We start from the raw sequence: 71801 nt of genomic DNA, 5'->3' as shown, positions 1-71801 counted from the left end.
CAGCTTAAAATTTTGGGATGAAATTTCCATTAACAGGTGGGTAATGTAACGACCCAACTTTTTCGACTTGTTTTTGTGCCTTGTGGTTTTTGCGAAACTGCGTATTTGTGCGTAATGTGCTACTTTATACTCTGGAATCTTTATACACATGGATTACTTTCATTTATATGATAAAACGTGCCTTTAAGTACGTAGGATGCTTAACTTGATCACCGGATGCCTTTATGACCGTTAGTGTCACTTGACGTTACGAACAAACTGTGTACTGCGTACACGTTTAACTTTTGTCGTAATCGGAATATTATGACTACGAAATGTTAATTATTATTTCATAATAATAATTACTTGGGTTTTTAGATGCTTAATTACGCGTAGTAATTTACGTATGCTTACTAGTTAGTCTTGTTGGACTTTCTACCTTATTGAGCCTTAGCCCACCCTACACTAGTTTGTGGACTATTTAATTAGCCCAATTATTAATAGCTAGTGACCCATTAATATGTAAGACAAATGCCCATTTATTAGAGGGAACATGCTAGCATTTTTGTCAAGTATTATCCTTAATGTTGCATGGGATGCTAACATAAGCACCGACTTTAGACAACCATTAACCAAAAAGAAAAAGTGTGTCCCCCTTGTCCCCCTCCCATTCCAACGGCCATCACCACCACCCTCACCCTCATTCACCTATAAATACAAGCCTTATTCCATCCATTTTACACTTGCTCTCATTTACATTTCACACACACTTACTCTCTTATTTCCTCTCTAGTCTTTCTCACTCTAAAACTTGTAAGTTTTTGAATTTCTTCTTCTTCTTCTTCTCTTATCATTTTCGAATTCATCATCATCATTAAAGGGTCTAGCTTTTTAGCTTTGATCTTGATTACATCTTGTAGATTCAAACTTGGATTTGAATCCTTCAAGAACATGGAAGATTCAAGCTTTCTAGCTTTGAATCTTCACCTACTTTGTAGATCTATATCTTTTAACTTTAATCTTGTTATTTTGTAATAAAGATTCAAACTTGTGTTTGTAATCTTCATGTAACTTAAAGATCCAAGCTTTATGCTTCAAGATCTTCAAGAACAACCAAGATGCAAGCTTTCTAGCTTGAATCTTCATATATTTTGTTGGATCTAAGTTTCCTAACTTATGATCTCATTATTTTGTTATAAAGATCAAAACTTGTGTTTATGGTCTCCATGTAACTTAAAGATCTAAGCTTTATGCTTCAAGGTCTTCAAGAACACTAAAGGTTCAAGCTTTCTAGCTTTGTGACCTTATAACTTGTGTGAAAAGGATCCAAGCTCTCTAGCTTAGGGTTCCATCACTTTATTTGACTTAGATTATGTTCATACTTGCTTGATTGAAGTAAAGTTTGTAGCTTTAGTTGTAAATGTAACTTGTAATTGTGTTAAGACTAAGGGTATGATGTAACATTGGTTCATCATCCATCTAAGACTCTTAAATGAGTTGTGTTCTTACTTGGTCTTAACATATTATGCGTTGATGGTAGAATCTTGGTCAAGGTGATGCTAACCCATCAACGAGTTGTACACTTGAAGCTACAAATATTAAGGATGAGAACCGTGATGAGCATCAAGCACTAAGAACCCCACCGGAGCACCTTGCCTACTGTTTTCAGGGTCTGATCAGACCACCTGGGCTACTGGAAAGTTAATTTTCAGTTAGTTCGGTTCGACTAGATGATTTTCCGTTTAGACCTCGTCTTAATCCGAGTCACGGTTTAGGATTTATGGCCTTCCGAAAGTCACTACACTCTATTAATGTTGTGCTGAAATTTCTGACCTACTCACACTTAAACCGTCGCCACGGTCAAACGAAGAAGAGTTAGGTTCTGGAAATTGGTCAGAAACTAGAGGACTCCCATACGGAGCCATAGCCACTGATTACGCGTCTTTTCGATTTACGTAGAGGCTGTAGCAGCTGATCAAAGTCATCCTATTGTTTCGACCTCTATACTTGTTAACCTTACTTAACTTTTATGATGATGATGATGACACTTAAACTTATTTTATGCACTATTAGAACTTATGAGGATAACATACTGACCTAGTAACCTTTGACTTAGGTTGACGACCTTTCGGACCGACTTACTACTTGCATACTTTCATTATCGACTTTACCGCTCTTATCACTGTGAGTTATAGCATCCCTTTTTACTCTAACTATTTTGGGACTGAAAATACATGCGCTTTTTACGTTTTACATACTAGGCACGAGTACTTAAACTTTATATATGTGTAGGTTATACAACGGCATAAACTTTCCCCTTAGCTCGGTAACGTCTAGTCATTGGTCTTTGAACCGGTGAACGCGAATCTTAGATATGGATCCATAGGGTTTGACATCCCCACTCGGGCTAGCCGCACTAGCATTTAACGGGTGTTTAATACTTCGTAAACATACGCACTCGCCAAGTGTACTTTTAGGGGGTTACAAGCGTTAAGTTAGTTACCAAGTGCCCACGATTAAACATATACTTTTCATACTGTTTTGAAACGCTGTTTGAAGCACTGAAATCTCGTGGCCTACCTTACATTATTGTTACAACTTAAACTGTAGCTCACCAACATTATTGTTGACGTTTTTAAGCATGTTTTCTCAGGTGCTTAGAGGTTTGTTGCTTCCCCTGTTTAGACTTGTTGTCTTGGTGTTTAAACTTGCCGTTAAGGACCTGCTGTGCTAGAATTCTGTTGCATTACTTAGAGATGTCTCAATCATGGAACTTTTCTTTTGCATTCGTAATTTATGTTATTTTCAAATAATGACTTTGTAACGACCTTTGTGTCATGCTATCTTTTGTAAACGCTATCTTTTTATGAATGCAAAACTGGTTTTTAAATAGCATATAGTGTTTGACCTTGTAATGATCCTATTGTTGATGATCCGTACACGATGGTTTTGTATAGGGCGTCACATGGATCGTGGCTTAAATTTAAGTTACTCCTCAAAAGAATACTTAATTGGTTGTTGAATCACTTGTTTTGGTTTTCCACTTCTTGTTTGACACATGTTTAGAAAACATGTTCTTTTTAGGTTTAGAAACATGGTCCGGTTTATCATAGGATTTAATGGACAGTTTCTTAGATTTGTGTGGAAACCAACCATGTTGATCTCGATATCCCGTGATTTTCCCATTCTTCCCATAAGTAGTTTTCAAAAATGGACAATTCGTCTTGGTCTCGTAACTAAAGTAAACTTTCTTTTTCGGGGAAACATATTTCTTATCTTGGGTTGAAGACTTCAATGGAGATTGAGTAGAAGTCTTCAGGGTTTTGGGTTTCCAAGTTGATTTCCTCGGTGTCTTCGTAGACTTTGGAGGACCCTGATCTTTCGATTTAGTGATCTCTAAGGTCTTAGACGTTTCTCTCGAAATCGGCTTCGAGTACGTCGACGATTGATGCAACCTAGGTCTTGGTTTAGTCTTTGAGATATTAACTTGTTTTTCTACTGTCTTAATGTAATGACCCGTCTTTTTCGACTTGCTTTTGTACTTTGTGCTTTCACGAAACTGCGTATTTGTGCATACTGAGCTATATTATACTCTGGGATCTTACTACATGTGGATTACTTTCGTTTATATGTCAAAACATGCCTTTAAGTACGTAAGGTACTTAAGTTGATTCCCGGAAGCCTTTATGACCGTTGGTGTCACTTGACGTTTAAAACGAACTGCGTACTGTGTACATTTTTAACTTTGGTCATAATCGGAATATTATGACTACGAAATACTAATTGTTATTTTATAATAACAATTACTTGGGTTTTTGGATGCTTAATTACGCTTAGTAATTTACTTATGCTTACTAGTTAGTCTTGTTGGACTTTCTACCTTGTTGGACTTTAGCCCACCCTACACTAGTTAGTGGACTATTTAATTAGCCCAATTATAAGTAACTAGTGACCCATTAATAAGTAAGACAAATGCCCATTTATTAGAGGGAACATGCTAGCATTTTTGTCAAGTATTATCTTTAATGTTGCATGGGATCCCAACATAAGCACCAACTTTAGACAACCATTAATCAAAAAGCAAAAGTTGTCTCCCCTTTTGTCCCCCCATGCCCACGGTTTTGGAAGACCACCACCACCATCACCACACTATAAATACAAGCCTTGATTCATCCATTTTACACTTGCTCTCATTTGCATTTCACACACACTTACTCTCTAATTCTTTCTCTAGTCTTTCTCTCTCTAGAAAGTGTAAGTAATTGATTTTTCTTCTTCTTCTTCCCTTCCCTTTCACGTGATCCTCATCATCATCTAAGGATCTAGCTTTTTAGCTTTGATCTTGATTACATCTTGTAGATTCAAACATGGATTTGAATCCTTCAAGAACATGGAAGATTCAAGCTTTCTAGCTTTAAATCTTCACCTACTTTGTAGATCTAAATCTTTTAACTTTAATCTTGTTATTTTGTTATAAAGATTCAAACTTGTGTTTGTAATCTTCATGTAACTTAAAGATCCAAGCTTTATGCTTCAAGATCTTCAAGAACAACCAAGATGCAAGCTTTCTAGCTTGAATCTTCATATCTTTTGTTGGATCTAAGTTTTCTAACTTATGATCTCATTACTTTGTTATAAAGATCAAAACTTGTGTTTATGGTCTTCATGTAACTTAAAGATCTAAGCTTTATGCTTCAAGGTCTTCAAGAACACCAAAGGTTCAAGCTTTCTAGCTTTGTAATCTTATAACTTGTGTGAAAAGGATCCAAGCTCTCTAGCTTAGGGTTCCATCACCTTATTTGATTTAGATTATGTTCATACTTATTTGATTGAAGTAAAGTTTGTAGCTTTAGTTGTAAATGGAACTTGTAATTGTGTTAAGACTAAGGATATGATGTAACCTTGGTTCATCATCCATCTAAGACTCTTAAATGAGTTATGTTCTTACTTGGTCTTAACATATTGTGTGTTGATGGTAGAATCTTGGTCAAGGTGATGCTAACCCATCAACGAGTTGTACACTTGAAGCTACAAGCATCAAGGATGAGAACCGTGATGAGCATCAAGCACCAAGAACCCCACCGGAGCACTTGTTACTGTTTTTTGGGATCTGATCAGATTCCTGGACTTCTGGAAAATTGATTTTCAGTTATTTCGTTTCGAGTAGATGACTTTTCGTTTAGGCCTCGACTTAATCCGACATACGGTTTAGGATTTATAGCCCTCCGAAAGTCACTACGTCGTTGTAACGTTGTGCTGAAATTTCTGACCTACTCGCACTTAAACCATCGCCACGGTCAAACGAAGACGATTTTGATTCTGGAAATTGGTCAGCAACTAGAGGACTCCCATACGGAGCCATAGCCACTGATTTCGCATCTTTTCAATTTACGTAGAGGCCGTAGCAGCTGATCAAAGTCATCCTATTGTTTCGACCTCTATACTTGTTAAACTTACTTAGCTTTTACGATGATGAATGATGATGACACTTAAACTTATTTTATGCACTATTAGAACTTATGAGGACAGCCTATTGACCTAGTAACCTTTGACTTAGGTTGACGACCTTTCGGACCGATTTACTACTTGCACACTTTCGTGACGACTTTTACTGCTTATTCACTGTGAGTTATAGCATCCCTTTTTAATTTAACTATTTTGGGACTGAGAATACATGCGCTTTTTATGTTTTACATACTAGGCACGAGTACTTAAACTTTATATATGTGTGGGTTATACAACGGCATAAACTTTCCCCTTAGCTCGGTAACGTTTAGTCATTGGTCTTTGAATCGGTGAACGCTAATCTTAGATATGGATCCATAGGGTTTGACATCCCCACTCGGGCTAGTCGTGCTAGCATTTAATGGGTGTTTAATACTTCGTAAACTTACGTACTCACCAAGTGTACTTTTAGGGGGTAATATTACGTTAAGTTAGTTACCGGGTTGTGATGACCCGGAAATTTCTGACCAAATTTAAACTTAATCTATAACGTTTCTGACACGATAAGCAAAGTCTGTAAAGCTGAATCTCAAAATTCTTGAACTATTCAAATACCCTTCAATTGTTCTCAATGATTCGCGAACAATTATATGTAAATAGATACATATATATACTATAACTTGAAAACGTAACAAAGTTTTAATTGCATGATACCGTACATTAAACTTATTGGTTTATATATCTATTTGAATATATATAATTTCAAGTAATTTAGTAAACGATAGTAACATACGATTATTGATTTGATTGATATTTAGATAAGTTAACTAAAACGTTTAAGATGAACCAGTAAAACACTAATTTGCTACAGTATTTTCGAATTACTACACTACCCGAAAAGCTACAGTGTTTTCGAAAATCACTATTAGCTACAGTAAAAAACTTTGCTACAGTAACTTTGCTACAGTAAAACACTATTTCAAAATGAAAATGTATATATGTATATGTATATACTACGAGACGATGATTTATAGAAGCAAATAACCAAAACACTTAATTGATTAAAGCTACACTTCGAGTGATATAGTTTATGGATAATTCAAGTCTAATTATTGACAAAGGTACGTGTCACGAAACGTAAAATGCGAGTTTTCTCAGTGTAAGAAAGGACGTTCGGAAAACCAGAACCAGGACATAAGTCGAGTGACGACGTACGACTTGTCGGAACAAAAGTTACAAGTCACCTATACACGAGAATATAATATAATATATAATTAATTAATTTAAATTATATATATTATATATTAATAAATAAATATGTCATCGAGGAAGAGTTAAAAACATGTGTGAGCTGGAAAAGGGATCCATGCGATCGCATGGCATCCCCTCACATTAACCATGCGATCGCATGGTGGTGTTTGGTGGCCAACATCTATAAATCGAACGTTTTTTTTTCTTCTGATTTCTGATTCATTCTTCATTCCTTCATTCCTCCGTATTATTATTTATTATATTTATATTATTATTATTATTATTATTATTATTATTATTATTATTATTATTATTATTATTATTATTATTATTACTATTATTACTATTATTATTATTATTAATCTTAATATTATTATTAGTTATATATATACATAAAATACTACGACGAGGTCATGAGCGTATCACTTTCAAAACGAGTTTTCGAGCGGGATAGAGCTAAAGAAACTATGGGTTATAGTTATGGAGGTTATAGGTAATGCTCATGGGTATTGTTCGCAAGTCAAACCTAGTGTTTATCATCTCAGTTGCGTCTACGTACTTTCCTGCAATATTGAATCACAATATTGATATGTGAGCATTCATATCTTATCTTTTATATATTAATTGTGTATCCATGTCTAGTGCTCGAGTATATATATTTATGCATGCTTGTATGCTAAATTTTGTCGTTAAACATTTTATGATGAATCACGAATTAAATACATATATTGCTAATAAAAGGTATATGATATGCATGTTTTTGGAAAGCTGACAAAAAATCAATAACTTTTCATTTAGAAATCGCGTAATTTCGATGAACGAATTAAAAGATATGGTCAATTGAGTTATGATTGACGTTAATTGGAATTGCTTTTGAATCTGCAATTAATATTTAAACAACTTGTTTGTAGGATTGATAAATTGGATTTTTGAATATTACCAGCCGAGTAAATGAATCCTTATATAAGGCACGTCTCGTTTTGTCGAACTATTGTCAAAATTGACTTTTTGAAACGACTTTGGATAACTTTTGTATGTCGATCTCGAGTATTAGGATTGTGATACACTATGACCTGACCTAACTTGATAGACACTTATTGACCAACATATGTTCTATAGGTTGAGATCTACGGTTAATTTTTGCATTTCGAGTTTCGGTCACTTTTTGGTGAATGACCTTATGTGCTGCTAAGGTGAGTTTCATTTGCTCCCTTTTTAATTGCTTTTGCAATATATATTTTTGGGCTGAGAATACATGCAATATATTTTAAACGCAATGGATATAAGTACATGCTTAATTCTACACTGAGTTTGAACCGAAAATCCCTTAGCTTTGGTAACTAGTAACTGCCGGTTATAAGAACTGGTGGGCGCGAATAGTGGTATATGGATCCATAGGGCTTGACATCCCCGTCCGAGCTAGAGCATTATCCTTTTAACGGATGTATGCTATTTGAGAAGCGTATACGTTGGTTTGCGTGTATTATTAAGATTATTATACAAAGGATACTTGTTATATAGACGTTAAAGTTCAGTTACCAGGGTGCTCTATTACGTAGAATCTTTTGATAAACGTTTCTGGATGAAACAACTGAAATCTTGTGATCCACCTTTATATACAGATTATGCGCAACATTAAAACTATGAACTCACCAAACTTTGTGTTGACACTTTTAAGCATGTTTATTCTCTGGTTCCTAGAAGTCTTCCGCTGTTTGCTTATATGTGATACAAGCTATGTGCATGGAGTCATACATGCTTTATTCAAGACAACATTGCATTCACAAAATCATCACCATGTATCTTATTTTGACTGCATTGTCAACGGATGTAGTATTGTAAACTATTATATACGGTGATGGTCTATACGTAGAAATCATCAGACGTCGAAAACCTTGGATTTATATATTCATTTATGGTGTGCCTTTTCAAAAGAATGCAATGTTTACAAAACGTATCATATAGGTCAAAACCTCACTATGAAATCAATGAATGATGTATTCGTCCAAAGGGATTTTCAAGGATCGTCATAGTTGGTTTCAGAGCTTGAGGTCATAGGGAACAAGAATTTGCATTAGTGTGTTTAACTGGTAATAGTTAGGATGTATTAGTGAGTCTGAACTATGACCATATCTGTTTTTACCGAGTTTTACTTACCATTTATCGTCGAAAATTACTTGCTTATCATTCCTAAGTCTAGACACGTCTTACTGCATTTACTGCATAGATAGTGTACCGACAAAATTCATATCTTAGCATATCTGTTACCGTAAACTTTTCCTGACATCTTTCGAAAATTTCTCCGTAATTTACGGAATTTTGGTATTATATATACATATGTAAATTATGTATTGAAGAGTACCAATCTAAATTCTATAATCTATCTTATATCAAAAATCAATTCCCTGATTATACAAGATGGATCACGTATCTAGTTCAAATTCCTTAAATTCTGACAGCTATTCCGATATGGATATTCACCTGAACTCCGAAGACAGTGTAATCGAAATGGATCAACCAATTAGCCATCATCTATTCTGGATGAATTGGGGATGGGTTCGTAGCTTACTTAGTCATTGGAGACAAGAAGAAGGTGATCCCTTCCATCCACCACATTGCCCTCTTGGCGAAGAACCTGAAGCACTTACCGGCGAACCTGTTCGTAATACCATTTTCTCTCTCATTTCCAGAGTATCTAGTCATGATTATATACTATCTCACATTCTAAATCTTATTCGTCCGCTTGTCCGAACCGACAATCATCCCGGTGTAATAGAAGAAGTCAACGAGCTTCGCGCTCGGGTAGTGGCTTTGGAGAATGTGGTGCAAAGGTTACAAGCACCAGCAGCAGCACCGGCAGCAACAGTACCACCATCAGCAACACCAACAGTACCATCACCACCACCAACAACAACATCCGCATCTCACACCTCAACATCACAATCTGTACCTCGAACATCAACGTCATACGCACCATAGATACAAAGGAATACCAACAACAACAAACGATGAAGTATTGATTCATAACTTCATCGAAGAAATATTTTACAGAGAATATGTAGTTTCTAAAAGTTTTAGAGATTATATATTCTAGTCCTAGTCGAAAACCAGATGAGATTAATATTATGTTAACTCATTAAATCCATGATTACATCTAAGGAAAATATATATGTAGGTATATTTTCATAAAGATTGTAATTAAGAAAATTCTTTTGTACAAACTGATAATGGTGAGAATATTTTAACGGGTAGGTAATACCCGAGAGATATATAAATTCACAATTAATATGTTACATTCTTCGATTCTGATTCAACAAATCATCAACTATACTCACTACTTTCACAACAATATATATTCTTTTATAAAAATCAAAGCAACCATCCTCATCCAAATTTGATTACGTATTTTGATTTTGACAAATCAAAATCCAAGTCAAGATTTAACAAAAGACATCATTCTTAGATTCCTACATCTTTCGAAGCTATACTTTGACTTCAAAACTGTGCTAGAACATCATAGAACCCAGAAAAGTATTTGTATCATTCAAATTCCTAGAACATCATATGAATATTAACGATTACAATCTATGTTCAAATACCTCGAAATTCCTGAAGACACTTCAAATAATGAATCATCGAGATGATGATCCAACCACATGTTACCGCAGTCTTGTACCTGAAAAACCTCAAAATCAAAGTCATAGTTTAACACGTATCCATGTCAGACCCTTTGGCATTTATTAGCTAAAATAACTTTTCAATCCCTTTTCAAAATAGACAGTTTTGTCACCACTCCAGCAAATCACCTTCAATTGTTCATTCGAATAAGCCTTATTATAACGATTACCCCTTCATCATTGTTACCGGGGAACCTTTCATATTCCACCACATTAGCAGTAAACTTATCAACAACTTCATTGATCATTAAGCCTCTCCGAAAAATCATGATAATTATTCATTGAAACTCTATCAAGTACCCATATACAACTTGTAACAACAATTGTCATACCAACTACTGGGAATTAGAAAATCAGTCTTTTGAATTTCGTAGCAATTTTTCAGCAACAGTTATATATATACATATAGCGTTACCTTCAAGACTTACAGACTTCGAATGTGAAGTTTCTGAAAAACACCCTAAACTACGAACTAGTTCTTGAAATCTTGAAAAATGCTGATGAAGCAGCAAAAATTGTAAACGACTTTAACAGTCAAAAGTTTGATGACAAAGAGTAGTGTGTTGGAAAAGCACAGAAAAAGAGAAAATTTGGTACTGAAGAACGAATTGAGCAAAACATGAAGGAGGCTGTGGACAAATCACAAAGACTAAACCTTCCTTCAAAGAATCCAAGTGATTCAGTATCTGCTGAAGTCATTAACGAATACCTTGCTCCTGACTCAAAATCAGTTACGAACAAATCTTCTTCATCATCATTCGATATTAGAAATTCTAAGATATCATCGTATCTTTCATTATAAATATCCTCGATACTTCTGGAGATATCTTCATGACTATTCTTATCTGAAATCATTCATCTCTTCGCGCTATCTGTGTTACATCATAAAAGAAACTATTTTAGTTTCAAAAATCTGAAAAATTCAAAAAATGGATGTTTGAAGTAATGTTGGGAATTGAAGCATGAGTTAGTATAATATAATGACACTTGATCAACGTGATTATATTACAATAAGTCATGCTGAGTTTCTAATGGAATGTGATAAAGGTTCACAGATCACACCCTCATCATGAACCATGTTACATAACTCTTTTATTCTATTTAACCTCTAAACATATCAAGAAAATATTTTTCTTGATGATTCGGTCATTTCCGGATATTCTGGTAATTTGACAAATCAAGATCGTGCCATTACGATTACCTTCTCAGAACATTAACTATGTTCATCCAAAACTCCATACCTACGAATTCTGGACCATTATTCGTTTGACTTAAGGTCGGGAAGAGAAAACGAAAGAATGAAGCTCCGAAATATAATGGAGAATATAAAGCCCGATAACAACCCCGAAATTATAAACCGTGTATATCAATGCGTATAGCAATATAAAGACACGGGAGAATGAAAAACACTATAACCTCAAGGTAATGGTAGAAGAAAATAACTTCCTCTGGTGGTAGATGAAAAAGAAGAATGACAGATATAAAAGTTAGGAGTATATCAAGAATCAGAACTGGATGAAGCATTTCACAATCTTTTGGAAGTATGAAATAAGGAAGAAGATGTAGGAGTAGTGAAAATAATGAAACAGAAGTGGTTAATTTATAGCGAAATATCAGACATAGCAATCGAGGCAGATTACACATTTAATCAAAGGAAATCCTAATTTCCGCAATTACCGAAGAATCAAATCCTATTTAGATTATGAAGATTTTCTATTCCTTAAATTTCGGAAATCAATCGTTACTACGTCAAGAGTTAAAACGAATCTCTATTCTCCATTTCACTCTATTACGATAACTTCCCTCATACGCTTCGAGTAATCGGATTGTTTTGTCCATATTATTCAACGGTGATAAAATTCTATTTATCAACTCATATTCCTCATGAAAACATTTTTATTGTTAGCCATGACGACCTCACTCAAATTTCGGGACGAAATTTCTTTAACAGGTAGGTACTGTGATGACCAGGAAATTTCTGACCAAATTTAAACTTAATCTATAACGTTTCCGACACGATAAGCAAAGTCTGTAAAGCTGAATCTCAAAATTCTTGAACTATTCAAATACCCTTCAATTGTTCTCAATGATTCGCGAACAATTATATGTAAATAGATACATATATATACTATAACTTGAAAACGTAACAAAGTTTTAATTGCATGATACCGTACATTAAACTTATTGGTTTATATATCTATTTAAATATATATGATTTCAAGTTATTCAGTAAACGATAGTAACATTCGATTATTGATTTGATTGATATTTAGATAAGTTAACTAAAACGTTTAAGATGAACCAGTAAAATACTAATTTGCTACAGTATTTTCGAATTACTACAGTACCCGAAAAGCTACAGTGTTTTCAAAAATCACTATTTACTACAGTAAAAAAACTTTGCTACAGTAACTTTGCTACAGTAAAACATTATTTCAAAATGAAAATGTGTATATGTATATACTACGAGACGATGATTTATAGAAGTAAATAACCAAAACACTTAATTGATTAAAGCTACACTTCGAGTGATATAGTTTATGAATAATTTAAGTCTAATTATTGACAAAGGTACGTGTCACGAAACGTAAAATGCGAGTTTTCTCAGTGTAAGAAAGGACGTTCGAAAAACCAGAACTGGGACATAAGTCGAGTGACGACGTACGACTTGTCGGAACAAAAGTTACAAGTCACTTATACACGAGAATATAATATAATATATAATTAATTAATTTAAATTATATATATTATATATTAATAAATAAATATGTCGACGAGGAAGAGTTAAAAACATGTGTGAGCTGGAAAAGGGATCCATGCGATCGCATGGCATCCCCTCACATTAACCATGCGATCACATGGTGGTGTTTGGTGGCCAACATCTATAAATCGAACGTTTTTTTCTTCTGATTTTTGATTCATTCTTCATTCCTTCATTCCTCCGTATTATTATTTATTATATTTATATTATTATTATTATTATTATTACTATTATTACTATTATTATTATTATTATTATTAATCTTAATATTATTATTAGTAGTATATATACATAAAATACTACGACGAGGTCATGAGCGTATCACTTTCAAAACGAGTTTTCGAGCGGGATAGAGCTAAGGAAACTATGGGTTATAGTTATGGAGGTTATAGGTAATGCTCATGGGTATTGTTCGCAAGTCAAACCTAGTGTTTATCATCTCAATTACGTCTACGTACTTTCCTGCAATATTGAATCACAATATTGATACGTGAGCATTCATATCTTATCTTTTATATATTAATTGTGTATCCATGTCTTGTGCTCGAGTATATATATTTATGCATGCTTGTATGCTAAATTTTGTCGTTAAACAGTTTATGATGAATCACGAATTAAATACATATATTACTGATAAAAGGTATATGATATGCATGTTTTTAGAAAGCTGGCGAAAAATCAATAACTTTTCATTTAGAAATCGCGTAATTTCGATGAACGAATTAAAAGATATGGTCAATTGAGTTATGATTGACGTTAATTGGAATTGCTTTTGAATCTGCAATTAATATTTAAACAACTTGTTTGTAGGATTGATAAATTGGATTTTTGAATATTACCAGAAGAGTAAATGAATCCTTATATTAGGAATCCTTATATTAGGATTGTGATACACTATGACCTGACCTATTAGGAATCCTTATATTAGGAATCCTTATAACTTTTCATTTACCAGCCGAGTAAATGAATCCTTATATTAGGATTGTGATACACTATGACCTGACCTAACTTGATAGACACTTATTGACCAACATATGTTCTATAGGTTGAGATCTACGGTTAATTTTTGCATTCCGAGTTTCGGTCACTTTTTGGTGAATGACCTTATGTGCTGCTAAGGTGAGTTTCATTTGCTCCCTTTTTAATTGCTTTTGCAATATATATTTTTGGGCTGAGAATACATGCAATATATTTTAAACGCAATGGATACAAGTACATGCTTAATTCTACACTGAGTTTGAACCGAAAATCCCTTAGCTTTGGTAACTAGTAACTGCCGGTTATAAGAACTGGTGGGCGCGAATAGTGGTATATGGATCCATAGGACTTGACATCCCCGTCCGAGCTAGAGCATTATCCTTTTAACGGATGTATGCTATTTGAGAAGCGTATACGTTGGTTTGCGTGTATTATTAAGATTATTATACAAAGGGTACTTATTATATAGACGTTAAAGTTCAGTTACCAGGGTGCTCTATTACGTAGAATCTTTTGATAAACGTTTCTGGATGAAACAACTGAAATCTTGTGATCCACCTTTATATACATATTATGCGTAATATTAAAACTATGAACTTACCAACCTTTGTGTTGACAATTTTAAGCATGTTTATTCTCTGGTTCCTAGAAGTCTTCCGCTGTTTGCTTATATGTGATACAAGCTATGTGCATGGAGTCATACATGCTTTATTCAAGACAACTTTGCATTCACAAAATCATCACCATGTATCTTATTTTGACTGCATTGTCAACGGATGTAGTATTGTAAACTATTATATACGGTGATTGTCTATACGTAGAAATCATCAGACGTCGAAAACCTTAGATTTATATATTCATTTATGGTGTGCCTTTTCAAAAGAATGCAATGTTTACAAAACGTATCATATAGAGGTCAAAACCTCACTATGAAATCAATGAATGATGTATTCGTCCAAAGGGATTTGGAAGGATCGTCACACGGGTGCCCATAGATAAGCATATACTTTATCATACTTATTTGAAATACTGATTTGAAACACTAGTTTGAAGCACTGAAATCTCGTGGCCTACATTACATTACTGATTACAAACAAACTATAGCTCACCAACATTCGTGTTGACTTTTTAAGCATGTGTTTCTCAGGTGCTTAGACGTTGTTGCTTCCACTGTTAGACTTGCTGTCTTGGTGTAATAGACTTGCTGTCTTGGTGTAATAGACTTGCTGTTATGGACCTGCTGTGTTAGATTTCCGCTGCATTACTTAGAGATGTCTCAATCATGGAACTTTTCTTCTGCATTAGTAATTTATGTTATTTTCAAACAATGGCTTTGTAACGACTTTGGGTCACATACTTATGTTTATGCTTCTATTCATAGGAAGCACGTTATCTTTTGTAAAACGTTATCTTTTCAAGAATGCAAAACTGGTTTTTAAACAGCATATAGTGTTTGACCTTGTAATGATCTTGTTGTTGATGATCCGTATACGATGGTTTTGTACGGGGCGTCACATTTGGTATCAGAGTATTGGTGGTAGGGAATTAGGTTGCATTAGTGAGTCTAGACCAGGCCGAGTAGCATTTACTATTAGGACTAATCTACAACTTGCTTGTTTACTTGTTTCTGCGGAACTTGCTGCATGCTACTGCTTACTTTTACTGCTATGTAAACTTATTGTATGGTACTGCTTATCCTCGCTACTGCATGCTACTATCTGCTTCCGCATTTTACTTCAGCTTAATACTGTTATTATTGCCATGCTATGTACTGCTGTAGACGATCTAGGCTGCTGTAGTTATTATGCCTGATTACGCTCTTGCTCCATGTCTGATATTCGTTGTGCCGACTTGGAGAACTTATCCTTCCTAGTTCAAATGTTTTTCTGAACCCTTTTCCCACTCGTCTAAACCTAAGAAATAGTGTTGTAATCCACCTGTTACTACCGTTCCAGAGATCGAAACATTACTTCATGCAATCTAAAAGGAGTACCCCTCGGATTACACGCCCACTAGAGTTGATCCTCAGAGGAGGAGATATTGGAGGACTTGTCGGAGTAACCATACCCCGAGCTCACTCTAATTAGCCACATAAAACGTATGAACATTAGAAGGTTGTTCAGTTTTCGCAAGTTGACCCGTATCCCGTACGCTTTCATGACCGTCACTTATCTCTTTCATTCTTCCCCACTACTCGACGATCTAACAATACTTATGGACTTAGGTCCCCAACACTCTTAGGGATTGGAGAAGTCGGGAGGACATCTCCTTTCACAAGGTCGTAGTGTCTTCCACTGATGCTCAGCCATACCCAAAGACTTGGGAGTCGCCTCAAAACATATCGTATTACTACTTGCTACATGTACAACTCAACGCGAGACCCAAATTGAATTTCTAGAAAGGAACCTAACGAAGTTACCTGAACCCGAACATTTTGAAGAAATTTTGGGACATTTAGGCATTGGTGCATAACCTACGGAACCTACGCACCCACACCGAGAAACCGTGAGATTAATTATGTAGATTTGGTTTTGAGATAGCATAGATAAAGCACCGTTAGATGAAATTGAGTAGAACATGAAGTGATCACGTTACATTGACCATATAGAGTAATATTGGAATGAACGTACGATTTAGTACAATATAATGACGCCAGGCCAGCGTGATTATATTGAAGTAAATCATGCAGAAGTCCCAATGCTACTATATAAGGAATATGAAGTGATTCAAAGGAAATTTTGGTAGGAATCACTTGAGCATACGCATTCTGGTCTGTTAGAGGTAGGGAAAGAATAAACATGTAGCCCAGATACTGTACAAGGAGGGGCTTGATTGCAGAATTGATAACCCGAAAATTTGTTTTAAATATAGACACCCTGGACACTTAAGGGAAAAGTTCTTGAATAGGGAAAACTTTGGGCTCACTTACGGTAGAGCAATCGTTATCTCAACTATGGAGACTCGCATGGATCCTGATTTTTGTTAGGGTACGTTTCTTCACAACGATTTATCATCTCGGAATTGTTTAATACTAGAGCGATAGAAACCTTATATCTAAGAACCTTAGTGTGATGACTAATAAGCCATTAACAACCATGAGAGTTAAGTATTCTATAGGACAAGCTAATGGTAAGATGGCAGAGATAGAGGAGTAATTTAAGGTAGTACCTTAAAATTAACAGGTGGGTCATTGGAAATGACCTCATGTCAACTAAACTTGGAAGTTTTAAAGTAGTAGTTAGAAAGGATTAGTTACCGACGCACAAGCCGATGTTATTTGAGAAGATTGATAGAATTTTTCACGGCAGTGCGATAAGAATTGGTTGGAATAAACCTTAAGATTAACCTAACACCCATCAAGTTAGGAAGCTTGATGTAATGGTTGGAATGGACTTTAGGATTAACCTAATACTCATCAATTTAGGAAGCTTTGAGGAAATAGTTGGAACGGACTGGCTTTCAAGGATGAAAGCGAAAGTTATTTATAGTGAGAAGACTATTCGTATACCTCACGAGAATGGTGAGCCAAAAACCATTTGGGTTACTTCAATGACCCGAGATCCCACAATGGAAATGGGAAGGGATGACAATGGATTTCATCCCGAAGCTACCAAAAATAGTAGGCAGTTATGACACTATCTGGGTTATCGTTGATCGCCTCACCAAATCTGCTCACTTTTTAGCCATGAAAGAAACCGATACAATGGACAAACTTACACGATGATACATAAAGGAAATTGTATTCCGTCACTTCGGCAATTCAAATTCTATCTTAAGGACTAGCCAGGAATCTTATTTGATACTAATTCTTACGCGACTCTAAATCCTAACTTATTCCGAGAGATTTCTTATTTGATGATAATAACACCATCACCCTTCTTACGTCAATATTAGTCATACCAGTACGAAATTTCCAAAATCAATGGGTAGCTAATTCCCATCCTCATACTCTCCCTTTTGTATCTCACTTATAAGCAACAACTTTACACTTAAGCATTTTTGGTCGAAGGACTTATGCCCTACTAATAACCATCAACTACATTTAAATTCAATAGTTTTCGTTACCTCAAATATCACTCGAAATTTTCAAAAAAATCTTTTACTCAATCCTTATCAATCTTTTTCCAACTTGTAACCTTCGAAATATGAAAATTTTGTCTGCCAAAATTTTTCACATACTATGTTACTGTACAAATTTTATTGCCAAAATTTTGTCTGTCAAAGTTTTATAAAAATGAATTTATTTTATTGCCATCCGTACAAATTTTAGAAATCGTATATAATAAAGTAAACAATTACTATTTTTGACTAGTAGATGTGAAATTTTACTTTCACCTTTAAAAATCAATTCTTTTAATCAAAAGATATTCTACTTAGAGTAAGTCTATATTTACTAAGAACTTCGTTTCTTTTCTTACATTGTCACCCTAACGATTTCTATATAATTTTCATTGCTTATTATATAAAATTATTCGTTACTTATTCGTATCCAAGTCATCATGAAGACTTTATAACCGTCAAAATTGAGAGATTCATGTGTGTGTATGTGATGAAGGCACTTACTACCACGTCATGCAGAGCTTTTGGCCACACCCGTTGGAGCGATGCTCTTTCTTACATAACTCTAAGTCCTGACTTATTCCAAGGGATTCTCATTTAGTGATATTAACACCATCAGTATTTCGACTTTAATATTAGTCATAACCTGTTTGGCATCTTTCAAAGTCAAGAAGCGATTAACTTCTCATCCTCATACTCTATCCTTCATACCTCACTTTTTAGCAACGGCTTCGCACGTGAACATTTTTGGGCCAAAGACTTAAGTCCCTGATAATCATCAAAACTACATTTAATTCATTAGTTTTCATTACCTAGTAACATAACAACCGATGATTCAAAGATTTTTCACTCGAACTTTTTCAACTCGTAACCTCTGAAATACGAAAAACTATGTTTATCAAAATTTTTACACGTTGTTTATTGTAAGGTCCTCACGAGATTTATGGACAAACAAAAGTAATAAAAAAAATTTCTGTCACTTATGCGATTTATAAAATCATATATGTACATATATAATGAAGTTAATAAGTTTACCCTTACCTATTTTGGTTAGTACATACTAAGTTATACCTTCACATTATTTAAAATCCACTTCTTTATTGAGTTGTTTAACTTAAGTCAAATAGTTTTGTGCAAAATGGTACGCGTCGTACATACTTCTAAATTTACTAGGAACTTCATTCCGTTTATGTTGTCACATCAAATGTTTAAAGGTTTTCAAAACTTCCTCGGTTGATTTTATTAAAGGTTTTCGTATTAAACTACACCATGTATGGATCACACTTCTTCTCGCCCTCCGTTAGGGATGAAACTGACCATCAAGATCTTTGTTAAAAACTCTTGAGCCACTTTGGATGGCAGATTTACGAAATTTGTTAGGAAGTCTCTGCGCTCGTAAAATGTTCCTTTTAAGGTTAGACATGGCAAAAACGCGGGTCGATAAATCAGTTTTCTGGGGTATACTTAGTGGTCACCCTATTGTAGGAAAGGCACTAAGTGGGTTTCTACTCTCAATATTTCACGACTAATCACAACACCCTCGTAAACGTCATCTCTAGGATTCATTATTTTGAGGTACAAGAAATCATTTTTGGGGATTCTTTCCACTTGGAGTAAACCATTCTTTATGATCCAGGGTTCACATATCTTCTAATCCGCGCATCCCCTTAAGTATAAGGATAAATTCGGATCAATTCGCTCGAAGAGTTCACTCCCGTTCAAAGATTACACCTTTCGTGTGATTTTCTTTCGGAAATGTAATATAAAATACTTTAAAAATCTATGAATCTTGTTATCCTCTTGGAAGGGACTGCTTAAAACGTCTGTAACATGAATATGGTTACTCTACACATTCCTTCCTTCGTTGGTTGCAACTATATGTTGTTCTAGTCGATGTTAACCCTAACTTCAACATGTAACTGAAAGGATAAAGTTACAATATGGAACTATGCTTCCATTCCATCTAAGGATAAGTTCACCTGCAGTATGGTAAACTGGGCGATATCCTTCATTGTTCATTCAGACCATCCTGAAGACATTATAAATATGGCTTGCATTGCATATAAGTCCGATTAGTCACTTTCAGCTAAAATTTCAGTTCATTTAGTCAAATGAAACATTCTTAAATATCGGATTCTTCATACCTATGGTCTCCTTCCAAAATTAAGGGATTAGTACAAAATCCGTGGCTAACACTATCCAGACATCAAATCGCATGGTTATGATCACCATGTTTTCCATTCTACCTGTCAGCTTTGTATTGTGACACAAGCGTTCAATATTTTATATGAGTTTGGTAACATTCATGATGCATTCCATGCATCCAGCTTACTGAAGATGCCTGTAAGGCTAAAAACATCATCTTTCCTTTTGTGGGTATATATTCGGATGACATATTCGTGTTAGCAAGAAACGAAACCAAACTGTTGATCTCTTAGGACAAGAGACTTAATTAATGGCATATACCTATTCTTACTTTTATACGCCCAAGTACCTTTCAAGGTAAATAGCTCACTTCTGAGCTCACGAGTCCCTCAGAACTTTGATACGCTCCTTCTTATTCAAACACGGTACCATTGTTGGTCACTCCTCAAAATTTCGGGACAAAATTTTCTTTAACAGGTGGGTAATGTAACGACCCGGCTTTTTTGACTTGCTTTTGTGCTTTGTGCTTTCACGAAACTGCCTATTTGTTCGTACTGAGCTATATTATACTCTGGGATCTTACTACATATGGATTACTTTCGTTTATATGTTAAAACGTGCCTTTAAGTACGTAGGGTACTTAACTTGATCCCCGGAAGCATTTATGACCGTTGGTGTCACTTGACGTTTAAAACGAACTGCGTACTGTGTACATGTTTAACTTTGGTCATAATCGGAATATTATGACTACGAAATACTAATTGTTATTTTATAATAACAATTACTTGGGTTTTTGGATGCTTAATTACGCTTAGTAATTTACTTATGCTTACTAGTTAGTCTTGTTGGACTTTCTACCTTGTTGGACTTTAGCCCACCCTACACTAGTTAGTGGACTATTTAATTAGCCCAATTATAAGTAACTAGTGACCCATTAATAAGTAAGACCAATGCCCATTTATTAGAGGGAACATGCTAGCATTTTTGTCAAGTATTATCCTTAATGTTGCATGAAATCCCAACATAAGCACCAACTTTAGACAACCATTAATCAAAAAGCAAAAGTTGTCTCCCCTTTTGTCCCCCCATGCCCACGGTTTTGGAAGACCACCACCACCATCACCACACTATAAATACAAGCCTTGATTCATCCATTTTACACTTGCTCTCATTTGCATTTCACACACACTTACTCTCTAATTCTTTCTCTAGTCTTTCTCTCTCTAAAAAGTGTAAGTAATTGATTTTTCTTTTTCTTCTTCCCTTCCCTTTCACGTGATCCTCATCATCATCTAAGGATCTAGCTTTTTAGCTTTGATCTTGATTACATCTTGTAGATTCAAACATGGATTTGAATCCTTCAAGAACATGGAAGATTCAAACTTTCTAGCTTTGAATCTTCACCTACTTTGTAGATCTAAATCTTTTAACTTTAATCTTGTTATTTTGTTATAAGGATTCAAACTTGTGTTTGTAATCTTCATGTAACTTAAAGATCCAAGCTTTATGCTTCAAGATCTTCAAGAACAACCAAGATGCAAGCTTTCTAGCTTGAATCTTCATATCTTTTGTTGGATCTAAGTTTTCTAACTTATGATCTCATTACTTTGTTATAAATATTAAAACTTGTGTTTATGGTCTTCATGTAACTTAAAGATCTAAGCTTTATGCTTCAAGGTCTTCAAGAACACCAAAGGTTCAAGCTTTTTAGCTTTGTAATCTTATAACTTGTGTGAAAAGGATCCAAGCTCTCTAGCTTAGGGTTCCATCACTTTATTTGATTTAGATTATGTTCATACTTGTTTGATTGAAGTAAAGTTTGTAGCTTTAGTTGTAAATGGAACTTGTAATTGTGTTAAGACTAAGGATATGATGTAACCTTGGTTCATCATCCATCTAAGACTCTTAAATGAGTTGTGTTCTTACTTGGTCTTAACATATTGTGTGTTGATGGTAGAATCTTGGTCAAGGTGATGCTAACCCATCAACGAGTTGTACACTTGAAGCTACAAGCATCAAGGATGAGAACCGTAATGAGCATTAAGCACCAAGAACCCCACCGGAGCACTTGTTACTGTTTTTTGGGATTGGATCAGATTCCTGGACTTCTGGAAAATTGATTTTCAGTTATTTCGTTTCGATTAGATGACTTTTTGTTTAGGCCTCGACTTAATCCGACATACGGTTTAGGATTTATAGCCCTCCGAAAGTCACTACGCCGTTGTAACGTTGTGCTGAAATTTCTGACCTACTCGCACTTAAACCGTCGCCACGGTCAAACTAAGACGAGTTTGGTTCTGAAAATTGGTCAGCAACTAGAGGACTCCCATACGGAACCATATCCACTGATTTTACGTCTTTTTGATTTACGTAGAGGCTGTAGCAGCTGATCAAATTCAGCCTATTGTTTCGACCTCTAAACTTGTTAAACTTACTTAGCTTTTACGATGATGAATGATGATGATGATGACACTTAAACTTATTTTATGCACTATTAGAACTTATGAGGACAACCTACTGACCTAGTAACCTTTGACTTAGGTTGACGACCTTTCGAACCGACTTACTACTTGCACACTTTCGTGACGACTTTTACTGCTTATTCACTGTGAGTTATAGCATCCCTTTTTACTTTAACTATTTTGGGACTGAGAATACATGCGCTTTTTACGTTTTACATACTAGGCACGAGTACTTAAACTTTATATATGTGTGGGTTATACAACGGCATAAACTTTCCCCTTAGATCGGTAACATTTAGTTATTGGTCTTTGAACCGGTGAACGCGAATCTTAGATATGGATCCATAGGGTTTGACATCCCCACTCGGGCTAGTCGCGCTAGCATTTAATGGGTGTTTAATACTTTGTAAACTTACGCACTCGCCAAGTGTACTTTTAGGGGGTAATATTACGTTAAGTTAGTTACCGGGTGCCCACGGATAAGCATATACTTTATCATACTAATTTGAAATACTGATTTGAAATGCTGGTTTGAAGCACTAAAATCTCGTTGCCTACATTACATTACTGATTACAAACAAACTATAGCTCACCAACATTCGTGTTGACTTTTTAAGCATGTATTTCTCAGGTGCTTAGACGTTGTTGCTTCCGCTGTTAGACTTGATGTCTTGGTGTAATGGACTTGCTGTCTTGGTGTAATAGACTTGCTGTTATGGACCTGCTGTGTTAGATTTCCGCTGCATTACTTAGAGATGTCTCAATCATGGAACTTTTCTTCTGCATTTCTAATTTATGTTATTTTCAAACAATGGCTTTGTAACGTCCTTTGGGTCACATACTTATGTTTATGTTTCTATTCATAGGAAGCACATTATCTTTTGTAAAACGTTATCTTTTCATGAATGCAAAACTGGTTTTCAAACAGCATATAGTTTTTGACCTTGTAATGATCTTGTTGTTGATGATCCGTACACGATGGTTTTGTACGGGGCGTCACACTTAGGTGCAGACATTGGAGTATTGGACAAATTTTTCTCGGGAATTGAAACTTGGGTACCAACTGACACTTTGGGTTTTGGAGTGTAAGTGGTAGCTTGTTCAGCTTTAACCCTAGGATGGTGTCTCAAATGTTTATATTGAAGTTCTTGATGTGCTTTCTCTATCATAGTCAATTGCTTTTGCAAATCATTTATTTGATGTTTTAAATCACACGATGAATCATTTACGGAGGCCTCTAAAATAGTCGTTTGAACACCAATAGAAACATTCTTAACGGTCTTTGGTGTGATCGGAGGCATATCAAGAGATGAGGTATTTACACCTATCGACACCATTTTAGGTTTTAAACGGTGCGACGAGTTCTCTTGCAACTCAAGAACTATGATTTTCTGAATTAAACATTGTTTTTCGTGCTCAAAAGATCCTTTTTGTGAATTTAAATCACTTTCAAGTTTATTGATTTTGTAGTTTAAAATAACTTGATCGGATTTGTATTTCAAACATTTAGTTTCAAAATCTTTTGATTGAGCAATCAAGATGAGTTTTTCAAGTTCAGATTGTTTTGCTTGCTTGACGAGATTAGACTCAAGATCAATAATTTTGTTTTGTAAAACAAGTATGTCTGGATCTCGTTGAGCTTGTGAAATAGCAAAACTTTTGTTTTTAGCAATTAACTTGCTATTTTCAGCATGTAAAGAGTGAATGGTTTCATTGGCAACCTTATGTTCAGCTTTGAGATGAATATACAAATTCTGAAGTCTGATGCGTTCCTCGTCAAACGAATCATCTTGTTTCTTCAGTTTTGCTTTCATTTCTGCTTCGTGTGTTGAAATTTGTTTCTTCAATTGAACTTCGTTCATTTCAAGCATTTTAATCAGGTTAGCCATCTCGGAAACCTCCATTGTCAATTTCGTTGAATCAACCAAATCACTCTTGTTTGAAATAAAGTTTTCAAAAAGTTTGAATGCACACGAAAACGTCTTCGATCGAGTCTTGTATGTGCACCAACAAGAACAAAGTCCATATTTGTGATCACGTTCTTGTTCAAAAGTAGGTTGTGTAGGTTCCGAAGTTTGAGTTTGAGCAGCGGAAGAATTTAGGTGAGACATTAGTGAACAAATCAAATAGTCCTCGAAAAACCTGCAAAAACTTACAAAAACGTGAAAAACCGAAAATATAGAAAACTATCGAATATCGGTCACTTAATTGACTTTCGGAGTCAATTTGATAAAAGTATCGAGTTTTTCCCGTAAAGACCTGATAAAAACTAAAAATCCGACAAATACACAAAAGTTTGAAAAAGTTTTTGATTTAAAAAATTAATGGTCCTAATCAAAACTTTAGTGCGCAGATTGGGTCATGAGAGATTTAGTCCCAAAAAGAATATAAAAGTGAAGTATGTGAAATATTTGTGAGATGTGTGTACAAAAACTTGAACAAAAATAATAAACGTCGATGAAAACGTGTATTTTTGTTTTTGTTAGATTAATCTTTTAATGAAGTGGGCCTTGGTAATGAGTTAATATGGATACGTGGTTGAACTAGTTTATTTGATAAGCAATGTTGCAGCTTTTGATCACGTGACTTCACCACGACTTCTTTCCCAATTACGTTCTTCCCCAATTCAACAAACTAGAGCACTAATATCTCCAATCAAACGTACGAGTGAATCAAACGTACGACTGACGGTATACGAGTAATAATAACTCGTACGAGTGATGAATAAAACGTATGAGGATGATTTTCGAGTGGAGATCGTTCAATACGAGTGGAGATACGAGTGATGTCACACGTGTGGTAGATCGTACAGGTGATGTTTCAAACGTTTGGTTCACCCTCAGCCGTACAAACAATCGTGCGAATGATACTTTCAATACGAGTGAGATTGATGAAGAACACCAGTAGCAGATTCTGACAACTATGAACTTTCCGATGAAGACTCACGGCGGTTGACGTCGGAGCTACGACTGAAAATGCTCAAATCTAAGGTAAATCACTTGATTTTGATTGCAAAATGTTAGTAGACAAGCGATTAACACTTAATATTCATGATTTGATCCTAAAACATGAAGAAATTGCTGTTATGATCTGATCTATGACAAAAAAATATTGTAAACTGAATTTTTTGACAAAAATCGTATCAATAGACCAAATTAAACGCTGTAAATTTGAAGAATCTAACTAATGATGATCAGAAAACTTTTTATAACCTCAGATTTGATCGAAAATCACTGATTCAAAAACGCGCCAAAACAGTTTGACTTTTATGAAAACTTTGACTCGATGATTCTTTTGATTTGTTGATTGTAGATCAGATTAGGTGATTAACGAAGTTTGAATGATTGTTTAAGAACCTAAATCACTAATCAGATTGATCTAAGTAGCTCTAGAACTGCAAATAATCTCAAATTTGACAAACTTTGACTTGAAACCCTAAGAACTCATGAATCTGTAAATCTTAACAACGAATCAGAAGCAAAGATTGATCAACAGCAGTTGTTCTGCTATGATACCACGTGTTATTCTCTATTTAATCTTCGATTCGTGTTTCTAGAGATGATCCAATTAATAACAGAAGGTATGATGATGATGAATATATGAATATGAATAAGAACAGAATCTGAGTATGAAGAAACTTGTTTATTGATTCTGTAACTATGATCTATACAATGCAATGCCAATGGAATCAATACCAAAATTGATCCACGGCTTTCTTCAACTATTAGCTTGATGATGATCAAGTTAATGTTGCATCTAATCACTAGTCTCTCAATGCGTTTGAGAGAGTATTTGGGGGAAACACACACTTAAGGTGTAAGTGTATGTAAAAGGAATGGGAAGGCTTATGATTCTAAGGGATGGAAATGGTATTTATACCTCATACCATTTCCTTACAATTAAGAACTTAATCATAAAAGTTAGCCTACTTAATCACCAATCATATATCTATTAATCACTAGGAATTTCTATTCCTAACATTTTCTCATCTAAGTTGTAATAATGATGACTACTTATTCTTATTTTATCTTGTTTGATGATTATCTAGCGATGTTATGGTAGGATTCTTAGTGTTTGCTTGTTTGTGAAATTCTATGTATGGATTTGCCCAAATTTATGATAGTTGATGTTTGATTGAGTTGGTTATTGTGTTTGATTGAAAGATCCATTGCTATGCTTTTGTTTTAAACTTATTTTAATTACAAATGTTGTTGACTTGTCTTAGTGATTTGATTTGTGAAATGATCTTTGCTTCAACACCATAAGGTAATATAGACAACTGACACAAGGATTTCAAGTGATTGTGCCTTAGTTTCAATTGGTTTTTAAAAAACTTATAGTCAAACATACAGGTGTTTATTCGTTCCAAGTGATTATTGTGATTCAAGAGTTTTATGTGAATTTAACTCGAGATCAAGTCTTAATGATTTATTCAAACATAGTTTGATCTTTTAAAGGAAAAGTATGCGAGTTAATTACTTTAATCGATTGAGGTTTTATGAAGGTTAACTAACCGAATTGGAACTATATGTTATTGAACATTTAGCGGGTAACAAAGTGTTAAAGGGTAATATAATACTAAGAGTGGATCAAATAAGTGGACACGTTTTAGTTAATTGATAATTCTCATTTAGTTTACTATACTTGTTAATTACAAGGTTAGTTTAATATCAAAATTCTCTCAAAACCCCCTTTTACTTGGGATAATTATTAGTGTTTTCATAATCACAATCAACCAACTCCCTACGGAACGAACTTTGTGGAATCCTTGCTAATATGATGATCATGTTTTAGTTTCTCGTACTTGTTTGTCTAATTGGTTAAGCTATTTTATCATCATTAATTATATAAGTTGACAAAACATCAAGGAGCAACAAAATTACACGACTACATAATAATCCTTATTGCATTGGCTACGAAATTGATTTCGTTTGGAACAGTCGACCACACCACTTGATCGAGTTCATTATCGACAAAGCCTAATATTTGCAAGGACATTATGCAAATCCGTGGATTTAATTGAATCGCAAAGAGGTAGTGGATGAGGGAGATGCAAACACAATCCTATTTGTATTACGTAGTAAATCAACAGTAAGTGGGAGGCGGCATTGCCACACAGTAGCAAATTGATTTGCGCAAATCAAAAATAAGAAGGAAACTCATATTTTGATACACTGCTGTCAACCTATGAATCGTGCCAAAACAAAAATTACTTGCCCCGTTTTCAACCTTCCACTTCCATAAATTTGAACTCATAATATTTACCATCAAATCAACCTTCTGTAAATTGATTAAGTCCCTTCAAATTGGTGATAATTGTTATGTAGAAACATCGTTCATAATTTTATCGCGAAAGGAAGTACCAAACGAATTTACAACAATCGACTTTCATAATTGTTGTTTGTTAGAATTCATCCTTACCCACCATTTGGCTAACATAGCCAATTTTTTAACCCGAAGAGGTGTGATTCCCAAACTGGTCATAACTTTTGAAAAGCAAACCGAATCCCATTTTACCAAGTATATTTTATTTTTTAAATAATCGACACTTCAAAGAAAGCGCTTCACATTTAAATACTTTTTTTGTCAAAAGAAAACGTGTTAATGAAGCAGTCAAACCCCAAAAGTCAGTCTTAAATACGTGGTAATGAAACGTGTTAATTATAATTAATAATAAATTAACTTTTTAATAATTAAATAATAAATAAATAAAACGAGAATTAATAGAGGGCAAATCTTCTTCAATTATTCAATACAGTATTTTCATTCTCGATCGACGGTAAATCGGAAATTAGCTTCAACCTTTTCCAGCAGCTTTTTATTCATCGGTAAAAATTTACGTTCAATCGAATTCATCATTCAATTTATATCGTTTATTTTCAATTTCTTAATGCTTTGCTATCCGTAAATAAACAGTGTCTATATATTCTTATCCGAATCGTTGAGATGACATCATCGTGTTTGAACGATACTTTTGTAATTATTTGATGATTAACTCAATGATTTGTTGAATTGCTGGAATGAATCATTAGCTATTTATATTTGATGATCTATGTACGATTTATAGCCGTAATTTTGTATTCATGTGTTGTTAGAAGCTTAAATTTGAACCGATAATATGATATGATTTGGTAAATGTGAACCCTAGGTGGTTTATTTAGATGTTCACGGAGCTCATTGCATGATATGATTGGATATTTGGATAATGACTGTTTTATTTTGTTGTAACTGATGCTGCTGTAAATTAATGCTAGGTCATGTAATTCGAGTTATTAAGCGTGATCTCGATTTAATGTGTCTGTTATACGGCCAAGTTTCGGAACTCGAATGATATAAGGATATCAGATAGTTGTATGTGATGTAATTGTGTAACTAGTTAACGTAAATTGTTGTATCAACAAATATTTGTTAACATATCTATCTATCTATTCTTTTGTACATTATAAAGTAGAAATGGATTGAGATAAGCTAAAATATATCAATCTCGTAAGAATATGATGGAAGTGTGTGTATATTTTTGGTTTGGCTTTAAGATGTGGCCTGATGAAGTTGCCTTCATTGTATGTGTATGCATGTGTGCAAGAATTTAAAGTTTAAAGGATTTGCAGATGTATTATTAATAATTTCAACTATGACTTTGCATGTAAATGTTAAAATTATAGTAAATCTAAACGTAGCTTTTGAGGACGATAGGAAATCTGCAAGGATTTGACACATGCAAGTATGTGTTTGTGTGTGCGTGTTTACTCACATGCAGATAAGTATGTATATGAGCACCAAATAGAGCGAAATTGAAGTATAGTGATTAGTTTATATGTAAAGTTGGATGTGTGTTTCTAATTGATGTCTTGGGTTATGTTAATATTGCTTATAAGGACTTATTATGTGAATTAATAACCATCAATTTTTGTCATTTACTATTGATGATCTCTCTTTCGGACACTGTATAGTTTTTTTAGAGTCACCTGAATGTACAGACGATGCATGTGTTATCTTTGTGTAGTTACTAGTTCTTTAACTTCATTTTCTTAACCCTTCATAGGAGTTTTACATGGTTTACTCTTTTTCTAACTTTATCTTCTTACCGCTTCTCTGTGCACTCAAATATATATTGATGGGAAAGAATGTGGTTTTATATTGCAGCTTGTGCACACTTGCTAGTGTAAAAAAATGGAGGACACATCTAAGGCTTCACCAGAGAAGGAGGTAAGATTTTGTAACTGTGCATATATTGTATTCCTGATATCCTTGGTTGTAATACACAGTATATAACTTTTGGTTTCACTATATTGTGTTTCATCAGGAGGAAGTCATCAAGAAGAAGTATGGAGGTATTGTGCCAAAAAAGCCCCCACTCATTTCTAAGGTAAAATATTGGACATATCCGACTACCTTAAAGCTACTTGATGTAACTAAATTTTATGTTTTGGTGGTCTCATGTAAGACATTGAATTTGATGTTAGGATCATGAACGAGCTTATTTTGATTCAGCTGATTGGGCTTTGGGAAAGGTACATCTCTTCTGAGCACAACTCAGCAGCCTTTTCTGACTACTATTATTCATTATAAGTTTGTCACTTATGTAATTTGCAAGTTTTTAATACCTGCTTGCGTTTATTGACCTAAAATATAATGTTGCTGTTGACAGCAAGGTGTAGAGAAGCCCAAAGGACCTCTTGAGGCACTTCGCCCTAAACTACAAGTAAGAAAATCATTATTTTCTCTTCCTGTAGTTATGAAAAAATATTAGCACTTTAACACCATTGAATGGATTGCTGGTATTCTACTAGAGGTGACAAAATGGGGAGGTTTGGTAATGGGTCAAAATGGGTACACAGTGTATGGGTTGCATTGTGCTGACACAAATCTTCTTGTGTCCATCATATGAGGTAGTGATCTATGTGCAATAGCGTTCTGGTCTGCTTGTTCTTATAACGTGTCCGATGGAGCCCAATGAAACTTGATTCTGGATCAGTTTCCTTTATAGTTTATACGTTATCGTCTTTAAGAATTATTGTAGTCCTTTTTTTTATCCAATATGAGTGTCTAGATAGTGTGTCAAATGAGAGTCTAAATTGTTGACCTTTGGTATATATGTGTTGTGAAGCCAACTCAACAGCAAACGCGATATCGGAAATCTCCTTGTGCACCTACAGATGGAGAAGGTACTTGGCTCTGTTTCTTTGTTTGGCTTTATACTTTTATTTTCACTGGAAAATCGGAAATACGATATAATGCTACTTTCTCAGTCCTTTACGATTGCAACATTTGAGTTGGCACGTACTATCTGAAAATCGTACTTTTCAGTGCACGATTACCATCACTGTATATACAATGATGGATAAGTTTTAATGTACTCTGATATCTTATTTATATTTATCTGACATGTTTTTTTGAATAGATGCGAACGCTACACCAACAGCAGAGGACACAGTCATGAATGAATGAGAAAGTGTTGCTCCTCATTAATGATCTCATGATGCTTCTTGTTTAATTGTCTTTTTTTTTTTTTTTTTTTTTCATGAAACAATACATACCTGTGTTGCAAACATAATATGATACAAGTATGCAGATTAATTGCATTCCATTTCTTATTCTTCTCATATTTTTCTTCCTCTATTTATGTTCAATTTCAACCCACGCCTTTGGGAAGAATTGATGATATAGTTGGTAGCTTGTAGTTTGTAGCTGATAGTTGTTTGGTCTTTTTATATGTATCTAGGTGTTTGACAGAATAATCGAAATTCTTAAATCAAAGAGTAAAATGACAAAAAGCTAGGAGATTTTTCTCAAACGCTAGTTCGATTAGTTTTTAACTTTTAGCTTTTTCCACTAGTCTAGGTGTTAATGCTCTTTTAATTTAACGAACCTTTTATTAAATATGACTGTGTCCCGCGTGAGCTGATTTGGAAGACTCTTAATGCTAGGGGAGTCCCAAGTAGATATATAAGATCTATTAGAGATATGTACGAGGGGGCGAAGACTCGTGTACGTACGACGGTAGGAAATACAGAGTTTTTCCCGGTAGAGGTTGGTTTACATCAGGGATCTGCCCTTAGCCCTTATCTTTTTGCTTTGATCCTAGACGAGTTGACTCATAGGATACAAGACAACATCCCATGGTGCCTGATTTTCGCCGACGATATTGTATTAGTTTCGGATTCTCAGGATGAGCTTAACAGGAGGCTTGAGCAATGGAGGATCGCCTTAGAATCAAATGGCCTACGGATTAGCAGACTTAAATCGGAGTACCTTAGATGCGATTTCAAGGGGGGCGAAGAGGAACACGACGATATAGTGGATATCAGAATTGGGGATCAGATTCTACCCCCGCAAGAGTCCTTTAGATATTTAGGCTCGATGCTTCACATTTCGGGAAGGATAGATGAGGATGTGACGCATCGTATACGAGTAGGATGGTTGAAGTGGAGGGCTGCGAAAGGGGTGTTGTGCGACAAGAAGGTCCCACTTAAACTGAAAGGTAAATTCTTTAAGGTGGCAATTAGACCAGCCATGTTGTACGGATCAGAGTGTTGGCCAATGACGAAGGCCCAAGAGAGGAGGATGGAGGTGGCAGAAATGAGGATGCTTAGATGGACGTGTGGTAAGACCATGCTAGATATGATACCAAATGGAGTTTTTAGGGAGAAATTGGAAGTTGGGAACATCATCAACAAACTTAGGGAAGGACGACTTAGATGGTTTGGGCATGTTAGGAGGCGCCCACTTTTAGCCCCAGTTAGGAGAGTCGAGACCCTCGCCGTTGGCAGCGTAAGGAGAAGGGGTAGACCTAGACGTAGGAGGAGGATAGATTGAAGCTTGACATGAAAGAGCTCCTACTCACGGAGGACATGACTTCTGATAGGAGCCTGTGGAGGAGTAGAATTAGAATTATTGAGTAGGTTTTTTTTTTTTTCCATTGTGTTAGTTACTTTTATTATACAACTACATATATAACTATAACTAGATATTCAATAACCACACTATTTATACCCCTCTACATGGTTTATATGCCTTTGTATCTATGTATATGTTTTTAGGCTATATATATGTACCGATGTATATGTTTGTATCTATATATGTATCTATGTATCTAAGTGCATGTATTGGTGTATGTATGTTTGTCTGTCTTGTATCTGTACCTAGGTATATATATCTACGAATGTATCTATATGTATTTACGTTTAAGCATGAGTTTTTTTTTTTTTTTTTTTCATGCTCTCGTGTGGTATATATATATCGGTGTGTGTGTCTGTGTGGGTATATATATATATATATATATATATATATATATATATATATATATATATATATATATATATTTTGTTTGTCTGTATGTCTACCTGAAATTAAATGGTTATGTGCACTATTTTATTCATGCTCTTTGCCCTACTGTTGTGCATTACTGCTATATGTATCTCCTTTATGGTTACTGTGTATGGTTGCTTCCTGCTAGGCGCTCATTACTCGTACAGGTACGTATCATTTGCCCTCTCTATTTCGTTCTTATGAGCTCTTCGGGCCGGAGGTCCTTTAGGAACCAATCTCTTTTGCGCTAGAGTAGAGGGAGGGACGACCTTATCTAGGCGCGGGTTCTATACCCGCGGGTGGAGTAGTGACTTCCTTCTAATCTAGGGTACGAGGAATGATTGTCTACACTCAACTCCCCCATACCACACTTTCGTTGGATTGGGTATTGTTGTTGTTGTTTAAATATGAGTTTTTTTTCAAAGAAGCTAAAAAGCTCTGTGCTAAACTAGCCATAGTACTTTAAGATGTCCAGAAATTGCTTCACTTCTGTTCACCAAATTTTCATGTGTGTTTGGCATTTTAAGGGCACAATAAAGTTCAATATGTGAATCATTGAACATATGGTAATTGCTATACGTCCAATCCGGCATATGAGTTTCATAAAGATAACATATGTAGTCCTTTTTCAACTGTGTTTGGCATTTTAACGTTACATCGTGTTTGGCATTTTAACGTTACATCATGTAATTTTGGCTATTTTTCATATATCAAATAAACAAAGTATATACTTGCAAGCCTTTTGCTATCCTACGAGTTCCGACTTGTAGTATGATATTCAACGGCACTGTTATTAATCTTCAATCTCGTGAAGTTGAACTTATATTTTGATGAATTCACCATTCGGATAGAAATACACGACAAAAACAAGTTCTTGCTCAATTTTCAACCCACTTCATTTCACAACAAACAAAATTTTGAACAAATTTCAAGCCAAATATGACATTTAGCATATATCGGTTTCATACGAGCTTCCAATGAATATTGGAATTCGCTGGTGAACCTAGTTATTGACAATTGTTCTTTCCTATTACTCCGTGGTATTGACTTTACGGTCCAAGTCAATACAATTATAAAACCTGTCTCATAATTGAAAATTTTGACACCAAAAGTTCACCATCTGTATACTCTCCTATAAAATCGAGGTATTATAATTATCTAGGAAGTTTGAACTCCAAATATATAGGTTTTGAAGTTTGCGATAGTTTGAGGGCACAGGCCGCGAACCACCGGCCACAGTGGTGGAAATGACATTAGGGTAAGGTACACTATTTGTCTGGAGTTGATAATTTATAGGATTATTGTAAACTAAACTTATGTTTAAGATCAGGAGGCTAAATATCTAGACCAAAATCTTCCATCAACATAAATGTAAATATAACAGCACAAATACTTGATACGGTTACAAGTATCGACAAGAAACAATATCCAAAAAGAAAATACCAAGTTACCAACGTCATGAGCATCTATGGGAACCAACACATTTAAATCAACTAGAGACATGGCTTCACGGGCCAAGTAGCAAAGGTGCATCCTTCTTTTCAGGTTTATCATCATTGTTCGACGGCCGGTTCGAGCCTCTTAGTGGAGACTGAAACATTTTCGAAGCAACATCCGGTGGCGGTACGTCAACATCCTCACCAGGTAGAACCACAAGTCCCTTCTCTCTAAGGGAAGACGGTTCATTATAATGCGCGGCCCATAGTGAGTCTACAAGTTGTCTTTCATCCCTAATTGCAGGAAGATCTTCAGATGACATGATGCTGATGTTATTAATCCTTTCTTGAAGAACTTGTTTTAATTTCTCATCATCTCCGTGTGTGGTATTATCTGAATTTCCTGTTTTGTCCTTGGTAAGCTCGTAAAGACCCCTTAATGCACCTTCACGTACTTCTGGATCTTCACTTGTGACGAGGTGTGTCATGATGCGCGGAAAGCCAAGCTCGGTAACAGTGTTGCAGTCATTAGGGTTTTCTTGAATTAAATACTGTATCAAGTTTAGTGCTTTCCTACAATTCAAATCATACATTCAAAATTAGATGAGATACTGCAAATTATAAGTCATGAAACTTTAATAAAGGGGTATTTTTCTTTATGCATCTCGAAAGTGTTTATATACCAACACTCGGTAATCAAATATAATTAGCTACAATTATAAACGACGCTTGGAAGTGTGCTGTCTATTTTAAGTTGTAATAACATGATATATGACTGTGTGGCATATTAGATATTTTTTGAATTAAAAGATAACCAAACAAGACATTATAAAAATAGGTTGTGTCCTGTTATAAGTGGACTGCTGTTTACTTTCCACTTGATCTATTTCTGTAAAGCTCTTAATTCAATAAGTAAAATTGCTTGTTGTTTCTTTGCCATTTAATCTAATTGGTTTGTTTCTATGAGACATAGAATCAAACACCTCCTTCCCAAACAGAGGCATATGGAAACACGACTTAATACAGAATAAAAGTTAACAGTCCCATTAATGTGTCTCATATTGAGTTAAACAATAAAATATACAGCATATAATTACGTTCCGCCCTCGAATAATTTGTTTTGTTGCAGCAGATATGAAATCAATTTATCAAACCTAGCCACTAACTAATTAGTGTGCTTCAGATATTTTCCTGAATACAAATCTTATATTCCATTTCAAAAAAATTAGCATAAATTATACCAAAGTTATAAACAGATATATACCTCTGGAATCGGACGTTTTCAGAGCTTAGAGCATCTCTCAGGGCAGCATAGCCATTTGCAAGACGAAATGCTGCAATCCCTGGCTTGTTGTGCCTAATCAGAGCTGACATTGACAACCAAACAAGAGTATAAGTATGTTTATCGTACAACGTTTTCAACATTACGAGGCATGCCATAAATACGGGAGTACTTACAGGAGAGTGCACCAAGTGACTTGGTCCGAACGGTAACATCCTCATCAGAAACGAAATTAGAAAGCAAAGGTTCCATGCCATTTGCATCCATAACCAATTGCTGACTCTTTGGATTGTTTTGGACGATAGTACTAACAACCTCTGCAGCCTTGGCTCGTATATTAGCATTCGAGTTCTTCAAATAATTCAGCAGGGGAACCAACCCACCAATAGTATTAAGATCTACCAAAATAATAATAAAAACAATTAAATTTACAAGAAAATTACACAAAATTCAAGAATCGAACTTGAATATTAAGAACTTACCATTGGCATTATCGATAGACTCGACATGATCCTGAAGCTCATCCAACATATCTGCAACGAAACGTAGTATAACAAGCACCTTGATTAGTAAAGCAAAAGTAGCATGGGAAATAAAGATGCTGATGATATGATGAATATTGAATAATACCTTCAATATCTGTTGGTGTTACACCCTGTTCCTGCAAGATAATATCAGGGGTTTGCATAACAAGAGTTATTTCTTTCATACGCTTGATCACATCTATCGTTTGAGCTTGCATTGCTTCCATGAACCATTTTCGATCCTCCTCACTATATAAAAATAGCAAACATAAATAAATAATACTCGTATGATTCAGTATGCGTCACAAGCCAACGAAGTCACTTACATGACATTTATTTTACACTACTATTAACTAAATAACTACAATCCTAATAATAATTCCTACATATTTAAGAAAAAAAATCAGTTTTTTAGAATCAATGATATAGAAAACAAATGTTGAACAACTTGGCCAATCCTTAAATATGCTTAGAAATTTTAGCAGTCTGCAGTCATAACCTAAAGCAATCAAATATAAAGCAATCAAATATAGTAATACAATCTTGAAGAATCAAATGAAACAGCAGCATACATATATGATAAAAAGTTCAAATCAAATTTATTATATTATATTATATTATATTATGTTGCTTAAAGGTTAAAATTTCTGAAAATCGATTTTTTAGAAAATACAACTCAATGATATAACTTATAGGCTATTTTTGGGCATTCTACTTGATAACTTCAAATAAAAAACAAATCGATTTTTTTTAACAATTTGGCCAATCCTTAAAATATGCTTAAAAATTTAGCAGTCATAACCTAAAGCAATTAAACATGGTAATACAATCTTAAGGAATCAAATTAAACAGCAGCATACATATATGATAACTAAAACTTCAAATCAATATTATATTGCTTAAAGGCTAAAATTTATGGGCATAGATTCCATAAATATCAAATAACTGCAGAAATTAATTTTAAACGAATTAAATGAAATCATGAGAAAGCAATAATACCTTAAGTTTCTAGGGTTTCGAGTACCATCGGAATTAGCAATACTCCACTTGAGCAAACCGTCCCAGTTAGGTCCTTCTTTCGCCATTACTGTATGATTCTTTTCTTTCAGTCGATTAAAAAATTTAAATTTAAACCCTAAAAAATACAAGATGTGTTTAGTTTCTGTAAAATCAGCAGGAAGCTATATAAATAGCCAGACAAATATAAACAAAGGATAGGATGATACTCCGTGATCAATGATTTTAGGATGCCAATGGAAGCTTCATGATTGTAGTAGAATAAACGCGTCAAGGTTTCTATAGACCAGGAGTGGTATGATATAAGTCGGTCAGTTTATATTTTTAAATTAAAATTTTTAATGATTAAAATAAGTAATTTACTGAATTACGGAGTAAAACAATTAAATAAATAGATTTATTTTTATTCAAATTTAATATTAAATACAAATTTATTTATAAAGTATTTAACATAAATTTTAGAGAAAATTGTGTCGTTGATACCTGTGGTTTACATGAAATGAGTTGTTTGGTATTTGAACTTCGTTTTCGTGGTATTTGGTCCCTGTGGTTTACTAAATAGGTGTTGGTGGTCCTTGTTAGTAACAACCGTTAAAAAGATCCGTTAAGCCATGTGTCATACATGTGAGGGGTATTTCTGTCTTTTTATCCATCTTCTTTACCACTTCACATCTTTCATTCACTCAATCCATACCTAACACAAACCCTAACTTTTTTAACCTCTAAACAACATCATCGAATCAAAACGCAATTTAATTGATAAAAACAAATCAAAATCTACATTTAAAGCAAAATCAAACCCCAATTTCAATCACTCAAACATGATAGGTTTGATTTCTCGAGTTTCTGCAGATAAATAGAAACATACAAAATTAATGCGTTCTTGGCAATAATAGATGCTTTATAAACTGTTGTTTTGGCATGAGTAGCATAAGCTTCAGCTTTTGCTATTCTTAGTTCTTCCATCATTGTTGCTACTCTTGGTGATACTTCTTTTACTTTTACATATACAGTAATAATAAGGTTTACAAATCCTTTTAGGCAAAATATACATTTAAGTAATATTTTCATACATAGATTTTTGAGGTATGAAGATTACTTTGAGAGTGGAGCAAAGATGATTCACGTACTTATATCGGTCATTAATATATTTGATAAACGCATCGCCTGCAACAACTTCTATACATCTTACACCATAGGAGATTCCATGTTATGATATTATTATAAACCACGAATCTCATAAGTAATTAAGTAATATTTTAGGGTTTGTAGGCTATGGGATGCAGAGTCACCGTAGGAGAAGAGAGGCGTCATAAACTTTGGTGGAATAAGTTTTGGGGTTTCTACATCTAATGACAGTTCCATGTGTATGTTCATTTCACACGTAATATCTTAATTAGTGACTAATTACTCTGATTAATGAGAGAATTACACCTAAGATGCTACATAGACAGATTAATGTCAGGCTAACACGTCAGCACACATGCACGAGATATATTATACGTTATAGATAGATTATAGATATGGGTTAGTGCTGTAAAAGAAGGAAACGTGAAGTTTGACGTTTTTTAAATAGTAAATATAATACGAGTAATAAAATAAGATAATGTGCGATTTTTTAATTTGTTTTAGTTTTTAATGATAATAAATAAATAATAATGATAATAACATGAATTTTAAAATAATAATATTAATAATTAATAATAGATAATTATAAGTTATATAAATAATATATTGAGTCTCAATTATTTGAGTAAGTATGTAATGGTTGAGAGTGATTTAATTTTGAATTAGTCTTCGTGTAAAACTGTTGATAAGGCAGTTAGTATCGATGAGTAAGTATGTATGAGAGATGTCCAATACTTTATAGTGTATATGTATAAGTATGTATGTATAAATGTTAGTACATATGTAAATATCTATATTATATATGTATTTCAGATGATAAATAAATATGTATGTGCATAATAAAATGTAATTTATATCCGATTTACCATTTTTTTTCGTATAATCTATATTCATATTTGTATCAACTTATCATCGATTTAAATCATCGGTATTCATTTTTATCGATCGGATCGGATAAATATCGACGCTTTCTAAAGAAAAAGAGAAGACTTAATATTTATATTTATATTTTTATCTTTTAATTTATTAATTTATTTAATTTAAATTTAAACTAATAATTAAACCAATAAATAAATTAATTAATTAATTTAAAAGGTTTTAAAGCTAAAAAGCAAATATCAATTTCAATTCAATTTCAAGGGTTAAGCTATCATCAATCCGTGACATGATGAGCTACTGAATCATCATCATCCTTCATTCACACACAATGATTTTCACACGAATTTCACGTCATCTTTCTCGTTCCTCATCTCACTCTTCATTCAAACGAGTAATTTTCCATTTCCATCTTAATAATCAAATCATTTAACTTGTACAATAATAATGATAATCTTCATCTAAATTGGTGGTTTGATTTGCAGAATGTTCGAGGATCTCTTTTAGCTGAATCATCATCCACAAATGTTTGCATTGATGATGGACCTGGCCTCGTGAGGAGCTACTTGACCGCAATTATTAACCCTAAAATATGCGGTTATAACGATGCTAATTTTATTTCTAAAAATTTAGGGCTTCCAAGACTGTTTTGCAATGAAGCACCGAAGTTAGCAGTTTTGTTATTTAATTACTGAATTATACTTATAATTATAATTATAATAATTATTATAGGCAAATGATTTGTTTCATATGAAAGTTCTTACTGTTAAAAATAGGTTGTATCTGTGCGTGCTACATACTTATAATTCATATGTATTTTTGTAAGCTGTGGATATTAATAGTTAAAAATAAAAATGATGAAATGGATTTTGAGGTTTATCGTGTTGCGTTTGTGTAAGTTTGAAGACTGAATATTCTTGGAAATGGGACTGTGTAGATTACGAAAATTATTACCCGAATGAAAAGAAAGAGGTACCGAAAGGGGAAGATCGCAAATCGGGCTCTAAAGGTATGTGTACACATTATGATTTCAGCTTTAATGATTTCAGCCAACTGTTGCCTATCTATTTAGGAACATTATATTATGAACCATGGTGTAACATTTATTAGTATAATGTTTGTATTGTTGCTTTTTTCTTACTTTCTCCTTGTGTGTCCTATGATTAATAACATCCAATTATGTGGTACTAGGTGACTCGGGTAAGAATGATGATGGCGATAAGTTCAAGAAATATCAAAATATAATCTCACCTTTGCTATTTTTTGCTTTTGTGTTGTCAACAATATTTACGAATCCTCAGGAACAGAAACAGGTATTGTTTATTTTTATTTATTTTTTATTGTATATACGAATACGAATATTCTATATTCAATTGTTTTGCAGTGTTCATTATATTCTAAGGGGCTAATTGCTTGAAAATGTAACCAACATTGGTTTGATCTTGTTTGGTTTACCACATTTCTTTGCAAATGAAAGCCCCTAAATTTTATGAAAGTGATAAAAACTCAGACCTTTTAAAAGTTATCATGCTGAAGTTAGTAATCTAATCCATATCAATCTGTACTAGATTTAGGATACTTTATGTTGACATGTCATTCACGTGAATTAAAGCGTTAGATTTGTGTTCTCCCATTTTCAGATCAGTTTTCAGGAGTTTAAAAACAGGCTTCTAGAACCTGGTTTGGTGGACCATATTGTTGTCTCCAACAAATCGGTTGCTAAAGTGTACGTAAAGAGCTCATATTCTAATACAATCCAAAGCAATGATGAAAGTATCAAGAGTCCAAACATTGAAAATAGGGCTAGAGGAAATAATAGCCAGTACAAATACTATTTCAATATTGGAAGTGTTGATACATTTGAGGAGAAACTTGAGGAAGCTCAAGAGGCATTAGGAATAGATCCACATGATTACATCCCCGTAACGTATTCCGATGAAACGAATTGGGTTCTGGAATTAGTAAAGTTTGCTCCCACACTGTTGCTTTTAGGAACCTTATATTTCTTGGGCCGAAGAATGAATATCAATGTTGGCTCAGGTGGAAAAGGTGGCCGTGGAATCTTTAACATTGGAAAAGCACAAGTTACAAAATTGGATAAAAATTCCAAAAACAAGGTAATTAACTTTTGGTTAATATGTATATCAGGTGGCCGGCTTTTTTTTTTTATCTACCTAGAGAAAGACCATTAAAACTTCAATTCATGTCATGTGAAAAAGTCAATTTGGTTTTCAGTTTCATTGTAGTATTGAGGTTTTTTATCAAAAATTTCTAAAGTGTGATGGTTTTTATAGGGCGAAAATATTTGTCTGCCTGAAATAAACTAAAATAGAGTTGATGATGTTAATAATGGTGTTTGGATTTGATTATGCTGTTTAATTACGCAATAATCTGATAATCAGTTTTGTAAGTGTTTGGTAAATCAGATTACTTGATAAATTAACAACCGATTAGGAAGAAAAATAGGAGGTAAAGGAAAGGATCAGATAATCTAATAATCATGTTTTTCTACATTAAGAGGTGTGACCTGCTCTTCATTTTCACATTTTGAGTCTCTCAAATCACAATTAAATGGTTTTAAAGTTGAATTTGCCGAACACTATTAATTAGCTATTTATGATTTGAAAACGTTATAATCAAATAATTATCTTCTAATCACTAAGCCAAACACCCCCATATACCATCAACATTCTGTATTAATATCCACCAACTCCTTTTTTTTTTCTTTTCTTTTTTTGTAAATTTTTTTTTGATGATGATCAGGTATATTTTAAAGATGTAGCTGGGTGTGACGAGGCAAAGCAAGAAATCATGGAGTTTGTCCATTTTTTGAAAAACCCTAAAAAATACGAGGAGTTGGGAGCAAAAATCCCGAAAGGAGCTCTTCTTGTGGGCCCACCCGGGACAGGAAAAACGCTTCTTGCCAAAGCAACAGCAGGCGAATCAGAAGTACCTTTCTTATCCATATCCGGTTCCGATTTCATGGAAATGTTTGTTGGAGTAGGACCCGCAAGGGTCCGAAGCTTATTTCAAGAGGCAAGACAATGTGCACCAAGCATAATATTCATCGATGAGATCGATGCAATTGGGCGGGCCAGAGGCCGTGGTGGTTTTTCGGGTGGAAATGATGAGCGTGAGAGTACATTAAATCAGTTACTGGTAGAAATGGATGGATTTGGAACCACTTCTGGAGTTGTTGTACTTGCAGGTACAAATAGGCCCGATATTCTAGACAAAGCCTTGTTGAGGCCCGGTCGTTTTGACCGTCAAATTTCAATAGATAAACCTGATATTAAAGGCCGTGAGCAAATATTTACTATATATTTGAAGAAGTTGAAGCTTGATGAAAAGCCGTCGCATTATTCTCAGAGGCTTGCTGCACTGACACCTGGATTCGCTGGAGCTGATATTGCTAATGTTTGCAATGAAGCTGCTTTAATTGCTGCGAGGTGCGAGAGTGTTGTGATTACGATGGAACACTTTGAGGCAGCTATAGATAGGGTTATTGGAGGTTTGGAGAAGAAGAACAAGGTATGTAGTTCGAGTTGCCATTTTCTTTTCATTTACTTATAATATATAAACGTAATAAATAAATTGTTTTAACCAGGTTTAGTTTTATATTTATCTGGGAAATGAGTACAATTTAAATGTTAGCTAAGAATTGGTTTGAACAAAATGTCTCCAAAGTGTATTTTTAATTCTTAAAACCTCCCCAGCCATGTTTTCTAGAACTTAGATTAGTATTGAGACAATATTTTTCTTAAAATTATTTTATCGAAAAAGTAAACAACTTTCTAAAGAAAGTTATTGTGGACCAACACGTGCTATAAGAGTACCTGTTAAATACCTCTTACCCCCCTGCACAATCTGGATTTCGGCCTTTTTTACTTGAGTCATCCTGTTAATCTGTTTGATATTAGAAGAAATGTAACAGGTGTGATAATAATTTTGGGCCCCAATTACGGGGTACAGGTGCTGCCCCTTCCCCTGGGCCCCCACTATCTGGTGGCAGTTCCAGCATAGTCAAACAAGTGTGCACACCGCACTTGCGAACTTGTTATATAACGTATTTTAATTAATGATTTGGTTCCGAGTAATTCACATTACGCTAAAATTACCCACAAGACGTGTGGCATAGTAAATACATTCGTTGCACAAACTGCGCTGGAGTGATGATTAATAACTTCTTTGACAGGTTATTAGTAAATTGGAACGGAAGACTGTTGCATATCATGAATCAGGCCATGCTGTTGCGGGTTGGTTTTTGGAACATGCAGAACCATTGCTAAAAGTCACAATTGTTCCTCGAGGTACTGCTGCACTTGGTTTCGCACAGTATGTCCCTAATGAGAACCTATTGATGACCAAAGAGCAGCTTTTCGACATGACTTGCATGACACTCGGTGGCCGAGCAGCTGAGCAGGTAAACATAAAACCAATGCTTTTTAAATTTTCATAGTGTTAATGTAATTGTGATTACTGTGCAAGAACCAGTGTTGCAAACAGCGACCATCTCGGCCGACTAGTCGGTTTGGTGACTAGCTCGCCTCGTTTCGCTCAAAAATGCCTAATAGGCGGTCAACACTAAAAAGACAGGTCAAAGTCAGTCAGATTTAGGTCAAAATTATAATATTTTTATACTCAGATTTCGTGCCCTTTACGTATGTTTGAAATAACTACATTTGAAATATTTATGTCTGATATGTTTATGTGTAATATATATTTGTTTTAATATATATTACTAAAAGTTAACGCCCGACTCGACCCCGACTTGACCGACTAGTCATTTCGAAGTCTTGACCGACTTGTTTCCGTCTCGTGACTTTTCCAACCTTTGCAGGTTTTGATTGGAAAGATCTCAACTGGAGCACAGAACGACTTGGAAAAGGTGACGAAAATGACATATGCTCAAGTAGCAGTGTATGGTTTTAGTGAGAAAGTCGGTCTTCTGTCGTTTCCTCAAAATGACAATGCTTTTGAGATAACGAAGCCATACAGCAGCAAAACTTCTGCAATTATTGACAATGAAGTGAGAGAATGGGTTGCTAAAGCATACAAACGTACGTTGGAACTTATCGAGGAACATAAAGAGCAAGTAGCTCAGCTTGCAGAGCAGTTGCTTGAGAAGGAAGTGTTACATCAAGAAGACTTGGTCAGCATACTTGGTCAACGACCTTTTGAGTATAGCGAACCGACAAATTATGATAGGTTTAAGCAAGGATTTGTTGACAGTGATAACGATGGAAATGGTAGTGAGAAGGTATGATCACCCGCGTTTGTCTAACTTAGTGGATTATGGTATGCAGTTCAATTATAACAAAGATCGCGTTTGAAGTGATTTGTTTATTGTTCAATTTTGTAATTATCAATGTTATGTTGCAATACAAGTCTTTATGGAGATTAATGATGATGTTCACCTTTGAGCCTTCATTGACTAGTTAGTTATTTTACATTAACTGATGACAAATCTTATAATACTAAGTAGAGTTTTGACTTTTGTCCACCTTACTATTTGAAGATGTCCCATTGCAAACGTTCATTTTCTATTTCAACCAATCATAAGAGGTTATTCTGGATGGAGAAGATTTTTATTTGGTGGATAATGAAGTTAGTAGGATTTTTCAAAACTGTGTGAAAATAAAGAAGGTAGTACAAATTATACAAATTGTTTCAACATGTATATGATCTGCCTTCAAGTTTGATATTAATACCGACTGAGGATATTTCAAGCTCCTTTAAAGTCGGTTTGAATTGAACTTGTTTTAACAATGGCAATGGAAGTATGGAACTACAGGAAATTTAAGCGATAAGTGTATGAGGAAGCTCGAAAGGCATTAGGAATAGATCCTGATTACATTACCAAATTACTGGATCTGATATGAACATATTATCATGTCATGATATTCAGTCTGTTAATATCACCAATATGACAAATATGTGTCACTTATGGTAGCAGTGATTCATTCATCTTTTCATAATAAAATACTTTTTTTACAGATATTATATCAGGAAAAAAAATCATCTTTTTTCCTGAAAAATGAGGGTAAGTAGTAGTAGTTTGAAAATCAGGACAAACTTTTCCTTGTAAGAGAAAAGCTAATTGTTGGCCCTTTCTGTTTCTTATATATTTGGCATGTTCCAAAATTTTTGTTACATCTATTAAAAAATGTGTGAATTCTCTATTTTTAAATTGATCAGTATAGATTTATCATATGGAATACATGACATTCAACATGATCAAGCATATTTCCGCCTAGGGCTAGAAACATACTTGAGTGCAATAGAGGGGGTTTTATTAGATTCAGCGACGTTAGCCTCCGGTCCGGATACCGTGATAACCCTAGCCGAGATGATGATCTCGGGAGGGTGGCCAAGGGCTGACCGCCGGTCAATGGATGGTGCTCCGATTGGCGGCGAGGGAAAAACCCTAGAGAGAATTGTCTACCCTAAATGCTTAGATTACCCCTCTATTTATAAGAGGGAATTAGGGTTTAGGAGGAAGACTTGACCGCGGCCCATGGACCAAGTCCAATTACTCGGCCCGATGGGCTCCGCACATCATCAAGTCCCCCAAGTTCGGTGTGACATAGTAATGTCATATCGAAGTTACAAATATGCCACCGCAAATAACTCATCACATAACCCGCACCGACTACGAAGTCAAGCGCAACGCATAATGAATAATAATGTGATGACGCGATGTAATAATTCCGCACGCCATGCGGTCGTGCGATGAGTGAGAATCCTTAGGGTGGAACCCTGCACAGTACGGCCCGCACATCATAACTATGCGCGACATAGCCCGCGCATTGCATTCATGCATGATACGACCAAATGTGACGCATGCATATTAACCACAGCTACTCGCGATGCGTCCTTGCGCTTAATGCAATGCAACGATGTGAGCATGCTAACTTCCACTACCACCCGCAGTGCACAAAGCAGCGATGTAGAAAAAACAAAACTGAAGGGATACTGATAGTATACCATCACTCCCCCCAGTTTGGTATGAAATGTGAAAACATGTCATGGCGAACTGTAAATAAGACCACGTCAAAGTGACATCTTGAAACAACTAGTTGGTCGGAACTTGTAGTATACAAGGCATCTCAGACTCGCGAAGTCCAATCTCAGAGTCATATTGAGAATCCTTACCACATATTTGTGAGGGGTATCAAGTAACCATGCACTTACGCAGCGTAATCATGGACATTTATGCATTTGATTGTAATTGCCTATCATCGCGAATTAAGACAATTCACACAATGTGCGCAGAAGTTAACCAAAACTTATGCACAATTTCGGGCGCTGCGTAAAATAAACCAATATTTTAACAAAAAGCCCGTGTGCGAGTCCGCACGAAAAAAGTTTATACTCATAAGTTACAGCATCATTTGCTCTGTCACGTACTAGGGGTGCACTTAGTTGTGTGGTAAAGCAATGCTAACTAAAAACAAACCAATGTTTTTATACTTAAGAGTTTCCCCAAGTAAACCAATACATAGGATAATTTAATATGCACAAGCAAACCAATGCTCGTATTTTAAGTCGACTTGGCAGCCTTTTAGTCTGCGTGGCGCTTGGCTAGGGGAAACCCAATTCCCTTCACCTGCCGTTATATTCTAGCCTTGTAACCAAACAGGCTTCTGCCGCACGGGGGCTAGAGGACACCCCTTAAGTAGGCAGGAACCGCACAATAAACTATTGATAAAATATGTGCGAGAGATTTATTGGCATTTGAAAGTTATTATATCCGCGACGCGTTTTATCTTGCCATGAACAATAGAGTTTTGAGGATAACAGAATTCCACTCTTCGGTTCGTAAACCGTAGACAATTCTAGCGGGATTGTGAGTAATGTGGGGTTTAAGGATCTTAGAATTTAACTCTCCGGTCCGGCTACCGTGAATAACCCAGATCAATATGATGATATCGATGGGGTGGTTAAATGTTAAGTCCACCATCGATAACGTTCTTTGATCGATGGCCCCGTGAAGGTTGTAGGTTACCGTCGCGAGAGACTCTCCTGTTAACCTTAACCACGAATGATGATGATGATGGTCTACGTAACTCGACTATCGATTCGATAGAGTATGATCTACGTAATATTGCATCCTCCGTCGAATGATTGCAACCATGTAACAAACCGGGAAAAACCCGTATAGGAAGTAGGCAATCAAGAAGACAATTGTAGGCAAGGAAGTAGGCAAGAAGCCATATGAAGAAGAGGTGTATCGTGGTTGTAAAGAACATAAGCTAATAATTTGGGTGATCAAGTCCAACTAGCTATATATTACATCTCTTTAATGTCGTCGCATGCCAAATAAGATGCGGCCATGGATTTATGCGGAGCCACCATGGTCTTATGCAATGTGCGTAATGCACAAATGAACTACATCGCCACGGGCTTACGCGGAGCCGCCTTGGCGCAAAGTGAAGTGTGTGCAACACATACGCAGCGTGTTGCGTGTTGCACATCGTATGAATAAACCGCGGCCATGGACTTACGCAGAGCCGCCATGGCGCAAAGCAAAATGCGTAAAGGTACTTCCGGCTTAGGGTCTTTGCTAAAAGAAACAAACCTTCCCTATCAGTTGAAGCCATATATCCTGGTAGCCCCCATTTCAATACTACTAAGTATTTAGTGGTGTTGAAATCCAACATTAAGTTGGCACAACTTTCAAGGGTGATACATAAACGCGCATAGAAATTCTAATAGAAAAGAACTGCAAAAAGCATTACATAAAGAACTACGCTCGAATGGGCGCGCAAAAGGGGCATAGAGAAGACCGCGCATTGCGTTGTGCAAAAGAGCCTGCACAAATAATCGCTCAAAGACCTATGCAAGGTGCGTGAAGTAAAACTGCGGCCATGGGCTTATGCGAGGCCACCATGGCGCAATGTGCGCGGATCACAGAAACTGCGGTCATGGACTTACGAGGAGCCGCCATGACGCTAAGAAAAGTGTGCAATGTGTTGTGTGTTGCAACTCTCACGAACAAATTGCAGCCATGGGCTTATGCGGAGCCGCTGAGGTGCAATGTATGGTTGATCTAAGTATGTACAACGTACAATAGAGTCGCGAGAAGCGCGAATGGTGCTATGCGGGATTAATGCCATAAATGACAACGCGTAAAAGTAGTATGGAAAGATACCGTGTATTGTTGAAGCGTGTTGCGGAATATTTGCGTCACAACTCCATGCCTTTACCATAAAGAAGGTAATGAAGTGCGTCAGTTCCGACAAACTAGTATAGTCAACGACGACACAACGAAACATGAAACGGGAGCGACCCGGTGTTATATAGAGGCATAATGATGCTCCTCCTAAAAGGGAGATATTCCTAAGAACACATATTGTGCAACTGGCCACCAAAAATAAGTTGTACGGCCGCACATGACAATGGAACACATCTTTCCCACTACTAACCTAGCACAATGCTAGCCCCCATTTCAATATTACGAAAGTATTTTGTGGTGTTGAAATCCAACATTAAGTTGACACCACCTTTAGGGGCAATAAACGCGTATGGAGTTTAAATAGGAATCAAAATACTACAATTTACCATTGTAGATAGATGGGAGTGTACTAATGACCGCGTAATGCGATGCCCAAAGAATTGTGCAAAGAACCACGAATGTTAATGCGCAAAGAAACGTGTAAAGCACTATGCAAATGAGTGTGCAAAGAACTGCATAGAGTGCCACACCTATAATCTGCGACATACCGTACCTACACGCAAAGGTTGCAAAGGACTGCGCAAATCAGTTGTGAAGGCTGCTACAAATCAGCAGTGAACTGATGCGAAGCAGCCGCGGAATGTACTGCAAATTAGCCGCCAAGAGCCATGCAAATTAGCCGGGAATGCTTCTGCAAATCGCTGCATGGAGTATTGCAATAAACTGCGGTCATGCCCTTACGCGAAGTCGCAATGACGCAAATGCAACGTGTACGTAACACATAATAAGTGAGACACATTGTACCTTGCGTAACATATTGCTCGCTATAACTAGCCCTCATACCAATATTAATTATAAAGTATGAATGTTCTATCAGAAGGAGGTATGAGATGATATATATTATTTTGACATATATATCATGTGTATGTTAGACGCAAAATTTTAGGCGTAACCGTGTGTCTTCCCACTAAAATAGCATGCGGTTTTTCAAATCTTTCCCAATATCACGCAAACGCGTCCGAAATACAATCCTGATAAATATTATCAGTTTCGACGTGTATTATAATGGGATGAAAATGAATTATGTACAAATCAATTAAATGATCGAATAAGCCGCAACTAGCCATGACGGCTACTACACTCAAGAACCACCGACTTCCCAAACAAATCATTGGATCACCAACATAGTGCAGTAATTCATTTGTTTCAATAAATCCTGAATTGACGGAGTTCAAACCATCGATGATATGTTGAACTCTCCATCTAACTACGCAAAGGGTCGCGCCAATGGAGGCATAAAACTGCATGGCCGCGCAACGAGCGCACAAAGAGCTGCACATATGCCGGGCAACGGGCGCGCAAAGGGCTGCGCAAATGCCGCGCAGAGGGTCGCAAAAACTGCGATCAGGCATAATGATGATAGCCAATTGAACATGCACGTGCCACAAGGACACAATTTGGGTCCGTTAGATTGTCATGGTAATCCTACCATTAGCTATTAATGAATGATAATCATGACCATATAGTCCAATATACATGTAGTACAAGTAAAATGGCTACCTTCACAAATCCACAATAACGTCAGATTCTCTGATTATAATAACATTTTAAATGTGTGGATTGTCTCTAATTTTCCTTCATAAAATGAAATCCAAATATAATTATATTTAAAATATATTTGTTTCCGAATATAGATTACACGTCGAGAAATATCACCAACAAACCCCAATCTTGACAACATTGCCAACCCATTGAATAATTTTAAATAATTCCAATTTAAATTTAAATTGATAAAAAATCACTTAACAAATCTAGATAGTTAAGCAAATCAATCAATAAAGTGATCCCGTTAAAAACGTACATTAGTTAAGTAATAGTATCAAAAAAGATATGTGGGTTGTTTGCGAAAATCATGTGATATTCCGATCTCTTTGGCAGTTGTACCTTCATATATATTGTACTTTTCAACAAGAAAATATGAGAACCGACTTACGTTGATATATTCCTCTAGAGATTTGTGAATCCCAAAATAACAAGAAAACCAAACTAGAGAAATAGCACCCCCAAGTTATATTTGATTTTTAGTGTCAACAACAAAGTTACTAATGTTATTATCAGAAGCGAAAATATTAACGGCATGCTTCTTTATACGGAAGGGATTGGAGCGGAATTTAATTCATTCGATGTCAACTTATTTGACATATATATCAAGAACATGCAAGTCAAAACCAAAAAATTTCTTTTAGTTATCCGCACGCCAAAATCACTTGGGAAAAAATTATATATTTAGTTGATGTGTATCCTTTGTTTGAAAAGTCAACATAAATATTTTTGTTGTTTCTGTGTTTCGTACATACCCAGAAGAATAAAGAAGATATGCTTCCGTTTACTTTAGAATTTTTTCCAAACTCTAAAATCATGACACTGTACATTGTATTTCCATAAAAGAAAACAACTTTTGATCTGCTAATGCAAAGTATGCGATAACAAAAATAGAGAACTTACAAATATGAGTTAGAACTGACTCATTAATTCACTCGATGATAAGAACACAAAACATGTTGTCTCGACTCTCAATGAAAGCACCACTTGATCAAGCATATTTCCGCCTAGGGCTAGAAACATACTTGAGTGCAATAGAGGGGGTTTTATTAGATTCAGCGACGTTAGCCTCCGGTCCGGATACCGTGATAACCCTAGCCGAGATGATGATCTCGGGAGGGTGGCCAAGGGCTGACCGCCGGCCAATGGATGGTGCTCCGATTGGCGGCGAGGGAAAAACCCTAGAGAGAATTGTCTATCCTAAATGCTTAGATTACCCCTCTATTTATAAGAGGGAATTAGGGTTTAGGAGGAAGACTTGACCGCGGCCCATGGACCAAGTCCAATTACTCGGCCCGATGGGCTCCGCACATCATCAAACATTAAAAAAAAAGAGAGCAAGATTTGATGAAGGAACATGCCAAGTTACAAGTACAAAGTACAAAACAAACTAAATTCACATAATCAAGAATGAAAACAAGTAGGATCAATTTACAGATTGTTAAATGTATCAACCTGCAAACTGCAAAGCAACCCTTAGTTCGATTTAAAACTGAAAGTGATAATGCTATAAGGAATTCATTCATAGAAGCATCTCTTACAGCAATTGTAAACGTAAAGAGAGTTGAATAAGTGTCATATATTGGTTTCAATTTATGCTTAAGATAAAGATAACTAATTAGATAGTTGAACTCAATTGTGAAAAAACAAAAAACTGGAAAATTCTGATATAGCCAGCTTGCAGAAGCTTGTGTTCTGATTTAGAAGCGGTAATAGAAAAACAGAATTTTCGAACCCCAAATGGCGCAGTCAAAGTGTAACTTTTTTCTCGTTTTTGTGAAATTAGAAACATTTCCTGTGGACAATGGACGGTCCAGATTCATCATATTCAGCCTTTGCGATCCACATCTGCAAATAGTGACATCCAGTAAGCATTATATTACACATCCAAATCAAATTATATATGTAGAACATTTTTCATGAAAATATAAAAAAAAAAGTCATTTTTAAGATGCATGTAAGGTGGCACAGGCAGTCTTAGCCTACTTACTTGTGATCAGGTTAATTCAAAGTAGTTTATTTCTAATGTGTCAAAGGGATAAACTAAGAAAAGTTGGCTTACAAGGAATTGGGTCAAATTGGTTGAAACGGGCATACTTATGCCCAAATAGTAATTTTGACCCATTACCCAATTGAGCAAAATAAAAAGAGAATTAAGAGAAACAACCCACCTGCTGGAAGGTACTGAGAGATGCCAAAATGGACCCTCCGATCCACACACTGTACTTCCTTTCAGGTGGAGCTACGACCTTAATCTTCATGCTGCTCGGGGCTAATGCAGTAATTTCCTTGCTCATTCGATCAGCAATACCAGGAAACATGGTGGTCCCACCACTAAGAACAATGTTTCCGTACAAATCCTTCCTAATATCCACGTCACATTTCATGATGGAGTTATAAGTTGTCTCGTGAATTCCTGCAGCTTCCATCCCGATCATCGACGGCTGGAAAAGTACTTCGGGACACCTGAACCGCTCAGCTCCGATAGTGATCACCTGACCATCAGGTAACTCGAAGCTTTTTTCAACCGAAGAGCTAGTTTTGGAAGTTTCTAGTTCCTGTTCAAAATCAAGAGCAATGTATGCCAACTTTTCTTTCATGTCTCGAACAATTTCTCGTTCAGCGGTTGTCGTGAAAGAGTAACCTCTCTCGGTAAGAATTTTCATCAACGCATCTGTGAGGTCACGACCTGCAAGGTCGAGACGCAGAATGGCGTGTGGGAGTGCGTACCCCTCGTAAATTGGAACCGTGTGACTCACACCATCTCCAGAGTCAAGAACAATACCTGCAAAAAACGATGGAAAACTAAGTGTCGTTTGTTTTCTAAGATGTTTTTGTTTTTTAGATCTGCACACCATATTTGTAGAAAAGATATGGTCTGAAGGTCTGTATGCTTGTATGCTGAATGGTGAAGACAATTTGTTTTTATGTCTGCAAAATAACTTAATTCTGTCTGCAACACTAAGAAACATATATCTATGTCTGCGAGTTTGTAGGCATAATACATTAATTTATCTTATGTCTTCGGAAAAACAAACAGTCTGTAGTACAAATGTTTGCGAGCACGCATACATAAGACATAATAAGATCTTCAGACTAAAAAACAAACGACACGTAAATGGTTAACCTCAAAAATGAAAAATGACGAAGAAACTTACCAGTTGTACGACCACTGGCATACAATGAGAGGACGGCCTGAATAGCAACATACATAGCAGGAGAATTAAACGTCTCAAACATAATTTGAGTCATTTTTTCACGATTGGCTTTTGGATTAAGCGGTGCTTCTGTAAGGAGAACCGGGTGCTCTTCTGGAGCCACACGAAGTTCATTGTAGAAGGTGTGATGCCATATCTTTTCCATGTCGTCCCAGTTATTCACAATACCGTGTTCGATTGGGTATTTCAAAGTTAAAATACCACGTTTCGATTGAGCTTCGTCACCAACATATGCATCCTTTTGTCCCATACCAACCATCACTCCAGTGTGACGTGGACGTCCAACAATGCTAGGAAAAACTGCTCTCGGGGCATCGTCTCCAGCAAATCCAGCCTTAAAGTTAAAATTGAAAGAAAATTAGACATATAAATTGTTTTGAACAGATATAAAACAATTTTGTTCCAAAATACAGTTTTGACTTGAATACCTTGACCATTCCAGTTCCATTATCGCACACGAGAGGCTGAATATCTTCTCCGTCGGCCATTTTCTAGAACCTGTAACAACATAGGAACATTATTATATCTGTGGTTATCATTATTCAAATAATCATGAACATTGATATATTCGATAATGTATAAAACATACTATACATAATACATAACATCAAGGGTCACTAAAACAGGCATCTTAATGTTTCTAATGTGCAGCTGAAAAATATTATGTTTGATCATCCAATTAAACTTATTATGATCCGATGAAAGGAAATCGTTAACCTATTGAATGTAGCTAAAGTTGCAAATACAGTCTAAATGATGATCAATGTATTATAAACAATCATGATTTTCGATAACATTTAACATTACATGAATAAAATCATTGAATAAAGAAGGAAGATGATAAAATGATGAACAAATGTGAGTGACTTACCTGATAAAACTGGATTCTGAAAAATGTTTGTAAATCGAGAGAGATTAAAACAAAAGAATAGGGTAGAACAAGGAGTGATTAATGATAGCAGGGGATTAAATCAATAAACATGTTGATGAACAATGGCCGATTTCTATGATAATCCGTACCTTGGATTGAATGATGTAGCGTTATTTTAGAAGCTTTTGTGAACGCCATTTTTTAATTTCATTATAGTTTGTCCTTTTCAAACGTTCTGTTCTGTTATGGTCATTGTGAATAGGCGGAAATCAATTAAATTTCTATTTTTATCTTTTATTTTTTTTAGAGAATGTTAACATAATCCCCTGACATTTTATGAATTTTTTTGTTAGCTATGTACCGTTAACCATAATTATAAAACATACTACTGTAATATAGATCACACGCTTAATACGAACAGAACTAAACCGCTTGTAACTCTAATGTTTGTCCTTGTGTAACCATCTTTAAAGTATTCATAACCGAATCAAACGATTGTCATGTTAATTTACACCAGACATGTTGCGATGTGTATATGATGACAGACATGTTATTTATGACAAACAAGTGGACGCAACACATGATGACAGAAAAGTTGGTTTTTAAGACGGATTAAAGCTAAATAGCTTTGAAATTTTATCATGAATGAATTTTTTGTGATGTGTTAATCAAAGTCTTGCTTTTGAGTATTACCATTATCGTCGTCTTTATGTTGCATTTATAGATATAGATGAATATGTAGAGACTGTGTTTGCAGTTTTTTTAACGGTGGTTAGGAGTCACTGACTTTGTTTGCAGTTTATATATGTGTCACATTGTAATGTCATCTTGTGTTACCAATTGATGGTGATGGTGATGATGATTTATCGTCGATGCATTAATAATTAATTAGCATAAGTAAGGATACGATACGTAGCTGACATCATCATTACAGTGAGCTAGATTATGAGCATAGTTAAGCAAATGGGTTGATAAAAACTATCATTACAAAAATGTTGATATGATCATTAAAATTTTTTACTTGAGTCTGTTATCTACTTTCTCTAGTTTTGCTAATTATTCCGCCATATGATCTCTACAACAAAATTTCAAACAACACACACATACACATCATCATATATATGTATATATATCAACACAAACAATAACCAATATTCCTAGAAAGAAAATGGGGCTGGGGCCACACTAAACTTGCGATGGTGCTTGTAACTTGCCACTGGACCATCCGCAGGAACATTCGAGCTTAAAAGTTGAATCATGCTACAATCAGGATTAGTTCGCTGTTGCTCACATAGATCTGGTAACGATACGCCTATAATCAATAAACGACAATATAGTTAGTAATAGATCATGTCCTTTTATATAGCTTTGTAACTTTTCTAGATTACCGGATCTATTTTAATTAAATTTTTGTTTTCGTCAAAATAATGTCCATTTTAGCACGTTTATCCACAGAGTAGTTATGAATGTATAAAACAAATCATACCTACACATATAAATATATACAAGTGACAATGTGCCTTGAAAATAAGGTATAAAAATCAATATATACCTTCACCAATGGCTAAATTGAAGTGAAGATCGACGATGTTAGGGCAATGTTGGTAACACGCAGGGGAGCAAAGAGTGACGACTGAGTGTTTATCAAGCAACGCATCGGATGAAATACCTGTAGCATTCCTGTTAACACCGCACGCCCTAACACATTCATTCGTCTCAATGTATCCCGCCATGTTTTCCACCATAACTTCTGATGTTCGACATTGATACGCAACTTTCCCTTTCGTATCTTGAAAATCCTCCAACACACATCTTTTTCCAGATGAAGAAATCGCAAACGAACAGTTGTTGTTAGTCAGATCTTCGCATATAATCGCACCTATTAAGAAATGAATAAGAGTTAATTATGTACAAGTGAAGAGAATGTTACATGAAATAGTGATGTTTATAGTAGAAAAGATGACATACCAAAGGTGGTTCCATGAAAGAATAGAGATGGAAGAAAAAAGAGATGAAGCAAAGAAAACTTCATTGGATTGAATGAAAATGAAATGAATTGAATGGAGAAGAGAAAATGAAATATTTGTGAAGATTAAAGTATTGAGAAAAACGGGGGTTGACAAATTAAGAGCATGTAAATACAAATATAGAAACTTAAGTTAGACCATGTATCAACTTCAAATCTATTATCCACGTGTCCACACTTTTTCCCTTTTATCTTCTAAATAACTTCGAAGACCACTCCCAAACCATCACACAATTTTCATCAAGACAGACTGTCACATCAGTGTTACATCAACATTTCTTCGTCATCAATAATGAATAACAAAAATCACACACTCCTCAAACAGATTGGACACAATGTATTGATTATATAATACAATGTATAAGTATTAATCCAAATGATACAACAAATGCAAGCATGTAACCTTGTGAGTTGTGACAGAAAATGCTTTGAAACTACGGAGAGAAGGGCGAGTCATGAGACATGAATTGCGAAGGACTACCATCCTTGTCATAGATAGCGATGATGATCACGGGCTCAAATAATAAGATGACTTTTTTAGAGAAATGGAGCAAACTAGAGAAATATAAATAGGGGCTGCCATCCATGTCATGGATAATCGCCGAGTTGGCCGAATAATCGCCGAGTTGATCAAGATATATCAAGTTGACTGAGTAATTGTGACGAGTAGGCAAAAACTTGTTGGGATGAATCAAAACCGAGAACTTCGCGAGAACTAGATTTTCCAAGATCTATAACGTTGCTTAAAAATTGCTTAAAAGAAGAGTATAACTAACATTTATCAATATAAGTACATATTGCATAATATTAGTAGATTTGTAAAATCTTGTGTGATAATATCATTGTACTTCTACTAAAACTAAGATGTTAAACAACTGAGAAACAAACTTGTTAAGAAACCAGTATAGTTTTTTTTTTTTTTTTAGCTTTCTCCCAATCCAGAGTCATTAGAGATCTAATGTGTATAAGTGTACAGTACAAGAGTTTATAGATTACACAAGCAACTATTCATCTTCTACTAAACAAGTTAATATCTTATTGCTCGTCCTGCTATACAATGCACCACATGTGCCCAAACTGTAGATTACACTCACTCTTTCAACGGTTGCAGTATGATTTTATTACCTCGGTCAAAACTATAACGTAAGACATCAGATGAAATAATCTACAGCGCCCTGCTAATTCGAACATCTATGATTGGGACGTTGGAAGATACGTCGAGTGCATCTGCTAACGAGAGTCTTCGATTATTCCATGCAGCCTGTGCCCAACTTTTCATTTGCTCCCCTGTAGCTTTACGGTTCTGTTGAACACAGAGTGTTTCAGCATAACCACCTTCACAAATAATCATAATGTTAGTTATATATGTTGTTACTTAGGTTGAATGTAATTACTTGTAGTTGCATATAGTACCCAAGGGTACCTCTTGCAAGGGCAATTATGTCCTTTTTATACACTTTAGCTTCTTCAACTGCTACATCAAATATAAAAATTGATATTATTATTTGATACATCGTCTAAAAGGGTTGCTAAGATCGATACTTTTTTTTAACTCTACCTTCAGTTTCCAACTGAGGAGCTTTTAGTAATTCTAGTGCTCGTCTATATAGTCCCTGCACATATTTAGTACATCAGATGTGCTATCATGAAACTTAAATTAATTTAGTTATCCATTACGTTAATAACTGATTATCTGATTCTCATGATATAATCGTAATCATTACTTTGAAACACCACTTCAGGATGGGCTTCAAGGAACTTAAGATTATCACGTGAAATGTCTAACCTCTTGGACCATTAGGGAACTAGAACGCTCCATTGTTGCTTTGTGCCGAAACATAAGAGCAATGCAAGTTAATATTATCCCAATCTTTGGATGTTTAGAACCTACAAAATACACAATTATTCACCCGAATCGTACATAAACAATCAAGTTGAGGCATCATGTACCAGACGTGACAATATCGGCCCATTTGGATACTAACCAAAACGATCTTCAGTCATTGTTAGTGCCTTAGTCAGGGTCTCTTCTGCATCGCCAAATTTCCTGGAGCACAAAAAGCATGTTATTTAGAGAAACCATATATTTTGACTCAAAACTAAAAACTGAAACGCGAAACTAGAAACGGAAAATGGGTCTTGACCCAACCCGACCCAAAAATTTTAGATGAAAAAATGGGTCTTGACCAACTCAATCCGGGTATCGCCCTAACCCGTTCAACCTATTTGAAAATTGCCCACTTGGACCCATGACCCGTTTCAACCCAAACTCATTTAATCCTTGACCTAACCTGGCCCGTTTTCCAGGTATAATATTGAGTAAGAAAAATTGTAAAATAAGTCTGCAATACTAATAGCATTACCCCATGTGTGACTCAAGTTGTCCTAAAGCACAGGTGGCGGCCAAACGAATGTCCTCCCATGCCATATTACCAGCAGCCAAGTTATACGGATCAGTAAAATTATTAGTTTCGGGTATTTCTTTTATTACTTTCTGATATAATTGCTTTGCAGTTGAGAAATCCCGTGTTGTGTGCAGGAACTCAGCATACGACAAGGCATCATTCCCTGTATTCAACAAAATATATCTTTTCATAAGATAATATACAACTTCCGTTAAAAAAAGGATGTACATGTAAGAATCTAGAAATTTCAGATGCTTGACATTTTTGATGGACAGATTTAAAAATTTATGATTATGCACGTGCATACCCTGTTCATATCGTAGATCTACATATGACAGATTCGGCCCGTTCATATATATGGAACAAGGATTAAAAAATCGCTACTTAGGGAGTACTCGGACGTTGAATAAGTTTGACATTGACCAATTTTGACTGATTTTCCGAGTTTGACCGAGTGCTTGCCGAGTACTCCCCGAGCTGAAAAAACCGAGTACTCGCCGAGTAACTCTGAGTTCTACAACACTGATATAAAAACAATGATTTCAGCTAGCATATCTAGCTAAGCAGTAGGAAAGGTTAAACGGGTCAAAACTTGCCTGACGTTGATTGTATTGCTTACAAATTACAAAAGGTATTATAACCTGCTTTGATTCGTTACCTAATCAGTTCGTTATGACATCACCCATTAACCCCATTACACGAGTTGCAAGAACTTACCAGTGCCCAAGTTATCTTTAACTCCATCAAAACAAGATTGGGCTGCATAAACAACATATACCAACAAAATAAATGCTATCACATAGACAACGATTAGAAATATATATATATTTTTTTGTATGGATAATCAAATGTACATACATGAATCTACATTGCCCCGCACAAGCTCTATCAAGCCTTTCAACGCTCTAGCACGAGCATCTAATGACCCAAATCCAACTCCAAGTTCCAGTTTAATGGCATCTAAATCATTCAAGCAGACATCTGCTATCACTGAAGAAGTATCATCCTATATATGTAACCGCACCCGTATATACACAATAAGTTTATCTATACAATGTAAAAGGAAATTAAAAAAAATGAGCAAACAGAAACCACTAACCTCTTCTAATTCTAAATGAAGTCCTGAAAGTGCTTCGGTAGCCGCCACTAATACAAATTATACAAAAAATCAACAAAAAAATAAAAAAATAATAGTAACTGAAACTCATATCATTTGTTGTATGACATACCATTACTATTAATTTGAAAAATGTATTCAATTACCTCTTAGAGGAAAAGATGAAACTTTCAAGTCGTTAAATGTATTCAGCTTCTCAATAGATTCAACCAACTTTCCTCTGTAAATTAAAATAAAAATAAAAAAAATAAAAATAAAAAAAAAATTTAAAAAAAAAAAAAAAAAAAAAAATCAAGAAGCAACAACACACAATAAACACATTCGGTTGCGTTTGGTTTGCTTCAGGAAATCACTATGGCTATGGAATTGAACATTTACCTTGTATCATTCCCATTCCCAATCCCACACACCAAAACCCTCAATCCAAACACACCCTAATTATTATAAAAGGCATCAATCAATTTGCAGTTAAAAACTAAAAGTAAAATTGAAAATAGAACCTTTCAGTTAAAAGGGTGGAAATTGCAAGAAGAACTAAACCCTTATTATTAGCATCATGTTGATTTGATTCACATTGTTCTAGGACTAATAAACCTTGGCCATATGATTCATCTGCATACAGATACTCGAATATTAATTAAAAATATAAATTAAAATATAAAAGGAGCAACAGGATTAGTTAGTTGGTTACTACCTGATTTGTTAGACCTGGAAAGAGAAAATGCATAATCGATCATTTGAAGAGCAACCGGATTAGGGTTAAACTGGTCATGGTGTTTGTTGGTGGTTGAGAATAATCGGACAGCCGACGGTGAGCGGGAACAACACCTGACTCGTGTTGACAGTTTGGTTACGAGGTTAAACATCGTTGGTTCGTTGGTGTCGGGTCGCAGGTAGCAAACTCAGGTTCGAGGGTTTCAGACTTCAGCACTCAAGTTGCCGATACGGTGCAACTCGAACTAGCTACGACCCGGGTTCACGTGTAATCATCATTTTTATTACTCCGTATTATCTTATTAATATTATTAATATTAATATTAATATTAATATTAATTTATTAATTAACTTGTTTATATTTATATAATATAATTAATAATTAATTAATAAGATATTAATTAAATCGTTTATCAGTTTATAATCCAAAACTTCACGAAATTAATATTTTGACAATTATTTTGAGACGGAGGAAGTAAATAATAATGGAAAATGATTAACAAAATTGTAACACCGGCCATTTTTTTTTATTTTTTATTTTTATTTTTATAACATAGTGGAAGTCTTATTTAGTAAAACCACAACCTAATTACATTAGTACAAAACTCACTTAATTAAGTTTACTTTATCAAACGGTGTTACGTTATTATAGACACGGTTACAAAAGTTCACATCAGAGTTCCAAGTCAAACATGTCTTCTACATCAAAGCCCGATTCCATCAGCAGTAGCTAAACCTGCAGGGGAAGGAATGTGGGGGATTAGCGCACCGCTAAGTGAATGGAATCTATCTACAGATTAAGCTTAAGCAATCCATCATACAACAGTCAACTAACATGCTTACAACCATCAAGCATACAAACAACGACAATATGAGGATCGGCGGCTTGTACGGGCACACGACCTAGCTGATCGGACCAGGATCTACCGATAGTCCTTCCTACCTGTAGCGACCCGACAAAATCGTCATTGACGGCGCCGTCTACTTAGGTCCCGTTACGTGGTCATAAGTCTTTAAAATGACGTTTGACCAAAATATGTCGCATTCATTTCAAATGTAAAAGTGTTTCAAGTTTACAAAGGTACTTCCACGACTAGTTACATTACAATGTTTAACGTACAAATCAAACCTATGCGACACAATTTTGAAAGTAAGCCAAAAGATGCTCCATGTATGCATATATACTCGACATCCAAGCAAGTATCAAAAAGAGTGCGGAAGCATGTATCACATAGCGTTCAAGGACCTGAGAAAACATATAGAAAACTGTCAACGAAAATGTTGGTGAAATCATAGGTGTATTAGTAAACGTTGTATTTGAACCACAAGATTTAATATAGTTGATTATCCAAATCGTTTGCATTCCAAAGTTATTGTTTGTATCGCGAGCACCCAATTATCAAGACTTAAATGTTTTGTACCCTGTTACGTAGTGTTAGAACATACACTATTCTCGAAAATATATTTCATCCGCTAACGGTAGCGAACCGTCCGAATGAGGCTCGCCAAGCCCATGTGATCACATAATATAAGTTCTCGTTTACACCCTGCAAGTGTAACTAATGATAATTGAATTGAGGCTTTTTGTTCAAACTCGCACGTGGAATGTTTGTTTTCGTACTTGTGTTCAAAGTATTAAAAGTATGATACGTATATGTTTCTCATCCCATAGTTTAAAGCGTAAAAGTTGTTGAAAAGGTGGGACTATGATCTCACCTTGAGTGCACGTATGAATAAGTACTTCACAAAGTAACGTGTGCAAGAACGAATGCTAGTCTTGACCTAAACAAGTAGGTCGTATCAATAACGGTAAACACGATTGGTCAAAGATGTTCAATTAGTCCTATGGCTCATTACGACTCGATTATGTAGCATGTGAATCAAATTGTCAAGTTTCATGCAAGATACAAGTATGAAAGCATGTTAGAACGATTGCTCAAACATTTGGTTAAGTTTGATTAAAAGTCAACTTTGGTCGGGTCAAAGTCAACGAAAAAGTCAACACGTTCGGGTCGGGTCTCGAACTATTTTTCTGAGGTTTTTAATCATATATAAGCATGTTAGAACAAGTTACATGTGAATAGGAGGTCCATAGCATAGCAAACATTTTTCGTAAAAGTGTCAAGGTGGACAGATTCTGAACACGCCTATTGTCACGCCGCGACATAGGATGGCCGCGCCGCGGCAATCAACGTGAGCTGATGCCTGGTCAGTTTCAATTGTCCAAGTCCCAAACCAAATTTCATTTAAACACAAAACACAAACTTTAAACTCTTACGACACGTATCTTATATCGTTGGAAAGGTAATTTGACAAGGAACACAACTAAACACGTTTCATCAATCAAAAACATCATTTGCAATAATCGTATTTCCAAATTAAATGATCAATTAATGCTCATCATTAATGCTTCAATTTCATAAATGCACAATTATGATTCGGGAATTAAATGCACACATATGATACACCGTTTCGTAGATAATTACGCATACAATGCAACTAAACACTTACAAACAACATTGCAAAGCATTCAATGCATCAAAAATTCATTTTACTTCTATCAAACCCTAACTCAATATCACAAAAATCAATAATCATGTTAATGAAGCATTCTTGATCAACCTACACATCAAATTGAAGCTAGTGATGCTAGTAACACATTTAATACATACACTTCTAACATCTAACAACATTTAGTCATCCAAAACCCAAGATTTAACACACCTATGTGACAAGTTCATGCTAGTTACTCAAAACAACGAAATCGAACATACAAATCATATATTCATGTTAGACTTGAGCCATAGACACTAATTAACACTTTTGTAAGTTAAAAACATCAAGAACAAAGAATCTAGTGATTTTAGAAAGTTACCCAAACTTGATGAAATCGGTATGGAATCGAAGAAGAAGTTGCAAGGATTCCAAATATGTAATTTGTTTTGCAAAACACTTGCTAGATTGGATTTAGATGATGATTCTTTGTTTGAAAGTTGAGAGAAAAGTTGAAGTAGTAAAAGAGAGAAAGAGGAGAAATGAATGGAGGAGAAGGCTTGTTGACTAGTTGACCTAGTCAAGTCTTTTGCCTCTTGGCAAGTTTAGTCCCTCAAGTTCAACAGCGGTTGCGTGAATTACCTAAGCGAGATATTTTAAAACGCGTATTAACGGAAGATGTTATAATTATACAACGGACTTTAAAATAGTTAAATGGAAAGTAAACGAAAAAAGGCGGGATGTTACATTACCTACTCCTTAAAAGAAATTTCGTCCCGAAGTTTAAGTAGGCGTAGTAGTCGTTGTTTCTTTCTCGAGATCTTGCGTTTCCAAATTCGCGAATAAATGAGGATACTTTCCTTGCATTTGGTATTGTCTTTCCCAAGTAAACTCTGGTCCCTTTTTGGCGTTCCAACGGACCTTAACGATCTGGATTCTACTTTGTTTTAGCTTCTTGACGGAGGTGTCCACAATTTCAACCGGTTCCTCCACAAAATGAAGTTTATCATCAATAGTAAGCTCCTCGAGAGGGATGACGAGTTCGGGTTCGGCAAAACACTTCTTCAAGTTAGATACATGGAAAGTAGGATGAATAGAGCTCAATTGAGGCGAAAGGTCTAAACAATAAGCAACGGTTCCAACACGCACCAAGATTTCGAAAGGACCAATATACCGCTGATTTAGCTTCCCGTGTTTCCCGAAACGGATAACACCTTTCCAAGGCGTGACTTTTAACATTACGCGGTCACCGACTTGAAATTTGAGGTCGTTGCGTCTTTTGTCGGTATATCTCTTTTGATGACTACGAGCCGTCCTGAGCCTATCTCGGATTTGAACGATCTTTTCGGTTGTTTCATGAATGAGTTCGGGTCCGGTGATTTGTGTGTCGCCTACTTCGGCCCAACAAAGAGGAGAATGACATTTTCGGCCATATAACGCTTTGAATGGTGCGGCGTTAATACTCGCATGATAACTATTGTTGTAAGAGAATTCGGCGAGAGGCAAGTGCTTGTCCCAAGCTTTTCCAAAATCGATAACGCAAGCTCGTAGCATGTCTTCCAAAGTTTGAATTATGCATTCGCTTTGTCTGTCGGTTTGTGGATGATATGCGGTGCTCATGTCTAAACGTGTTCCCAACGCTTCTTGTAAGGTACGCCAAAATCTAGAAACAAAACGGCCATCTCGGTCGGAAATAATCGATAAAGGTACACCGTGACGGGCTACGATCTCTTTAATGTAAAGTTGTGCAAGTTTTTCCATTTTGTCGGTTTCCTTCATGGCTAGGAAGTGGGCGAATTTGGTGAGACGGTCAACAATAACCCAAATGGTATCATAACCGCCCGTCGTTTTTGGTAGCTTAGTGATGAAGTCCATCGTTATTCTTTCCCACTTCCATTGCTGGATTTCGGGTTGTTGAAGTAATCCGGACGGTCTTTGATGTTCGGCTTTGACTTTGGAACACGTTAAACACTTCGCAACATAAGTAGCAACGTCCCTTTTAATGTTCGGCCACCAATATTGTTCTTTAAGGTCGTGGTACATCTTATTAGCACCGGGGTGAATCGAGTATCGTGACTTTTGGGCTTCATCTAAAATAAGGCTTCGTAAGTCCCCATAACTAGGCACCCAAATCCTTCAGGCAAAATATCGGAGTCCGGTCTCCTTAACTTCGAATCAAGAGACGAGAACGTTTAAAAGTTCGTGTGAAATGTTTGCATCCTTGAGAGCCTCATCTTGGGCTACCCGAATTTGACTATGGAGGTTGGTGTGAATGGTGATGTTTAAAGCCCGGACACGAAGAGGCACCGCTCTTTCTTTTCGACTTAAGTCATCGGCTACTAAATTTGCCTTCCCAGGATGATAACGAAGCTCGCAATCGTAATCGTTCAAAGTTTCAATCCACCATCGTTGTCTCATGTTTAGTTGCTTTTGGTCGAAGATGTGTTGAAGCATTTTGTGATCGGTGAAGATAGTACTCTTGGTTCCATAAAGATAGTGTCTCCACATTTTAAGTGCAAAGACAACGGCTCCGAGTTCGAGATCATGTGTCGTGTAGTTCCGTTCATGAATCTTTAGTTGTCGAGAGGCATAAGCAATGACTTTCTTTCGTTGCATTAATACACACCCAAAACCATGTTTAGAGGCATCGCAATACACAACAAAATCATCATTGCCTTCGGGGAGTGACAAGATAGGAGCGGTGGTTAGCTTTGTCATCAAGATTTGAAACGCGGATTCTTGTTTGATTGCCCAAATGAATTTTCTTCCCTTATGAGTTAACGCGGTTAGAGGACGAGCAACCAAGGAGAAATCTTTGATGAATCTACGATAGTATCCGGCGAGACCCAAGAATTGACGAATGTGAGTAGGAGTAGTAGGAGTCTCCGATTTACTAATGGCTTCGATTTTTGATGGATCGAATTTAATACCTTGATCACTTACAACGTGACCAAGAAATTGAACTTCCTTCAACCAAAATTCACACTTGGAGAATTTGGCATAGAGTCATTCTTGTCTTAAAAGTTCAAGCACAAGTCGAAGATGTTCCTCGTGTTCTTCTTCGCTTTTAGAATAGACCAAAATATCATCGATGAACACGATAACGAATTTGTCAAGGTATGGTTTGCACACGCAGTTCATGAGGTCCATGAACACCGCCGGTGCATTAGTTAGACCAAATGGTATTACAAGAAATTCATAACTACCATAACGAGTCCGAAAAGCGGTTTTGGAGATATCTTCCCCCTTAACCCTTAGTTGATGATAACCCGAACGGAGATCGATTTTCGAATACACACAAGACCCTTGTAGTTGATCAAAGAGGTCATCGATGCGAGGAAGAGGATATCGGTTCTTAACCGTCAATTTATTTAGTTCACGATAATCAATGCACATTCGTAGGGATCCGTCTTTCTTCTTAACGAACAAAATCGGAGTGCCCCATGGTGAATGGCTAGGTTGGATAAAACCACGGTCAAGCAGTTCTTGGATTTGACTTTGCAATTCTTACATTTCAGATGAAGCAAGTCTATACGGTGCACGTGCTACGGGTGCGGCTCCCGAAATAAGATCGATTTGGAATTCAACCGGTCGATGAGGTGGAAGACCCGACAATTCGTCGGGAAATACATCGGAAAAGTCACTAACAATTAGCACATCATCGATATGCTTCTCATCGGACTCGACTTTCTTAACGTGGGCAAGGATCGCAAAACAACCCTTACGGAGTAGTTTTCTAACTTTAAGGCACGAGAGGAGGTTGAGTCCGGTGCAACTCTTATCGCCTTAGACAATCAAGGGTTCACCGTTCTCGATAGGAATCCGGATTGCATTAAGATCGCAAAGAATGTGAGATTTCAGTTTAACTAACCAATTCATACCGATTATTACATCGAAGCTCCCTAGTTCCATGGGTATCAAGTCAATTTCAAACTCATTTCCCAAAATGTTTAACGTACACCACCGGTAATATGTGTCGGCACTCAATAGGTTCCCGTTGGCCACCTCAATGGCATAAGTAGTATCTAGGGGGAGTGATGGAGTGCTAAGAGTATGAACCAAAGTCTTGGATATAAACATTTATCGGCACCCGAATCGAATAAGCAAGAAACATAAGATTTGTTGATAAGAAACGTACCCATGACTAGTTCATTGTCATCTCGGGCCTCTTGGGCATTAATGTTGAAAGCTCGGCCGCGTGTGTTGGGGTTGGATTTCTTCTTCGGACATGCATTTCTAAAATGACCCGTTTGGCCACATTCAAAACAAGCACCCGGTTTTGGTGCATTGGGCCCCTTTTGAGCAACGGGGGCGGCACTTCTACAATCGTTGGCCACATGACCACTACTTTGGCACCGGTGGCAAAATGATTTGTCACATTCACTATAGTGATGTTTGTGGCATTTGTTGCAAAAAGGTTTATTTCCGCCATAACTTTTCTTGGCGTCGGAGGTGAAAGGATTTTTGGTGAAGTTGTTGTTGTTGTAGTTGCTTGATTGGGAGGCTTCCCACTTTCTTTTGTTGCCACCCGATTTATCTTCGGCCTTAGGTGCCGGTACTACGATTTCATCCACCGTTTCAATCAATTGTCGGCCCATCTTCAAAGCTTCTTGTAGGTTGGCGGGTTTGGATAACATTACCCCGTGTTTGATGCTCTTAGGGAGGCCATCCATATAGAGTTCAACTCTACGAGAATCGGGAGTCACGAGAGCCGGGCACATTAAGGTTAGCTCGGCAAACCTTTGATTATAAGCGTTGAGGTCATTCCTGACCGCTCTTAAAGTTCTTAACTCGTGTTCAAGCTTGCGGGTCTCTTCACGTGGGAAGTATTCGGTGATCATCTTTTCCCTTAGGTCGGCCCAAGAGAGTGCGTGGGCTTCATCGGTACCCACCGATTGTACATAGGTGTTCCACCAAGTGAGGGTGACACCGGCGAAAGTGTGGGTGGATTATTTGACCTTATCTTGGTCCCGACAACCTCTTATGCTAAAGACGGCTTCCGTTTGCTCAAACCATTGGGTGAGCACAACCGGTCCCCCGGTTCCATCGAAAGTGTGAGGTTTGCACCCCATGAAGTTTTTGTAGGAGCACCTTTCACTTGAGTTACCGGCTCCTTGATTGTTGTTGTTGTGGTTGTTGTTATTGTTGTTGTTGGAGGAGTGACCGGCCATGGCCGCATCCACGGTGGTGGCTATCATCCGTTGAAGAGCTTGTTCGGGTGTTTCATGGCGTGGCACACGGCGAGGAGGCATTTTTCCTACAAAACACAAGAATATCGTTGATTAGTATTCTTAATAATACTAACCGTGATATGGAATAAGGATAGAGAGAAAATTTTTCCTTGACTCGCCTTAAATTCTTTATGTCATAATGTCGGAACGTCCATATGAGTCACCGTAATATAATCCCGGCAATTATATTACCTTAATTCATATGTGCATTCGACATTACTTCATATAGTCAAGGTGGGTTGTCAATAAAATTAAACAACGTGAGATTAAGATGAAATAAGAGTTAGATATGAGTAGAAACGTTCGAGTATAAATGCACAAGTAGTCAAGTAATTCCTACTTTAAGTCTATATGCCGGTTGTAGTCTAGACTCACTAATGTACCCTATGACTCGGGGTTGACACCAATGAACTCTAAATCCCTACAACCAATGCGCTGATACCATCTGTAGCGACCCGACAAAATCGTCATTAACGGCGCCGTCTACTTAGGTCCCGTTACGTGGTCATAAGTCTTTAAAATGACATTTGACCAAAATATGTCGCATTCATTTCAAATGTAAAAGTGTTTCAAGTTTACAAAGGTGCTTCCACGACTAGTTACATTACAATGTTTAACGTACAAATCAAACCTATGCGACACAATTTTGAAAGTAAGCCAAAAGATGCTCCATGTATGCATATATACTCGACATCCAAGCAAGTATCAAAAAGAGTGCGGAAGCATGTATCACATAGCATTCAAGGACCTGAGAAAACATATAGAAAACTGTCAACGAAAACGTTGGTGAAATCATAGGTGTATTAGTAAACGTTGTATTTGAACCACAAGATTTAATATAGTTGATTATCCAAATCGTTTGCATTCCAAAGTTATTGTTTGTATCGCGAGCACCCAATTATCAAGACTTAACTGTTTTGTACCCTGTTACGTAGTGTTAGAACATACACTATTCTCGAAAATATATTTCATCCGCTAACGGTAGCGAACCGTCCGAATGAGACTCGCCAAGCCCATGTGATCACATAATATAAGTTCTCGTTTACACCCTGCAAGTGTAACTAATGATAATTGAATTGAGGCTTTTTGTTCAAACTCGCACGTGGAATGTTTGTTTTCGTACTTGTGTTCAAAGTATTAAAAGTATGATACGTATATGTTTCTCATCCCATAGTTTAAAGCGTAAAAGTTGTTGAAAAGGTGGGACTATGATCTCACCTTGAGTGCACGTATGAATAAGTACTTCACAAAGTAACGTGTGCAAGAACGAATGCTAGTCTTGACCTAAACAAGTAGGTCGTATCAATAACGGTAAACACGATTGGTCAAAGATGTTCAATTAGTCCTATGGCTCATTACGACTCGATTATGTAGCATGTGAATCAAATTGTCAAGTTTCATGCAAGATACAAGTATGAAAGCATGTTAGAACGATTGCTCAAACATTTGGTTAAGTTTGATTAAAAGTCAACTTTGGTCGGGTCAAAGTCAACGAAAAAGTCAACACGTTCGGGTCGGGTCTCGAACTATTTTTCTGAGGTTTTTAATCATATATAAGCATGTTAGAACAAGTTACATGTGAATAGGAGGTCCATAGCATAGCAAACATTTTTCGTAAAAGTGTCAAGGTGGACAGATTCTGAACACGCCTATTGTCACGCCGCGACATAGGATGGCCGCGCCGCGGCAATCAACGTGAGCTGATGCCTGGTCAGTTTCAATTGTCCAAGTCCCAAACCAAATTTCATTTAAACACAAAACACAAACTGTAAACTCTTACGACACGTATCTTATATCGTTGGAAAGGTAATTTGACAAGGAACACAACTAAACACGTTTCATCAATCAAAAACATCATTTGCAATAATCGTATTTCCAAATTAAATGATCAATTAATGCTCATCATTAATGCTTCAATTTCATAAATGCACAATTATGATTCGGGAATTAAATGCACACATATGATACACCGTTTCGTAGATAATTACGCATACAATGCAACTAAAAACTTACAAACAACATTGCAAAGCATTCAATGCATCAAAAATTCATTTTACTTCTATCAAACCCTAACTCAATATCACAAAAATCAATAATCATGTTAATGAAGCATTCTTGATCAACCTACACATCAAATTGAAGCTAGTGATGCTAGTAACACATTTAATACATACACTTCTAACATCTAACAACATTTAGTCATCCAAAACCCAAGATTTAACACACCTATGTGACAAGTTCATGCTAGTTACTCAAAACAACGAAATCGAACATACAAATCATATATTCATGTTAGACTTGAGCCATAGACACTAATTAACACTTTTGTAAGTTAAAAACATCAAGAACAAAGAATCTAGTGATTTTAGAAAGTTACCTAAACTTGATGAAATCGGTATGGAATCGAAGAAGAAGTTGCAAGGATTCCAAATATGTAATTTGTTTTGCAAAACACTTGCTAGATTGGATTTAGATGATGATTCTTTGTTTGAAAGTTGAGAGAAAAGTTGAAGTAGTAAAAGAGAGAAAGAGGAGAAATGAATGGAGGAGAAGGCTTGTTGACTAGTTGACCTAGTCAAGTCTTTTGCCACTTGGCAAGTTTAGTCCCTCAAGTTCAACAGCGGTTGCGTGAATTACCTAAGCGAGATATTTTAAAACGCGTATTAACGGAAGATGTTATAATTATACAACGGACTTTAAAATAGTTAAATGGAAAGTAAACGGAAAAAGGCGGGATGTTACATTACCTACTCCTTAAAAGAAATTTCGTCCCGAAGTTTAAGTAGGCGTAGTAGTCGTTGTTTCTTTCTCGAGATCTTGCGTTTCCAAATTCGCGAATAAATGAGGATACTTTCCTTGCATTTGATATTGTCTTTCCCAAGTAAACTCTGGTCCCTTTTTGGCGTTCCAACGGACCTTAACGATCGGGATTCTACTTTGTTTTAGCTTCTTGACGGAGGTGTCCACAATTTCAACCGGTTCCTCCACAAAATGAAGTTTATCATCAATAGTAAGCTCCTCGAGAGGGATGACGAGTTCGGGTTCGGCAAAACACTTCTTCAAGTTGGATACATGGAAAGTAGGATGAATAGAGCTCAATTGAGGCGAAAGGTCTAAACAATAAGCAACGGTTCCAACACGCACCAAGATTTCGAAAGGACCAATATACCGCTGATTTAGCTTCCCGTGTTTCCCGAAACGGATTACACCTTTCCAAGGCGTGACTTTTAACATTACGCGGTCACCGACTTGAAATTTGAGGTCGTTGCGTCTTTTGTCGGTATATCTCTTTTGATGACTACGAGCCGTCCTGAGCCTATCTCGGATTTGAACGATCTTTTAGGTTGTTTCATGAATGAGTTCGGGTCCGGTGATTTGTGTGTCGCCTACTTCGGCCCAACAAAGAGGAGAATGACATTTTCGGCCATATAACGCTTTGAATGGTGCGGCGTTAATACTCGCATGATAACTATTGTTGTAAGAGAATTCGGCGAGAGGCAAGTGCTTGTCCCAAGCTTTTCCAAAATCGATAACGCAAGCTCGTAGCATGTCTTCCAAAGTTTGAATTATGCATTCGCTTTGTCTGTCGGTTTGTGGATGATATGCGGTGCTCATGTC

General features: G+C 35.9%; 6 protein-coding genes across 8 annotated transcripts; 2 read left to right on the top strand and 4 right to left on the bottom strand.

Annotated features, from left to right (window-relative positions):
* Positions 1-28422: 28422 nt before the first annotated feature.
* On the top strand, positions 28423-31337 carry LOC139840273 (uncharacterized). Its single transcript, XM_071830536.1, has 7 exons — positions 28423-28585; positions 29901-29963; positions 30061-30123; positions 30221-30268; positions 30406-30459; positions 30865-30922; positions 31159-31337. The coding sequence occupies exons 2-7, from the start codon at positions 29928-29930 to the stop codon at positions 31203-31205; spliced, it is 306 nt and encodes a 101-aa protein (XP_071686637.1). The 5' UTR covers positions 28423-28585; positions 29901-29927; the 3' UTR covers positions 31206-31337.
* Positions 31338-34404: 3067 nt separating this feature from the next.
* On the bottom strand, positions 34405-42172 carry LOC139845127 (hsp70 nucleotide exchange factor FES1-like). 2 transcript variants are annotated; one of them, XM_071835354.1, is made up of 7 exons: positions 42166-42172; positions 37307-37434; positions 36414-36556; positions 36266-36316; positions 35960-36181; positions 35766-35868; positions 34405-35074 (listed from the first exon to the last, which is right to left on the bottom strand). In XM_071835354.1, the coding sequence occupies exons 2-7, from the start codon at positions 37390-37392 to the stop codon at positions 34573-34575; spliced, it is 1107 nt and encodes a 368-aa protein (XP_071691455.1). In that variant the 5' UTR covers positions 37393-37434; positions 42166-42172; the 3' UTR covers positions 34405-34572. The 2 variants fall into 2 exon arrangements, with proteins under 2 accessions (XP_071691455.1, XP_071691454.1); XM_071835353.1 differs by lacking the exon at positions 42166-42172 and adding an exon at positions 37534-37627 and having other exon boundaries at positions 37307-37442.
* Positions 39596-44827, top strand: LOC139845128 (ATP-dependent zinc metalloprotease FTSH 8, mitochondrial-like). The gene is made up of 8 exons (XM_071835355.1): positions 39596-39722; positions 39814-39995; positions 40228-40337; positions 40520-40641; positions 40969-41445; positions 42092-42859; positions 43524-43751; positions 44169-44827. Exons 1-8 carry the CDS (start codon positions 39660-39662, stop codon positions 44592-44594), a joined length of 2376 nt encoding a protein of 791 aa, XP_071691456.1. The 5' UTR covers positions 39596-39659; the 3' UTR covers positions 44595-44827.
* A 7063-nt stretch (positions 44828-51890) lies between these two features.
* LOC139840128 (actin) lies at positions 51891-53814 on the bottom strand. The gene is made up of 4 exons (XM_071830355.1): positions 53755-53814; positions 53267-53660; positions 52280-52893; positions 51891-51956 (listed from the first exon to the last, which is right to left on the bottom strand). Exons 1-4 carry the CDS (start codon positions 53812-53814, stop codon positions 51891-51893), a joined length of 1134 nt encoding a protein of 377 aa, XP_071686456.1.
* Positions 53815-55354: 1540 nt separating this feature from the next.
* LOC139840994 (uncharacterized) lies at positions 55355-56229 on the bottom strand. The gene is made up of 3 exons (XM_071831231.1): positions 56166-56229; positions 55750-56076; positions 55355-55509 (listed from the first exon to the last, which is right to left on the bottom strand). The coding sequence occupies exons 1-3, from the start codon at positions 56227-56229 to the stop codon at positions 55355-55357; spliced, it is 546 nt and encodes a 181-aa protein (XP_071687332.1).
* Positions 56230-57131: 902 nt separating this feature from the next.
* On the bottom strand, positions 57132-60713 carry LOC139841211 (uncharacterized). 2 transcript variants are annotated; one of them, XM_071831439.1, is made up of 12 exons: positions 60440-60713; positions 60246-60357; positions 59892-59965; positions 59728-59774; positions 59487-59634; positions 59346-59387; positions 58587-58791; positions 58209-58270; positions 58010-58110; positions 57782-57836; positions 57647-57697; positions 57132-57558 (listed from the first exon to the last, which is right to left on the bottom strand). In XM_071831439.1, the coding sequence occupies exons 1-12, from the start codon at positions 60609-60611 to the stop codon at positions 57389-57391; spliced, it is 1239 nt and encodes a 412-aa protein (XP_071687540.1). In that variant the 5' UTR covers positions 60612-60713; the 3' UTR covers positions 57132-57388. The 2 variants fall into 2 exon arrangements, with proteins under 2 accessions (XP_071687540.1, XP_071687541.1); XM_071831440.1 differs by having other exon boundaries at positions 57133-57558; positions 57647-57694.
* Positions 60714-71801: the final 11088 nt, after the last annotated feature.

This window comes from Rutidosis leptorrhynchoides, chromosome 4 (assembly GCF_046630445.1).
Source record: "Rutidosis leptorrhynchoides isolate AG116_Rl617_1_P2 chromosome 4, CSIRO_AGI_Rlap_v1, whole genome shotgun sequence".
Taxonomy (NCBI): Eukaryota; Viridiplantae; Streptophyta; class Magnoliopsida; order Asterales; family Asteraceae; genus Rutidosis; species Rutidosis leptorrhynchoides.
This window is presented reverse-complemented; position numbering and strand designations above follow the sequence as displayed.

What these genes read in the sequence shown, in the direction of transcription:
- LOC139840273 (XM_071830536.1), top strand. Translation starts at nt 29,928, where the DNA reads ATGGAGGACACATCTAAGGCTTCACCAGAGAAGGAG. An exon ending in AGGCTTCACCAGAGAAGGAG is followed by an intron (nt 29,964 to 30,060) that starts GTAAGATTTTGT and finishes GTGTTTCATCAG; the next exon opens with GAGGAAGTCATCAAGAAGAA. An exon ending in AGCCCCCACTCATTTCTAAG is followed by an intron (nt 30,124 to 30,220) that starts GTAAAATATTGG and finishes ATTTGATGTTAG; the next exon opens with GATCATGAACGAGCTTATTT.
- LOC139845127 (XM_071835354.1), bottom strand. Translation starts at nt 37,392, where the DNA reads ATGGCGAAAGAAGGACCTAACTGGGACGGTTTGCTCAAGTGGAGTATT. An exon ending in GTCTATCGATAATGCCAATG is followed by an intron (nt 36,182 to 36,265) that starts GTAAGTTCTTAA and finishes TTATTTTGGTAG; the next exon opens with ATCTTAATACTATTGGTGGG. An exon ending in GAAAACGTCCGATTCCAGAG is followed by an intron (nt 35,075 to 35,765) that starts GTATATATCTGT and finishes TTTGAATTGTAG; the next exon opens with GAAAGCACTAAACTTGATAC.
- LOC139845128 (XM_071835355.1), top strand. Translation starts at nt 39,660, where the DNA reads ATGATTTTCACACGAATTTCACGTCATCTTTCTCGTTCCTCATCTCAC. An exon ending in TTTTGCAATGAAGCACCGAA is followed by an intron (nt 39,996 to 40,227) that starts GTTAGCAGTTTT and finishes CGTTTGTGTAAG; the next exon opens with TTTGAAGACTGAATATTCTT. An exon ending in GTTTGGAGAAGAAGAACAAG is followed by an intron (nt 42,860 to 43,523) that starts GTATGTAGTTCG and finishes CTTCTTTGACAG; the next exon opens with GTTATTAGTAAATTGGAACG.
- LOC139840128 (XM_071830355.1), bottom strand. Translation starts at nt 53,814, where the DNA reads ATGGCCGACGGAGAAGATATTCAGCCTCTCGTGTGCGATAATGGAACT. An exon ending in TGCCAGTGGTCGTACAACTG is followed by an intron (nt 52,894 to 53,266) that starts GTAAGTTTCTTC and finishes CGTTTTTTGCAG; the next exon opens with GTATTGTTCTTGACTCTGGA. An exon ending in CTCTCAGTACCTTCCAGCAG is followed by an intron (nt 51,957 to 52,279) that starts GTGGGTTGTTTC and finishes CACTATTTGCAG; the next exon opens with ATGTGGATCGCAAAGGCTGA.
- LOC139840994 (XM_071831231.1), bottom strand. Translation starts at nt 56,229, where the DNA reads ATGAAGTTTTCTTTGCTTCATCTCTTTTTTCTTCCATCTCTATTCTTT. An exon ending in CTTTCATGGAACCACCTTTG is followed by an intron (nt 56,077 to 56,165) that starts GTATGTCATCTT and finishes ATTTCTTAATAG; the next exon opens with GTGCGATTATATGCGAAGAT. An exon ending in CAATTTAGCCATTGGTGAAG is followed by an intron (nt 55,510 to 55,749) that starts GTATATATTGAT and finishes TATTGATTATAG; the next exon opens with GCGTATCGTTACCAGATCTA.
- LOC139841211 (XM_071831439.1), bottom strand. Translation starts at nt 60,611, where the DNA reads ATGTTTAACCTCGTAACCAAACTGTCAACACGAGTCAGGTGTTGTTCC. An exon ending in TTCCAGGTCTAACAAATCAG is followed by an intron (nt 60,358 to 60,439) that starts GTAGTAACCAAC and finishes ATCTGTATGCAG; the next exon opens with ATGAATCATATGGCCAAGGT. An exon ending in CAACTTGAGTCACACATGGG is followed by an intron (nt 58,271 to 58,586) that starts GTAATGCTATTA and finishes TTTGTGCTCCAG; the next exon opens with GAAATTTGGCGATGCAGAAG.